The sequence below is a fragment of the Telopea speciosissima genome, chromosome 8 (genome assembly GCF_018873765.1).
Source record: "Telopea speciosissima isolate NSW1024214 ecotype Mountain lineage chromosome 8, Tspe_v1, whole genome shotgun sequence".
NCBI lineage: Eukaryota > Viridiplantae > Streptophyta > Magnoliopsida > Proteales > Proteaceae > Telopea > Telopea speciosissima.
Genome location: NC_057923.1, coordinates 12,252,781 through 12,324,183, shown reverse-complemented (window position 1 = coordinate 12,324,183; position 71,403 = coordinate 12,252,781). Strand labels below are relative to the sequence as shown.

Genomic DNA, 71,403 nt, shown 5'->3' with positions numbered 1-71,403 from the left:
GTATGCGTGAGGTCTCTAGTTGCTGCCCTCTGTTACCATGCTTATCAGCAGGTAAGCATTTCCATGATTTGCTGCTTTTGTTTATATTCCTTGTCTGGTTGTGCCACCGAGTGTGTATGCTTTGACTTGCTACTAATGCTAGGCCTCTGACTGATGGCCGCTGCTTCAATCTGAAATTTTGAATATGAGAAATTATAGGCTGCCTTGCTTAAATCTTGACATTGAATCCCAATACCAACATTGAGTCAGCAACATGGCCTACTCATTATATACTTTTTACCTTTCCGTATTTTCTTTTAATTTTGTTTTATGCCCATAGTTGTGTGCATTAAATGTTCTCTTGTCACTATAATGGGGTCTTAGAATATTGATTGTAGAGAAATTGGAACTTTCTAGTCATTGCTGTTGTGGAATCATCACTGATCCATTCCTTCCTGATTTGGGTTTGTTCTTTATTTTAAATAATCTGATAATCCATAACATTGGAAATAATGTTCACCTTAACTATTCTAACATTATCTGAAATTTTAGCTCTATTCTTCTTATTCTCCCTTCATGGTTGGATAACTTGAATCTACTAGGAGGAGAGATAAAGATGTACCATGGAAAGCTGAAAACCTAGCACAACTGAACAGATCTGTTTAATCCTGAGCCTGCCTGACCGGTTACTGAGTGGTCTGGTCTTGGTCCGGGGTTTTAATATTCCACAAATAATTGGTTGGTCTCGGTCCAACCCAAGTAATCCGATGGATCAGACTGATGAAACCACCTAGTACCCAAACTAAACAACTCAACCATTGTCTCTGTCCCCCCTTCCTCCCGTTCTCTGCTCTTCTCCCTCTTTATTGCTCAGTATTACCTTCCTATTCTTCTCTCAAACTTTGCACATCGATCCCCTGTTCGCTGTCCCTGTCAGTTTCCCTTTAGATACCCTCCATCCCCTGTTCCCTCCTTTTGATTCCATAATCCCCATTTCCCTATTCATCCTCTTCTTCTTTCTGGAAAAAGAACAAAACCTAGAAGATAAATCTGCATTTGGGTCTGTTCGTCCCTGACTGAATCCTTCCTTCTCAACATGCTCCAATCTCGCTCAATAACATACTTGACGATCTTGGTTACTTCTTTTGCTGAACAGCTCCTCACATCCGTTTGTGGCTGCCAATGTTTCGGTCTGATTCATTACCAGCAAGCATAGTTGTCACTGCATCTAGGCGACCCAAGGCGTTGGAGGGGGGCTTAGACACAAGGCGATCAAGGCACCTGGATGCCTAGGCGACGCCTTGGCAATTATGCCAGCAAGAATATCCAAAATGTGTCCCAGACTGTGTCTAGTATCTTGCTACCGCCCTCCTCGATGACGCCTCCAATAACTTCTTTGCTCTTTCCCCCTACATTGCACCCCACATCATTCATTCCGCTTTGTTTACCATTACCTCTTCACTTCCGCTCTCACCGAGTCATTGTCCTTGTCCGGTGACTGATCCTTGTCTCAGTCCATGCATGTTAGGTATCAGAAACTTCATTGAAATAATGTTAAAAGGGCTGTGCTGCAGGAGACAAGTAGAGGTACCTGGTGACACCGATTTTAAACTTAGACCATCTGACCATGTAATAAACGGTTTCAGTCTGGCCTCTCAAAGCCAATTATATAATCGGTTGGTTTCAGACTTTCAGTCTGTGCTATCAGGATGATGTCTTAAGATCAGATTGGCTGGAAGAGACTTATTGACAGCCATGGTCTAATGTAGAAATGTTTCTAGACTTACACTCAAAACGAACTGTAGAGTGTAGAGGAAGATAGCAGAACTTATCTCCTCAAGGATCACATTCCTGCCTTGCTGTCCAACGTATACGTGCTCCTTGGTGATGGTGACATACAACTTCTTCTGGCACCTCAAGACTCTTAGACAGGAGTTTCGATGGCACTACCTGTCACTGTGTTGTGGTGCCAGGGACCTGTAAGAGAGATTTAAATTTCCCTCACTCCCACCATCAGGAAGTTGAGGGAGTTACAATTCCCACTGGTGGCTACAACCACCATCTATGCTGATGTGGAAATGTAGGCCACATCAGCTTACATTCTCCCACTTGGCCTATATTTCCATGTGCCAAATAGATGTTGTAAGTTCTAGATTTGATGTATGGTCATACAAAACTTAATCCTTGAGGAGTACTGAACATTAGAATGAAAACTTCAACACACGAATCATGGTGGTACATGTATGTACAAAGAACACTTCCTTCCATATATCGCGATGAACTGTCCTTCTCGAATGAACTTTTATATGGTGAGTTTAAACAATTTAGAATCAACCCCATGGTTAATTCTAGGTCCAAAATTTATTGCCCTTTAACCTTGTAGGCATATGTCATTTCAAACTATATGTACACAAACAATAAGAAATGACAAAGCTCAAATTGGAAGATAACTTTAATTCGAAAAAAAAAAAACTGTACACTGCAATGTGTTAAACATAACATTAAGCACATAATGATCTACACGATCCCATATGACCCACATAATCTATTAACACCTTAGGCACAAGTCCCTTGGTAAAGGGGATGGCAATCATTCTTTCAGTGTTAAAATGCTCGATCGAAACTCAACGATTCCGAATAACTTCTTTAACAAGAAAGTACTTTATCTCAGTTTATCGATTCATTGAGAATGTGTTGTTTGACAACCGGACTTCCACATCATTGTCACAGAAGATTCGAAACAATTTCTTAGTAGAAAGTACCACTTTGAGATCCGTGACGAGCTGCCTTAACAAAAATGCCTGAGAGGTTGTCTTATAGTATGCCATATGTTTTACTTCCATAGTAGAAGAAATAGTTTTTGGAATCTTTCCAAAACTCTTGCTATGAAGGCAATACCAGATCTTGTATTGATCTAAGTATATATCAGACTGCCTACTACAGATGCATGTGTGATATTTTTCCATCAGGTTATCATTTAAGAATGTCATTTTGACGCCTACTTGATGCAACTTGAGATCAAAATGAGCTACTAGTGCCATAACGATTCACAAGGAATCTTTTCTCAAAACATTATCTGACTTGCGAGGATCTTCTTAAACCTATTTGTTCATTCTCAGGGTTCTCATGTTGAACAATATAGGTTCAACAACTCCACTTTTGTATGTGAGAGTGGCAATTGGAACTATAGTTTATAGAACTCTATATTCCATGAGTGTATACTCCCACTATTGCTGCCGTCCTCTAGAAATTTGACATTCTGTGGTTCCAAAACTGTGACGTACTGAGATACTGTATACTGAAATTAATCTATGCCAATTTCTGTGACAAACTATAGTTCATCACAACCTGCTTTGGAGCTGAAGTTGCAACTCACAATAGTCTGTAATCTTAGTGTTGATATTTAACTCGAGCTAATTTTCCAGTGATAAGCCAATGCTCATTGCAACCTGCCTATGGGCTAAAGTTGTAGTTTGCAAAGGTCTGCAAATTGTGACGTACTGAAAACTTTATGCTGAAACTAACCCACGCTAATTTTTAGCAACAAACCAAAGATCACTACAACCTGCTTGTGGGCCAAGGCTGCAAGTTGTAATTGCCAGTAACTTTATACTGAAAATAGTTAGGTCTTATTTTCAGTATCGATCATACGTTCATTATAACTTACTTATGGGTCAATTTGTAAATAACAATGGTCTGAAACTTTAATGATAAGATTGGAATGCATCACATCAAGACAACTTGCCTGTGGGCTAAAGCTATCTTGGTGTTTATACTCTTATCTCATCACAACTTACATGCACAAAAATAAGCACTTCCCTGTGGAGAATAATATTTATTTTGTACATTAATTGCAATTTTATGATGTCTTTTCACATATTTAGAGAACTGCCTTTGATATAGCTTTATGGGATTTAATGATGGTAATGTGATAACTTTAATCGCCTTGATGCAATCTTGTAAATACAAGACATCCAGATCCTTAGTGTTCTCTTAAATATCACAATTAAAAATGCATTTATTATGGTCTAATTAATTTATATATATATATTTGATTCATCACAGGTTCTTTTAGAGCACCACAACAATGCCTCATGGCATTTCATGATGAACTATAAGGCATTTAATAAATGTTATAGCTTTCCAAGTGATGTTTAATAATCAATTACAAGTGTGGTATATAATACATGAGGATACAGAATAAACATTTCTTATGATTAAAACATTATCCAAACAAAACATTGAAACATCATAATGGTCTTTAAACAGCCAAACCTCTCCAATAGCCAAACAGAGGCTTAAACAGACAAACAACATCTTCAATAGTGAAACAGAGGCTTAAACAGACAAACAACACCTTAAATAGTCTAACAACACTTTATATAGCCAAATAGGTGCTTAAATGGCCAAACATCACCTTAAAATAACCAAATAGGTGCTTAAATGGCCAAACTAGTAGCTTAAATCCAAAGTATCCCTTATAGTGTCACTTTCTGTCCTACCTATTGACTTATTACCTAGATCAGTAGGACAGAATTCTGCCTTCAGAGACTCTGGGTTCACCCCAAAATGGTTCACTTTATCCGGTTCAAACTAGAAACAGTCATGGACGGATTAGTCGGGGCAACCGGGTCAGTTATATGTTAGAAAATCCGGGTTCTCAGATAAGAATGACTTTGTTGAACCGTGTTGGATGGTTACCGAAGGACTTAAAATAGGCTGAACCACTCATTAGTTAAAGGGCCCAAAATAATTTAAATCAAATGGGCCGTAACCCTTAACGGCAGTCCATAGACTCATAAAGGCCCTTAACATTACACATTAAATTAAATGGGCATACAATAACTTAACAACAGCCCATAGAAAATAATGAGGACCCATAAACTCATTAAGTCCACCAAACTGTTTATATATGGTTGCTTATAACCGCCCAACACGAAAAAAACAAAAGAGACCAACCTCATGTCCAGCGGTCTTTTCCGTTTCCGCCGACCCCTACTTCTCTCTTCGGCGGTATCTTTATGCTGAAAGAGAAGGTTTAAAAAAAAACATAAATAAAAATAAAATATAAGCCCATTGCATCATGGCGACCTGCGGACTGCTGGCCTTTGCGGGCTGGTGACCTGCTGGTGCTGGCCGTGCGTGACTGCGTGGGTGCGATTGCATGCAGTTTTGCCTGTGTGCGGGTGCGCTTGTGCATGGTTTCCGTCTCAAACGTGGATAGAGGTAGGGAAGGTTTGTTCTAGAACTAAATGAAAGCGAAATGAACTGTAGAGACTGTTAAGGATAATGGTTATGACTAGATATGTCTAGATTCGTTGAATGTTAAGGATAAAGACTATGACCTACCGTTTCACCTAAAAGCTCGAACTCTTAGGGAAGGGCAGTGTCAATGTATACATCAACACTCACCTGCACGTGCTGGCCAAGATCCCATGGTTGTTGCACGTGGAGCTCACACAGCATTTTTCGTGCTGCACCGAGGGAGAAGAAGTGTCGGCCCTTACCCGATTTTTGCACTTCCCAGGAGTTGAACACTCGACCTCCCTGCTCTGATATTAAGTTGAGAAATGAGAATGAGAGAATGATTTGGCTTGTCTAGAATGACAGAGGCCTTTCTTATTTATAGAGTGGATTTGGGATTACAATCGATTACAATTAAGGAATGGTTGGTAAGGCTGAGTCATAGTCCTTATCCTTAACATTCAACGAATCTAGACATATCTAGTCATAACCCTTATCCTTAACACTTACCTCCTCAAGGTTCGCATTCCTCACTCCCACCATCAGGTAGTTGAGGGAGTTACAACTTACAACTCCACTGGTGGTTGCCGAAACCACCATCTGTGCTAATGTGGCAATGTAGGCCACATCAGCTTACATTACTAAGTTTATTTTATAACTTGACCACCAATAATGGACCAGCTTCTTTGCAGTTGCGGTTTGTTGGTTGTGTCTACAAACATGAGTTTGACAGTTCACAGGTTAGTAGTGGAAGAGAACTCCCAATAGACTGGTAGAATTAGACTTTTTAATACCATAAGGTAAAGCTTAGCTCAACAGAGACTGGAAATACTAGAATAACTGGATCTTCATGAACCTTGAAAATACTCCTCTGTACCAGTTCCATGAGTTTGCAGAAGAACACCTGTGGAAATAAACTTCCACCGAGTAAAAACCCATCATTGAACAAGCATTTATTTCTCCATTATAAACAAGCAAGCAGTAGCCAGTTTCTGATAGGAGTTGAATCCTTCCAACATGACTGCGCACTGACATTCTGGTGGTAATCTTGTCAAGGCAAACTGAATGGAACATTTGCCTTTTTTGGGTGTGGATAATCTTTATTATATTTTCCACAATCTTCATATCCCGTTTCTCTTTCCTCCATTATGGGCACCTTCATGATGGTAGACTAAAATAGGTTCTGTACTAGGGTTTTCTCTGAAGTTGTAGTTCACATAGTCATTGTCCCTATATATGTGTTTCATGGCTGGGGCAAGGCAGAGGAGATCCTCCACCTAAATGCCTGCTTGGGGGGGAGGGGGGAACTATCTGTAGGGGGGATGAAAAAAATATGGCAATGAGAAAGACCTTTATTACCCAGTGCAAGTCCACTTTTGTAGGGTGCTGGGAGGGATGGACTGCAAACGGTCGTAACCTTTGGCAGTATGTACAAAATGCATGCTTTCAAGACCCAAATCTGCATCTTCTCACTCTCTACCAGGTGAGTGGGCAAAGGACAGTTTGTGCCTTAATTCCACTGTTTCAGCGCATCAAGGAACCAAGAAGTTCGATTCTTTCATGGGCATACAAACAAAATACCACATAAATTCAACATCCTAAGTATCTCATTTCCACCCTTGTCCATCCCATCTTTAGGGAAGTGGCCTTCAAGTCAACCATCTTTTATCTTCTTTCACAGCTATTTATTGTTCCCAGGGAAAAATGTTTAGGCTGACAGGACCAATGGAGCAGCTAGAAGATAGCTTTGGCGATTTTCATTCCTCATCTACATCTCTAGCATACATTTATCATTACGGAAAACCTCAACTCAACTAGGCCTTACCCAACTAAATAGGATCACTATGCGAATGCTATTTGGAAATGTGTTTTTCTTAAGCCAAGTATATTCTTGTGTTCTCTCTCTACTACTCTCTATGGCATTTTCAGTCTTTCCCTCGTTCTTCTAGCATCTTTAAGCTGGACCATGTTCCTCAATTACTCAAATTGGTTAATAAACTTGTCTGTGGCCGTGAGCCTCTCTACCATGTGCTTACGTCTCAACTAAACTGCGATGCATATGACCTCTCAAATTATTAGTATTCTATATAAACTCCTTAAGCAAGGAAACCCATATATCTAATCTTATTGTAAGGTACCTATATTTGTTTCTGGTCTGGGGCCTGCCAGTATATTGAACTTTGGTATTTATAGTTAAATCCCTCTCATTTAACTTGTTGGGATATCAAGGACCTTACTTACTAAGATAAGTTTTATCCCACCAGATGTGTGATTTCTAAAGGGTCTCCTTGCCTTTTCCACCCCTCCTGTATCTTGTGTTTTGGGTTAACCAGCAGATGGGTGAATGCAAGCCTTTTAGTTATTATGGGGAAGAATGAAGACGTATCTTGACAACTTTTTGAGGACCGACCAAAAGCTTCTAAACACAACTGAAGCTGTTAGCTATTTCCAAAAAATCAGTTAAAATGTTTGTGATAAGCTAGCTTTCACATTATGTAAATATAATTAAAGTTTGCTCTGTTCTTGACAGCTGATAATAATACTGGTTTGATTTTGGCAGGTTTCTTATATGATACTACAGAGGGTGTCCCCTGTTACCCATTCTGTGGGCAACTGTGTGAAGCGGGTTGTGGTCATTGTGACGTCAGTTCTCTTCTTCAAAACCCCAGTCTCTCCCATCAATTCTCTTGGTAATTTCCCTATCACTCAGCAATTCTTTAGCGCTGGTTGATTTGATTTTCCTATCTAGCGTTTCCACACATCCCTGTTTTCTAAAGAAACAGCTGGCTTTGATTGCAGGAACTGGGCTGGCTCTTGCTGGAGTCTTCTTGTACTCTAGGGTGAAGCGGATAAAGCCAAAGCAGAAGACAGCATAAATTATAGGAGAGAGTGTCTGTTACTTCTACAATCAGGAACAAAATCCTCCATCATAGTGTGTATTAAGTTTAGGTAGGTCAAGTTAAAAAAACTGTTTTTGTTTTCATGATTATATTCTTTTGCTACTTCTCTTAAAATTTTCTCGACAAGCTGGATCTGAAGCTACAAAAAGAGTGTTTGCTTTATTTTGGCATGAGTAATTCTTGACTGATTTCTTTAAGTGAAGCAGGAGATGATCTACCGACATACTGTTGTTCCATTGAGCTATGGGACATATGTAGGTGGGTGAACCCAATTAAGCAATAGTAGAACATGAGCAGATCCCATCATTCTTTCACCCTTTAGGTCTTGGCCCAAGCAGGGACGCCTTTCTCAGTGGCCACCTTATCAGCCTTGCACCATGTAGAGGATGATGGTAATACTCCTTGAAGTAGTATTCACCCTATTGATGGTCCATGCAAGACTCTGCACCCTCGGCTCCGTCGAGCGGTCACCACAGGCCAGTTTGTTAGGCATAACAGTACCTAGTCTATAACTGAAAGGATTATCGATTATCCCCATCATACCTTTGGTTTCTTTCCAGTCTCCCTTTGGCCCTATAATGTAAGGGCCTTCATCTAGTTGCATTAGACTATACAGCCTGAAGTTCATTTCATCAGAATCTGCTAGCTGCTTCAAAGGTTAGTGCATCTTAACTTTATCGAACCTCGCCAGTAACGCGTACTCCCTCTGAGTCAGATTTTTTTTTTCTGGAAGTGTTGTAGAGTGAATATGGAGAGAACTTCTTGGAAGTATTTTGAACCACGACGTTTCTTGGGGAGTCGGCTTACACATATTCTAAAGTTTTGTTTCTTCACTTAGCAAATTTTGTTTGAGCTGAAATTTTAGATGTGAGTAAAGGACTTTGGGTTTTACTTGTTTAGAAAATTTAAGCCCATCTAATATGCCAAGTGGTAGATATTGAAGCCTTGGGGAAAATATTGAAAATACCCTATATTATTACAGGAGAATGTTCTCTGTGCCGGGGGCGTTGGCTGTGCCCAGACACATGGGGTGGATGCAATGACCACCCTGCCCCCCTGAGTGGTAGGTCCATGTGTCTGGGCACAGCCTGTGCTGCGGCACATAGAACATGAGCCCTAAATTAAATGTTACAATTTTTTACTTGAAAACATCTCCAAAACAGATGTGAACTTAATTCCCAAACTTTTGCCCGACAAGCTTACCTATCCTTTTGCTATATTATTTAATTAAATGTCACAATTTTTTACTTGAAAACATCTCCAAAAGCAGATGTGAACTTAATTCCCAAACTTTTGTCCTTCAAGCTTACACATCCTCTTGCTTTTAAGACAATTTTTGTTAAAAAAATAAAAAGCATTGAATTAAACAAAGTTTATCTCAATGGAAAATATATTCCTATAAATAAATTTCTAAATATTTATTTTATTTTTCATCAATTGTTTGCTTTATGCTATACAAGAATGAAGCATTTGCGGCAGCGCAGTTGGCAAGGGACGAGGCCTAAGGAAGCTGAAGGTCTTGAGTTCAACTCTGCCTCTCCCCTTGGGGCCACCCGCCTGAGAGGAAACTTCCTGATGAACATGGGGCCCTAGTATCTCCCGATTCGTGTGTGTTGCAGGGTCGTGCATGAACCCTGGGGGAGCAGGGTCGTGCACGAACCCTGGGGGAATTAGTCGGCCAAAGGCCAGACACCTCCAATTCCCCAAAAAAAAGAAAAGAATGAAGCATTTTGAGGCACGGTTAATTAATAATTTGCAACTCAAAAAATTTCCCAAGTGGAAATAAACAGGAGGGCCTTCAATAATCCAACTCAAGAAAGGTAATTGTTAAATGGGTCTTAGGATCAAATTTTGTGAGTTCATTAGTTGTCACATGACATGCATTCTTAGACATTGGGTGGGTACATTTTTTTATAAATTATTCTCCATTTATCTCAGTTATTGGTGGGAGTTTCAAGACATTAATTAATGGGTGGGGATTTATGACTTTTCCCTTTCTTTGTGAGAGACCCTCTCACATATACGGCTTACACAGCCGTGTATGAAAACTTTCCCCTTTTCATTTTAAAATGAACTTGTGATTGAAATGTTAGAGTTCGGAGAAATTTTGAGATTTTAAATCATTTTGAACCATATTTCGAACCTTATTACATACTTGAATTAGGCTGAAATTTAACAAGTGAAATTGATGTGGAATCTCTGTTTAACATGGAGCGATCCATGTCCACTATTTTCTAGGGGTGTTAAAAAACCTAGCCAACCCGAACCTGCTCTGAGCCTGGATAGGACTGGGCTGGGCTTAGTATTTTCCAGGCCCTGGCTGGGCCAGACCTGGGTTGAGGCCTCGACCTTGGCAAGGCCTGTCCAACCCTGTATTATATAATATATATTTATACAATATATAGAGGGCAGGCCTTGGTGCAATGGTCAAGGTTTCTTCATTGTGACCAAGTGGTCAAGTTCGAGTTTGGAAACAACCTCTCTGTGAAAAACGCCTCTTTTTTTTTGTTTTTTTTTTTATAGCCTCGGCTTTGTTACGTGGGTTGTGATTGAGCTTTGTTAGTTCCACAACTCAATGGGATAAGATATTCAAGGCCAATCAATTAAGGTCAAGCTTGGGAAAACCTTGCTAGGGTCGAGCTGGGTTGAGGGTATGCTTGACCCTAGTAGGATCGGGCTGAGCTTGAGTTTAGGTTAAGGTTCATAGGGTTGGGCTAGGGTTTAGAGCAAACCCGGCCCAGCCCGACCTATTGACACCCTTACTATTTTCGATAATATGGCAACTAGTCAACTTAGTAGTGCTCCTGTTGGTGAATGTTGACTTTACTCTTGATGGATCTAATTTGCATATTGTTATATAAGTGCATATCTTTTCTATCACCCTTTTCACACAAACATATGTGCTATGGCTTTTCAAGTGTTGTATTCTTGAATGTGGATGCATTTGGATAATATTGTATCTTTGGTGATGTATTGTGCCTCTTTAATTGATTTTGGGAAGATGTATTGTGGATGATATTTAATGATATAATAGATTGTGAATTTGGAAGATTTGACTCCTCTCTAATGAACAAATCTCCCAATGAGATCTCAATGAGTCCGGGAGAGGTGAAACTTGTACTTCTCCCATTCAACGGTGGATCAAGATTGTCTCCAGGGAGCCCAACACCCAGGACACGCCCAGGGGGCATCCATCTTGATGCATGCCTAGGGATGTGTGCAGCATAGCCCAACAGCTGGCAGCACCTTGGGCGTGTTGGGCTCCCAAGAGACGAGCTAAATTCTTCAACAGTTAGAAGATCTAAGGGTTAAAAAAACTCAAATAACTATCCAACTCCTAAGATGAATCTAAACCTAAACTTTTTTTCCTCCCAAATGAATGATTTTCTCAATGACGTCTTGGCGCTAGGGAGTAGGGAAATCAGAATAGGGATTGATTTTGGAGGTGGGTTTGGCAACTTGGTTGTGAAGAATATGACAATGGTGTCAACCGCCTTGAAGGTGAACATAGCTGGAAGAGGGCTTTCCACTCTCTTTTCAAGTTTGGATCAGTAATGTCTTTGATCTGGTTCGATGGGGATAATCCAGAGAAAATGGAGTTCCTGATTTTTGATATCGATCCAATTCTACAAAAGAAAAGTAAATTTAAAAAAAAAAATTAGTTGAAAATAATGAAAAACAAATTTGTTTTTTTTTTTTTTGGTAATAAAATTTGTTGAATTTAAACACAAAAAAAAAAAAAAAAAAGAGAAGAAAGTAAAAGCATACACGGTGGAGTGAAATCGGATCCCAATCACCAAAGAGATCGGCTTCTTATCCTCTCATAGGGGATCGAAAATGATGACCTAACCTCCTGCCAGAACACACTGCTCGAGTGAGATTAAGTTGTCATTTCCATCTCCCTGTGAGAGGAACTGCACAACTGTACCAGACAGGAACTGGACCGGATAAAAATTCCTTCTTATGAGGTTCCTACTCTCTCTCTCTCTCTCTAATACGCCATGTCTTGTTCCTCCACCTCTGTCGTCCCCACCACCCCTAAAATCAAGCTCTTCTTAAGTTAAACAAAGCTTGAATCTTTTGATCAGAGTCGTAACCATCAATTTATCAATCAATAACCCTAACAAAGCTCGACCGCAAGAGGTAACTGATCGCTAATCCACCGTCTATGTATGCCATTCCATTAATGTATAAGAGGTTCTCCACGAAGATTACCATACCATCTTCTCCTAACAAGCGAGCAGAGGTTTGAGAGGCGCCAAACGCTTACTGTGTAAACGAGTAAAGGCAACTCTAGCCAGCTTCAAAGAAGATTGGAGAGGAGTCGAGGGTTTTGAAATCGCAGGCGAGCCAGAGGTTTGAGAGGCACAATAGGGTTTTGTTTCGAGAAAGATAAAAGGAGGGAAGGAGGCAAATGGGAAGTGGATAAATCGGGTTTGAGTAGATCAGTCGGGTAAAAGTGGGTTTTAGAACTCATTAGAAGTGAGAAATCTGGATTCTCTCCTGACCGTTGGGCGATCCCCTCATTAGAGAGGAGCCGAATCCGAATTTGGAATGGAATATGGATACTGTCTGCATTTATTTTGGCTGTTATAATTGTTTTAAAATCTAGATGCAAGGAAGCATATAGGTAATTATATCCCACTTAGGTTCGACCTTCACTAGACACTAGCAGCAAGCAAAGAAGAACGGATACCCCATTCGACGAAATCCCTAAACCGTCCACTGTTTCTCAATTATACGCGTATCTAAACGTTTTATGGGAAAAATGCATTTTACAAGGGACCGTATTATACACTTAATACGGATATAAACTTAATTTATTTTTTTTTTTTTTTTTTTAAAAAAAAAAAAAAACAAAAAAAACAAAAAAAATAAAAAAATAAAAAAAAATGAAACTAAGAAAACCAAAATCTCGCGCTTAACCCTTTCCTATTCTTCTTATCTTCTGTGTCTTGGAAGTTGGAACCCTATCCGACGCCCTTGTTTTACCCCTGCCCCATTGCTCAACGCCATCTCCGTCTCCGTTCATGGTGGCGACCAGCGGGGTCATTGCAGATCCAAACCCTCGCCCTTCATGGCTTCACCCTTACCCTAACTGCCTCGGCTACAGCCCCTTCTTCTTCTCTATTGCGGTTTAACGGCGGCCGGCGACTCTCCATTGTACCTGCACTCTGTTCCTTCTTCTTCTCCGTCTCTGACTCTCCATTCGGCCAGGCGGCTGTCGCCCCTTCTTCTTCTCTGCCGAGACTCTCCACTCTGCATTCTTCTTCTCTGTTGCGGTTTAACGGCGGCTGGCGGCTCTCCACTCTACCTGCACTACAAAGTTTGCTGCAAGCCTGCTTACAACATATACAAAGTTCGGCCAGCATCCCTCTATAAGTTATTTTCTCTCCCTTCTCTGCCCCTCTGTAAGTTTTTTTTCTCTTTCCATATGAAATGTCTATTATTACATTCAGTTTGAATGGATTTCCTTGGCTTTTTCTTATAATTGTGAGGTTGATTTCCAGCATTTCAGTTTGATTTATGAACCTGCCACTTCCTTCCTCTCTCTCTCTGTACCTTACTTTATGCTTGTGGGAGCAGTGGCTGGAATAAGTAGGTGGATCCAAATGTTGCCTAGAAGGAAAACATGTCAAGTTTTAGTCCAAATGAAGTTCTCTATGACTTATGTTTAAGATTAACCAAATTTATAACATTGAGAATTCAAAGAAAATAATACAATAAAAGGTGGGTCATATGGTGGACTATGGCCCTCATTTTCACTTTTTTTTTATGAGATACTGTTATTTATATTTTGATATGTTAAATGATAACCTTATGAGATGTAATAGAGGGTATTATATTGTGTTTATTTTAGTTGTGAGGTTTCTTTTTCATAAAATCACTATCTATATGCTGTTATTTAGTTTATTAGGTGGTGAATGTCTATTACATAATGGATATATGCCCGTATTTTTGCTTATAGAGCAGCTGTATTAAACACGTATCGTATTATTGCCATATGCATTTTATTACGCCGGATTTTTGAAAAGTATTATTGCCGTCTAGTCTGTTTAATTGCCATACGTATCTGTACCCGTTCAATTGCCGTTCCCGAACTTACTAAGATTGTACACACACACACACACACACACACATACACACACACACACACACACACACACACGCTCTCTCTCTCTCATGTCTTGTGTTCCTATGGAAACAATTTTTTACTTGCAGGCTTGCCTTTATCTGGTCTATCAGACTCTCGGTGGAGAGAGAGATATTGGGAGGCATGGGTGGAAAGAGAAAGAAGAGCGACGAAGAACCTTTAGCGGAGGAAGAACAACCACAACTGAAGAAGAGACAGGTACTCCCATCATTGATAAAGAACAAAGAGAAGAGATCTGCTCTTCACGTGAAGCTTAAACGTGAGAAGAAGCTTGAGAAGCGTAAAAAGACTAAAGCTCGTGATGCTGCAGAGAAGAGAGCTCTTGAGCTTGGTGAAGAGGTTGTCACTCATTATGAGACCCCAACTCTTATCTGTAGTTAATAATAATTTAATAGCTGCATTGAGTAAAACCTAAGCATCAGTTGTTGTTGTATTGATGTTTAGGTTTTAGAATTTTGGAATTTGAATTGGTTTGCTTCATTTACACTTACTACTGTTTTTTTACTTCTTAAAATCTTCTGCAGCCTCAGCCGAAGAAGGTCCCTCATACAATTGAGAACACGAGGGAATTTGATGAGACAGTCTGTAAGCCAGACGATGAAGAGGTTGCCCTATGTTTCCTGAATATAGATATTTTTTCTTTTGACAAGTTTACCATACGTTTATGTTTTAATTTGGAAACAAGAAGATTGTCTGTGACAAATACAAAAGAATAGTCAGATGTGATTTGTAAACTTGTTGAAATGGATTACATATGCCTATTATTGTGATGGTTTTTCATGTATTATTTGAGTTCCAGAGGGTTCATATTGGTAGGTTGTTAATATAATTTTTATGAGGAAATGTAAAGGACTAATTACTAGCAGTATAGTGTAGTTGACAAATAGAGATGGTACAATTAAAGTATAGAATATGATACAGGAGGATGTCACAACCGATATGGTGTTATATTCCTTAACTCCAAATTTGAGCACACTGAGGGTCTAAGCTGTCATTTTAACAGTTGACAGCCCATTGTAATTGTTTGTAATGAAATTTTAAGCACTTATTAATCTAATGGCTATGAAAGAGAAAATAATGTAAGATTGCCTGCTGAAGGTAACAGTCCCGAAATAAGCTTCAAATTCCAATGAACTCAGGTGAACAAGTCAGAATTAGGTAGAAAGAAAATAATCAAATAAATCTGAGAATAGACTAACCACAGTAGGGGTTCAGAAGTAGCAGCAACAAATAGAAGTCTCAATCAATAGGCTGTGATAGAGAGAATCTTAGTTGTCACAGGGGAATTATAGGAGAAGCAGCAGCAGGTCATAACAGGGGGCCAAACCTGGTTTGAGTTTGTGGTTGCAGAGTCAGAAACAAGAGCAAGTGAAAGGTGCTACAACAGGGATTCAGTGACTCTCCTTATGAATAAAAGAAAACCCCCAAACCCTGCAGATAATAGATCCCATAATAGGAATCAAAAGAGGATTGACTTCTGCAGAAGAAGCCCAGATTCAGCAAGGTTTTTAGTGATCCAAATAGGCTTTGAGAGCTGATCTTCAGCAGCACATACATGGAGTCTTCTTGCACAGCAACAGGGACTAGTAGCAGTCAATCTCGATGGAGCAGGAGTCTTCAAACAGCAGCAGCAAAGAACAAAGAAAACAGAGAAGGAAGAGAGCTCGAGATAGAGGTAGGTGGGGGTTGGGCTTTCTCGGTCCTGGGTCTCTCACCCACTGCTATCTCAGCTGTTGAACAGGGAATTCCCTCCCATAGTCGAGTGCAACTATTGGCCTCAAAATTCTGTCAATATTTTCATTGCCAATCTCTTACAAAGGCTGCCTATTTAATGACTTAGGCTAGCTTACAAAAGTAGAAAGTAAGAAATAGCAACTTCTAAAATATGACAATAGTAACTAACTGAAAATAGAAACTAGCTGAAATTAGAAACTACTAATGGCTTTATAATCCATTCTTCTAAATATGCAAGAATAATCAAATTAGAAACTAGGCAGCTAGGATTTGACTAATGTAAGTGATGCAGAGCTGATGCACTACATCCGCAAGAAGAAGAAGAACAAGAACAAGAAGCTGTTAATGTAGTCCTAGATAGGTAGGAGACCTACTAGGAGCCAGGTAAATCAGGACCTTCCAAACAGCTGGTCAATTGGGGCAGAATTAGGATTTTAGGTCAAATTCTAGGGTTAGGTTGGGGTAATGAGGGTAAGTCTTATATGGTAATGCTAGGCAGGTTTAGGGGAAAGCTAGCAGTGAAGGTTTGAATGATGTTTGAGTAAAAATTTAAAATGCAGAAATTAGGGTTAAGGTTTCGGGTTTTGGGGAAGATAAGAGTGATGGATTTTAGGGTTTAGAGTGAGAGTTTGAGCTAGGGCTTTAGGTTGAGTGCTAAAGGCAGTAAGGGGGAGGTTCGGCTGTAATATGGGCAGGTTTCAATGGCTGGAATGGTCTGGCTAGCTTTTTAGGGTTTTGAGTTTTAATGGAGATGAGGGGGATTAGGGTTTAGATGTTAGGATGAGCCTGCAACTAAGATCGAGTGGGGGAGGAGGTGAGAAGGGGCTGTGGTTGAAATTTAAGTGAATTTGGTTGGTGGAATTGGGTTGGGCAGAATCTAGATAACCTAGGGTTAGGTGGATCGATTGGGGATAGGTAGGCTTAGGTTGGAAGATTAGAAGAAGGATGAATGCTGACAGTAAACTACTTAGTTGAAAACTGATCTTCAATGGCAACAGCAGCTTGAAGAAGATAGGGTCTCCCGATCTACAAGATGCAAGGAGATGAAAAGAGGAGCCTCCCGGTCTACAAGACGCAAGGAGTTGATTGGAGATCCACCAATCCCTTTCACCTTGATATTACTCACAAGGTCACTGTCAAAGGAGCAAGGCAGCAGCAACAATGGCAGCAAGCAAACAAATTTAATTTTCTGAAAACTGAACTGTGGGAGAGCCTCCCACGATTTTACTAATATATAATATGGCCTAAGGCCCAATTCCTATTACAAATATGAATCACTCCCCTTCTAAAATCGTGGAGGGGGTGGGACACTTAAATTAAAAGCTAAAACTTAAAAGATTCCCTATCCACCAATAGGAAATAAAAACCTAACAACCAATAGGATTAATTCACTTAAATTGAACCATGACCTGAACCAGTTCAATTTAAGTTTACAATTAAACTGAAAAAAAAACTAAGTATGGAAATAACTAAGTATGAAAGTAAACTAAGGCTCCAAACACTAGGCCCTAATCTTAGGGCTGCTTCTTCTTGAGGATGCTTGGATCTGCATCAGCTGTCTAAGTAGTACTATTAGTATTAGTTAGTTGCTTAGTATATTTCCCATACTTAGTTTTTATTTTGATGCAAAAGTCATGTGACTACTTAAGTGGTCACATGACACCTCTTTTTATTTAAAAATTTAGTTATTTAGTAGTCATGTGACAACTTAAATAATCGGATAGGTTATTTTAGGAGTCATGTGACAATTTAACAAGTCACATGACCTTTTTCTTTGTCAATGTAATAGGGAATCAGCTAGGGGAATCTTTCCTTCTCCTAGGCTGAATAGGTGTAAGGCCCTTAGGCCATTATTTAAAGCAATAGAACCATGGAGCTATTCATTCTCCACTTTTGAAAATAAAATATCTGCTTGTGCAAGCTGCTGCTTCTCGTCCATAGTGAAGACTGCTTTGTGTGTGATCAAGGCAAGGTGGGATTGGTGTGTGATCCAATCGACACCTTGCGGTGTGAAGCCCGGGTGGTTTGTACAAGTTTTTCTCAAGTTGTCTTTGTCAAGATTCAATTTTTACTCAAAGTTCTGCTGCTGTCGATCATTCTCTGCAATCTCAAGTAAGTTTAAGACACCCCCAACCCCATATCTCTTCTTCTAAACCCTCTACAGCCCAACCCTAATTTCCCGCTTTTGTTTTCTTCAATTTCCCATTACTTAATTCACCCACAGGCCTAACCCTCCATCAGAATCCATTCAAATTTAAACCACAGCCTCCTCACAACATCCCTCATACTAGATCCTGACCTCTGCCCCATTCCCCCATCAAAAACCTTAAATTCCCTTAATCCCCATTAAACCCAAAACCCTAAAATACTGTCCAGCCACATCAAACCCTCATTAGACCTCCATACCTTGGCCGAGTGGCCTTCTCTACCCCTTGGGAGCTCGACCTAAAGCCCCTGCCTTAATTCCATAGCTAAACCCTAAATTCCATCACTTCCATCTTTTCAAAAACCCGAAACCCTAACCTGCTGTCCTTTGAATTCTAGCACTTCCACTCATCAAACCATCACTGGACCAATACTGATAGACTCCTCTACACCTGCCTAGCATAACCATACCCTCAAACCTTAACCTAATCCTAATTTGGACTAAAACCCTTATTCTACCCAATCGGACTGCCTGTTCATAGCAGATCCTGTTGCTTTGGCTCCTAGCTGGTCTCCTTGCCATCTAGGACTACATTAGTAAGACTGTATACTGAAGGTAACCGCCCCAAAATAATGTTCAAACTCCAATAATCTCAGGTGAATAAACTCAGGCTTAAGTAGAAAAATAGGTTATCATAGTAGGGATTCAGAAGTAGCAGCACCAAATAGAAATCTCAAACAATAGGCTGTGATAGAGAGAACCTTAGGGGAATTATAGGGGAAGCAGCAGCAGGTCATAACAGGGGCCCAAACCTGGTTCGAGTGAGGGATTGCAGAAGCAGCAATCAAGAGCAGGAAATAGGGACCACAACAGGGATCGACAACAAAGGCAAAACACCCGTGGTGAGTTTCCACTGCCAAGACATGGGACATTATGCTAAGGACTGCCCCCATCGAAGAAAGCCTATTGTTGTTGCTGAGAAGGAAGAAACAGCGGAAGAAGATGATGGTTTGCATCCTTACCCACTAGATGAAAGAGATTATGAAGATGGATATTTTGACGATATGCTGGGTGAAGAAGATGCCTATGAAATCCACGTTGTTACGCGAGTTTTGGTGGCTGAAACCAAAGGAGAAGACTGGCGACGCACTTGCATCTTGTATACTCGCATGCGTTCAGGAGGTCACTACCCCCAGGTAATTGTTGATAGTGGTAGTTGTGTTAACATGGTGTCTGAATATTTTGTGAAGAAGGCTGGGTTGAAGATTGAAAAACGCCCACAGCCCTATAAGGTATCCCTCTTGAATGGCAATAAGATGGAGGTAAACCAGCGCTGTTCTGTACCTCTACATCTTCATCGTTATTTGGAGGACATATGGTGCAATGTGATTCCCGTGAGGATGACTGATGTACTATTGGGAAGACCGTGGTTATATGATAACGATGTTACCATCGGTGGGCGAAAAAATCAGTGTATTTTCCAGCATAAGGGGCAGCAAATCGTATTCTATCCTTTGAATTTGCCTGCTGAAATGTGCAAAATGCAGTCCTTGCGCACCAATCAAAGGGGGACAGAATATGGGAAAAGGCTCCTTGCTGTTCCGCAAAAGGAATTTGTAAAAACCAGCAAGGATACTGGTCTGGTTTTGGCTCTGGTTACTAGAGAAGTGTCTCCACAGCCAGCAGTGCAACTTTCTCTAGTCATCAAAGAGTTGCTGTTTGACTTTTCAGATGTAATTCTGGAGGAGTTGCCAGATGAATTACCTCCTCTAAGCGATATACAACATGCTATAGATCTGGTTCCTAGTTCGGTATTGCCTAATCTGCCTGCTTATAGGCTTAACCCTACGGAACATGAAGAGCTGAAGAGACAGGTTGAAGACTTATTGAAGAAGGGGTTCATTCAAGAGAGCCTCAGCCCTTGCGCTGTTCCAGCTTTATTGACGCCCAAGAAAGATGGTTCTTGGCGTATGTGTATAGACAGCAGAGCAATAAACAAAATTACCATCAAGTAAAGGTTCCCAATTCCAAGACTTGATGATATGCTTGATATGCTGTCTGGCTCTAAGATCTTTTCAAAGATCGATCTACGGAGTGGGTACCATCAGATTCGGATCCGGCCTGGAGGTGAATGGAAGACGACATTCAAGACCAAGGATGGTTTATTCGAATGGAAGGTTATGCCCTTTGGTTTGACCAACACACCAAGCACTTTTATGAGGGTGATGACATAGGTACTCCGTCCTTTCCTTGGTTGGTGTTGTCTATTTTCATCCAATCCTACCTGAGGTGCGTAAGTGCAAACGATATTGACAACTTCTTTCTCCAACACTAGTTTTATTGATATAATCCTATCACCCACTCTTTTGACCTCCACTACATCATTCTTTAGATCTTTATCCACTATTATCCCTACTCCGTTTCTATTACTTTGGTCTCTCGCATACCAAAGTTTGAAGTCGTCCAACACTTTAGCTTTGTTACCCTTCCATCTTGTCTCTTGGATACAAGCTATATTAATCCCTCGTCTCCTCATAATATCTATCAACTTCAAGCTCTTACTCGTTAAGGATCCAATGTTCCAGGAAGCTAATCTAATCGTACATTTCTGGGCTGGTAAAAATCCTCTCACTTGCCATTGCCTACTTATCACCGCATCCGGGCGTTGACGTGGCACGTCATACGCGGGACACCCTAGAAGAAAGCAGATGTAAAGATATGAGATCAAGAAAAAGATAAAAAAAACATAAATCATGGCCGATGTGAGACTATCCTAATAACATCTTAAATAAAAAAGAGACTCAATTAAACTATGGGACCACAATTTAAATTAGACCAGCTGAACCAACAGGTTCATTGGTTCATTACAAGACTCAACAAATGAAACATAAAACAACCCAGCAGCAGCCTTCTCCAAATCGTGGATGCTGCCTTCTTCTTCTTCCTTGAATACACTCTCTACATCAACTGTACCTTGGGTATTGTTCATGTGAACAACAACTTTGTTTTTTAAATCTGTTTTTGTCCTGTTCTTCATGCTTTGATCTACATCACACCTTGTCCTAAGTTGTTAAGGCCTAGATTTTTGATTTTATAGTCCAGTGAGCTCCATGAGAAAATCTGGGCGATTACCCTTTTTACTTTGATTTTATGGGTTTGAGAATTTTTTTGGGGTAAAAAATTGATGTTTCACATGAAAATTTTGAAACAGTCCAAAATTAACGAAATCAATTGTGTATCCTCCTTTTTTGGACCGAGATGTTTCAGGGATTTTTATGCTTCGTGTATGTGAATTTCGGTGAAAGACTCAAAATAAAATGAAATCTACAACTTAGACCTTGTCAGTGTTTTGACCATAACTTTCTCTAGACTCGGATTTTCATTGGTCTTCCTGCAGGTGTAAACAGACAACTTTGAAATAAGACCAAATCATTTTTGGTGGAAAATTTAATCCTTGAAATAAAAGCGAGAGTAAAGTGACAAAAATAAGACTTAAAAGTCTATTTGGACTGTTTAAAAATAAAACTAGGACGATTCAAATAACATTGGTAAAATTGGCAATCTAAAACTAAACCAAATTAATATCAACATTGATCAGACTCAAATTTGACCTGGAACCAAAATAATTGAAGCCATACTACTGAAATACACTTCATACCAAAGTGGGAAAAAAAAATGAACGAAAAACATATGGTTGTTTGGCCTAGGCTGTCCAGTCTCTTGATTCTATATGGATCCCATGACCTAGAGAAACTCTGACGTGGGTCATGTAAGAAAAATCAACTCCATTTTGCTATGCTTGTTTTGCATGATATATGTAATATTCTGCTCGTACATTATTATAGGTGTCAGGTTGTGAACTCGATATCCATGTGTTTATATGTGTCTGTCTGTGTTATTTAATATTTCCTCCTGATCATTACCATTTCTTGGTGTATAGCAGTTGGTACTTTGATCTCTCTCTCACTCACATACACACACCATAGTTGTCAAGGCGGCAAGGCGACCTAAGGCGGTGGAGGGGTGCCTACGCTCTTAGGCGACAAGGCGCCCACCTAGGCATTGCTTAGGCGACCAACGCGCCCAACTGTTATTTTTATTTCCCCTATTTTCTAACATTATTTAGTATGCTACAATATGTACCTTATATCATAAAAAATAAACATTAAGCCACATCAAGTCATAAAAAATCAATATTAAGCAACATCAAGTCATCAAAAATCAACATTAAGTCGCATCAAGTAATCAAAAATCAATATTAAGCCACATAAAGTCATAAAAAATCAACATAGAACTAGAAGACAGCAGAACTAAAGAAGCAAGCTATTGGAAGTTTGAAACAATCAAAACATACATTTGGTTTATACTGTTCTTAGAAAATATGATCTTATCAATAAGTAATTAAATTGCTCTCGATTTAGAGAAATGTTCTTATTCTCTAAGAAATTTTGATTGGTCAAATGATTTTATTTTTACATGAGACTTTTTGTATTAGGTAGAACACAAAACCAGCTTTCCAACAAATCCAAGATTGCTTAAATCTGATTTATATTGAAGGAGTTATGTTCTGGTCAAACATTGTTTGGTGTGTGAGGATGCTGTCACAATCGCTCAGAATGAAAATATTTTTTAAAATATCAAAACAAATGAATATTTTACTTCACTTTGGGTTTTCAGCAGTGTTTTACCATATTACGATTTATGGAATTTAGATTTGAGAAAAAACCCAGCATTAGAAAATTGAAAATTTCACCTACTGCCAAAAATCCAGTTTTTTGTTCTTGAACTGGGGGGTTGACTTTTTATCCTTTGAAATTTTGGTTTTTTACAATTTTTTTTAGATTCAAATAGGGGGGGTTATAATATCTTAAGTAAATGAAATACAAATATAAAATCATTTACTTAAATGATATTTGGCATAAATAAGTGCTAGAACCTGGTCTGATACCAATCAAACCAGTGCAAGGCGCCCTGCACTTAGGTGGCAGTCGCCTAGGCCCCTAGAGATCCGCCTGGACGACTTGGCGATGCCTTGACAACTCACACACACACACACACATTTTTGCGCACCTGCATGCTCTCTCCAAATCAAAGAAGTTTTTTTGTAAGTACGAAAAACTTGGGTCAAGTTGGTTCTTTGGTCTTTCTACTGGAGCAGATTTATTTATGATGATGTTTTTATTTTACTTCTCTCTCTTTCTCTTGCTTCTTAACTGTGATTCAATTGCACAGCTATTTGCGACAAATGATGACGATGAGTTTAGTGCGATTCTTAAAAGACAACGTACTCCAAAGATATTAATCACTACTTGTCGTTTCAATTCTAGTGTACGTCCTTGATCCTTCTTTATTTGCTTTTATAAAAAGTTAGCACACATTGCATGGAGTGGATGCTATTACATCTTCAGCTTTCTGCAATGTCAACATAGCTGCTTTTATTTGCATGGGAATTTTTCTGAGTGAATTTTTTGATTTGGTAATGTCGTCATTGGCTATGTTTATTGCTTCATTGCAGAGAGGACCCGCATTCATCTCAGAGTTACTCTCAATAATCCCAAATGCACACTATTATAAAAGAGGAACCTATGAGTTGAAAAAGGTTCTGTCTCATTTGATGATATTTGCTATATTGGTACTTAAGAGCTTCTGTACTAGAACCTGAAAGAGATGAATTTTTTTCTGTTGTTGTAGATTGTGGAGTATGCAAAGAAGGACGACTTCACTTCTCTTATAGTTGTCCATACTAATCGTAGGGAGCCAGGTAAATGTTACACTGCTTTGAAGTGTTTCATTGTCTTGTAATTTACGTGATGTTTTGGCTGCCATTTGTTACTGTAGATCCATTCTGATGCTGTTGGTTTATATTATGTGACAGTAAAATGTGCCTGATAGTTTGTTCATGTTTTAAATGTATATATTGATGTTGTAGTCACTTTAGTCTTCATCTATTTCTTTTGTGGGTTTGTTTCATAGATGCTCTTCTAGTCGTTGGCTTGCCTGATGGACCAACCGCACATTTTAAGCTCTCCAAACTAGTTTTACGGAAGGACATTAAGGTCTGTAAACATCAGTTTTGTCATGTAGTTGTATTTTCTCCCTTATCAACCAAGCTACCAGATGTACAAAATGTTTTACCTTTGACACATTTTTTATATGTGTTTTTTCCATCGAGTGTTCATAATATTTCATAGAGTGAGCATGGAGATCGGCCAAGAAGAAAACAAAATTTAATGAAGAAATAAAGGATTTGTAGAGACGGGGAAAAAATAAAAATGGGCTTTTGAAGCAAGTATAAAGTAGGTCCATATCTTTTTGCCTGATACCAAGAAAGAGGGTTTTGATGCTTATATGTATTATAAAAAATGGGTTTTTGAAGCAAGTATAAAGTAGGGTTACATCTTTTTGCCAGATGCTAAGAAAGAGGGTTTTGATACCTAGTGAAATTTAAGTAATTTCATCAAAGTGTTTTTTTTATTGTACAACTTGAAAAGGGTTTTTAATTAGGGCAAGAGATCGCTGCCTGGTCATGTAGCCCCTGCACCAGCGCGGGGGGCTAATTAGAGCGTGCACTGGGGCATCAACATGGATGAGATTTTTTATTTCATGGGGGGCGGGACGATATATTCGCACACTCCTTGCGCAAGAGCCATGTAACCAGGCAGCATTCTTTTTCCCTTTTAATTTATGTGTGAAACAGTTAGCAGTTCTGTTTGGTTAACTAGATTACAAGAACCAGTTTGTTAGGTATATTATCTTGTGGAATTATGGTTACTGGTTAGTTGAAAGAATTGGACACTGGCCTCTTTATTTATTAATATATTTCCTCTACACATCCTGCAGAACCATGGTAATCCAACAGGTCATAAGCCTGAGCTTGTGTTGACAAACTTCACAACACGTTTGGGTCATCATATTGGGAGGTGAGAATCTTAATTCTTCTATATATGATCAGATCAGATATGCTGATGCTATTCAAAACTTTTCCTGCCCCTCCTCTATTACTTTTCCCCCCCCCATTATCTGTAGTTTATATTAGATATGTATGTGTTATCATTTTTTGGGTGAGGGTTCATAGGAGTTGCGCCCCCCCCCCCACCACAAACACCACGGGGGAGAGGTGTTTATACTTTATAGTGGGCATCTCTTCCACTGTTGGATATTGTTTGTTTAGATCCCAATTGTTGAAGGAAAAAGGTTGTGTATGAAATTTTTGACTGGGAATAATATAGTTGTCACCCTTCATCTCCTGAACTTCAGGGCAGTTCTTGCAGTTTGGATGCCAGCAAAAACCTTGGAGGAGGAGTCTCTGTTCCTGGATGTTTTCTCCATATCAGTGGAGGATCATTGGTTCCAAGTGAAAACAGCAACCCCTGTTCTTGTGGTTATGTTGGGGTTTCTTATATATATATATTTATTGGAGCATTTAGACATGGTATGCATGAAAGATTTTGAAGTATTGAAGCATGTTCTGCTGGATCCCTGAGAGTAATGCTGTGACTGAGGTGGGAATGGGGGCTTTGATAAGACGAGGGTTTCATTGGTGGGGGGGGGACAGAGCATGAGAGAGAGAGAGAGATGGGTGGGGTGTACAGAATGTTTTCCATCTTATTTACTGTACAGTAAGTGTTCAATGATTTATGTTTAAGGAGCCATATATGATAAGGCACCTGCTAAGAAAGATAGCCCTCTCTATGGCTGTCCATGCATTCCTTCAACTATGGCGTGCCTAATATTTTTTACATGTTGGATGTATTTCATAAAATTAGGTTCTTACAATCACTCTTTCCTCAAGATCCAAATTTCCATGGGAGGCGAGTTGTGACCTTCCACAATCAGCGTGACTTTATTTTCTTCCGTCACCATAGGTTTGTGCCTGTATAATTTATTAACTTCTGCTGAATGTTGTATTCATCACAAGGGGCTTTGATATTTTATTAGTTTAACTGCGTAATACAGAACTTTCTTTGGTATGCATTAGGTACATTTTTGACACCAAGGAAAGCAAGCCAAGTGATTCAAAAGGTAAAAAAATGGAGGGCGACAAGGATGACAAAATCTCTCAAGAAAGAGTGGTTGCACGCCTTCAGGTTTCACACTGACCTGTCTATTTATTTCAGTTTGCAAATTTTAGTTACAGGAGAAGTGGTGAGGAAAGACATGCATATCTTAGTCCTGATATCTTTTATGACTTTGAATAGAGCTGATTGGAAAGCAAGGATCCATGTAGCCAACCCCATTTAGTTGGGATAAGGCTATGTTGTTATTGGGATTTTAGTTACAATTTTAGTATCAGTAGATAATAGATATTTCTGTGTTAGTTATGTGATGGGTGATGCCATGAAACTTGTTTCAGTCCCTTGTCAAGTTTGTTCGATCTACCAGGATGTGTGCCTGTGGATGATCAATGGTGCCTGAAAAATCTCTCTCAAATCTTGCAGGAATGTGGTCCACGTTTCACATTGAAGTTGATAAGTCTGCAGCATGGAACATTTGATACGAAAAATGGGGAATATGAGTGGGTTCACAAGGTAATTTACTGATCTCTTGCTCAAATTTGTTGGGCATATGGTAGTTTCTGCTAACTGTACAAGAATCTTTCTTCCAATTGTTGTTTTTTCACCTTTTCTTATTCTTTTGTGAATTTTAGCCGGAGATGGACACTAGCCGCAGGAGGTTTTTCTTATGATTTGTTTGGCAATGTTCTTTCGAGTTCATTCATTGCGGAAGGTAAGCTTATTTTTGTAGAGAGATTTGGTTCCTACACCTGAACAAGAACTGATGAGCAAGATACAATGTATCCTCTCTCCACTAAACTAGCCAATTCCCTAGAAGATCATTGCTACTTATTGTTTGCCTATGTTGTATTAGCTTAGAACGGTTTGTTCCATGTGCAACTCCAAAACCAATAGACAATTAGTTGATTGATAATTTTTCTCTAAGAGATTCATGGGATCTGTTTCTTCCACCTGCCATTTGATACATTTGAAGAATGTTGTGCTGATATTTTCCGCTCCCCCATTCAGGTCGAAATGCTGGAATTTCTGGATACAGTAGTAACCCCAACCCATCCAACCTATCCATCATGACATTGACTCTCTTCATTTTTCCCCCTTCTCCTCCCTGCCCTCTACACAGCTATATGTCCATGAGCTGCTGGTATGTGATATAAAATATGCATTTTCTTCGTTAGTTGGGAGGTTTTTTACCTGAGGTCCTGAGTAATAACTGGAAGAAGAAAGCCCAATTGACTTCCTATCTTCTATCTACCAAAATATCGAAATTAGCCTTCGTCCTTTGTGAGATAAATGGCATTTTTTTTTAACCTATAGGAGAAAGGTTTTGGGATTGAGATATGCTTGGATTATGCACCTAACAGGTCCTTAACAATGTCAGGCCGCTGGTGGTGAGGCAATTTCTTGTGAAATTTGGTCGCAATCTGGGACAAGTCTTGCAGGTGCGTTTGATACATTGGGTGTAAAAGAATGAATGAGGTCAGCTTTGTTTCCAAGGAATGTAGTTGCCATACTTTCACTGCAATTAATATCAAGAAAATATTTGAGGTTCACGGTTAGTTAAAAGTGAGTGGAGGGCTTAGGGGTCTATTTTGTCCATAAATTTTTGACCCATTTAATTTGCCATGTAGCAGTTGTTGACATTTAAAGTGGGGAGAAAGTTCTCTGTCCGGGAGTGTGGCCTACGCCAGCACTCCCATGAGGCTGTCTTTCTAGTCCCCATATGAAAAGACACCTCTGCCCCATTGTTTTGAGGAGAGAGATCAGAAACATGAGAGTGCTGGCGTTGTTATATTACTTATTACTTAACTTCTTGTTGCATAGCTAACGTTAACATTACAAGTAGGTTATTTCATTCACCTGTCAAACTGATAGGTCAAATGCCTTCTCTTCTTTCTCTTGGTGTACTTAAAACACAATGAACTCAACCACGTGCTCTTGGTTATGATTAGTGCAGGATCTAATGACTTCCTCTTCAACTTCTATGATTTACCAACAAGAAGGCATCACATTTTTTTTCAGCTAAATGGGATTCACTGATAATGAGAAGAAAGAGATAAAATACATAACTTAAAAAACCTGGGCATTCCCAGGCAAAAGATTAGAAGAGAAGCAGTCCCACCTACGACAACGCCATCAACGGAAACTGCTCCCTTCTAGCTAATTGAATCTAAATCTAGGCCTGGACATTGTGTCAATTCTAAGCTCTTTGGCAATGTGTCTTGGAAAATGAACCATATACTTAGAAGACCCCGATTTTGCAGCTTCTTTTGTCAACCAGTCTGTGATGTTGTTCGTCTCTCTATAGTAGTGGGTGATCTTCCAAGGGATCATGTTCAAGAAGGAAGGTCCAATCTTGAAAAGAGAACCAAGGAATTGATCTGGACTGAGTTGATAGGACAACAAAAGCAAAGTCGATTCAATCCACAAGGCAGACACGTTTAGCTCCTTCACTTTAAGAAGTCCCTCCATGAGCCCAGCAAACTCGACTTAAAAAATTAGTGTCTTGATTCCCAAAAAAAAAATCTTGAAAGAAAAAACTACATTGCCGTTATAATCTCGAATTACGCCACCCGCACCAGATCTTCTAGGATTACCAAAGCAGCTCTCGTCCATATTGAGTTTCATCCAAGGGAGGTGGAGAAACCATCTCAATGATTTGTTTAGGTTGAGAGTGAATAATCGGGAGACACAATTTCCTACAACACATCAAGTCCTCCACAGATTTAATGCCACCTTTCAGGTTGAAGTTAGCCTCCTGGAGATCCATTTTGGTTGTCTCAAAGAGTTGAGAAGCAGATCTCTGGCTCTCTCATCACGCGCCTTCTATTTCTTTCCCACTAGACATTAAAGGCTAACAAAATCAAACCCGCTGCTCAAGGGGATTTAAGGTTTATATATGCCACGCGACTTTCTCATCCATCATAAAATCAAATCATGGAGGGAATCAAATTGCTACCATGTATCAGAAGTAAGAAACTAGCAGAAAAGAGAAGAACAGAGTCGAAGGAGAAGAGAAGAGAGAACTGCAAGCAAGGCTCACAGTCGATAGCTTTCTCCCTCTCTCTCAAATCTTATTTATAATAAAGTTGGCAGATTACAAGAGATTTCCTTATCAGAATACGAAAGAAATATATCCAAATAAAATAGAAACTAACTAGACTCCTAAAGTCAATATGACACTTAGGAAATAGACTAGAAAAATAATCCACAATAAAGGGATTCCCTCTATCGTGGTATATATATATGGGACCATGATACTTTAACATTCCCCCTCAAGCTGGAGCATACAAGTCACTAATGCCCAGCTTAGAACAACTCTGCCAGAACATTAGACTGAACAAGGGCTTAGTAAACATGTCACCAAGCTGATGAAGAGACTAAAGGTGTGGAGATTAATTTCTTCATAACAACAACTCTCACAAAATGATAGTCAACTTCAATATGTTTGGTTCGCTTGTGAAACACCGGATTGCTTCCAATGAAGATGGCAGCTTGGTTATCACAAAACATCTTCATGGGAGTTGAAAATGGAAATCATAATTCTTGTAATAAAGATTTCAGCCATATTAGTTCAGCTGGAGTATGAGCCATAGCTCGATACTCTATGGCTCGATACTCAGCCTCAACACTAGATCTAGCTACAGTAGACTGTTTCTTGCTGTGCCAAGTGACTAGATTTCCTCCAACAAAAGTACAGGACCCAGTGGTAGGCCTCCTATCACCAATAGAACCATCCCAGTTAGCATCAGAAAAACCAATTAGATCTACTCTCTGATGTGATTTATAAATCAGTTCCTTTCCTTGAGCGCCTTTTAGGTACCGTAGAATGCGACAAGCTACCTCCCAGTGAGGTTTCTTGGGAGATTGCATAAAATGACTAATGACACCCACTGCAAATGATATGTTTGGTCGAGTAACAGTCATATAAATATGTTTACCAACCAATCTCCGATATTGGTGTTTATCTTCGAGATCTTCACCATCATCAATCTCTAGCTTGTAATGAGGATCCATGGAGGTATCAACAGGCTTAGAAGCAAGCATACCTATCTCAGATAAGAGATTCAACACATACTTTCACCGAGTGGGACAGAGAGTTGGAGAGGGCATGGATGGGTGCGGAGGTGGGGTTGCAGGAGAGGGGACATTGTAGTGAGACTACGAAGGGGGAAGGTATGTAGTTTAGAAATTTTAAAAATATAAGGGTGGAGAAGGAGGTGGAAGTTTGCTTTTCTATGGGAATCAAAAAGAACTTGTAAGCAGGGGAACAATAATCATGAACCCTAGGTAGTAGGCTACAAACACCTCGTCTAGTCTCCCCGAAGGATGCACAACGTTGATGAACAAGTCCTTGAGGATAATGGGAAAAAGTCTAATTATGGTCTAAAAAGGCCCCAGGTAATTTCAGCTACGTTTGGAACCACATTTATGAGTTAAATAATTTTATCCTTTTAAATTAGAAGGTTTTTATTACTAAAATCCTTATGCTAAAACATAGGTTGAAAAGAGTTTAATTTCAACATTATTTTGAAAATATTTTTGTTTTGGCATGTGGGAACATGTTTTAAAATATATTTTCTTAACCAAACTGATTTTTGAATTTCAGTTTAAAGAAAAGTATTTGGAATAAGTTTCAAAATGCCTTTTGAATCACCAAAATTGGGGTCGTGTATAAAAGTAATTTCCAAAAGTTTTAAGGTATTAAATATTTTTTTGGGGAAAAGGCTGGTCACGCCACCAGGATACTCATTATGTATCATCCTCTCTCTTCCCCTTTGAAAAAGACCCCTTGCCCTCATGTATCCAACCTTGTGATTGATGCATGCCGCTAGCTTATCGAAAGCCAGCTGACATGCCTAATCCTTTTTCTTTATTTTTTAATAAAAATATCAAATAACTAAGAAGACCGGTTTGACTGGATGGACCTAACACCTTCCTTGGTCTGCAGCCTGATAAGTTCACATTTTTGGTTTACCTCTATTGGAGTCAAATTTGAAATCATATATATTTATAAGTCATAAACTCTAATTTAGATGATGACTCTCTCCCTATTCTTTCTCTCTCAGGAGGAGGATAAGATTCCCTTTGAGAAGATGGGTAGAAGAAAATTTGTTGCTCTCAACTTCATAAACTTCTAGTGAAATAACTCTTGGAATATTGTTAAGACCACATTAAATTCAATTTTCTATTATCAAAGGTTTATGAAAGCTCTATACTACAATGGGTCATGATGCAAAACCCTTTCACAAATCATGAATTTAATATGAAAATATAATTAGTTACAATCAAAAGCATAACAGCTAGAGAGAAACATAACTCCAAAATTTTTACAGAGAATTAAGGGACATAGTTAACAGATTCTATTCCATTCTTTTCTTTTAAAAAAAAAGTTTCTATTCTTTTTTCATTTTTTTCTTCTTTACAATACCCACTCCTTCCTAAACTATGATTATTACTTCTGAGATAAGACCAAACTAGGGTTATCTTATTCTTCTCTTCTGACTAAAATTACCAATTTTTTTTGGCATTTTTGAAAAGGAACCCTCTTATAAAACCACTTCAAAAACCCTAGCAGATTTAAGAGACTACTCTGCATGGAAATTAATGATGCATTCTTTAGATATTGGATTCAGAGATCATCTCCACCAAGTCCATTTCCCTTTTCACATCATATTGCAATAGAGAATCCATATCCAATGGCATTTCCATCTCCAAACTTTCCTCATCAACAACGGATGCACCCGGAATCTCATCAAATATAGACCCAAGACTATATTTCTCAGCAAACATCTTTGTATTGAAAGAAAAATCTGCAGTCTCACCAAAATCATAATTTGGCACTAACCGATCTCCTGCACAATATTCAAAACTCTCTCGTTGAGTTGGAGACCTGACCATGGGATTAACAATTTGCAGTTTGGCCTCCATGCATGTTTTTCTTTGATTTTCTGCAATGTTTGAAGTTGTAGGCAAGCTCTTGATATAATTTTGTAGGAGAGAACTTGATTTTTGATGTTTTGAGCTTCGACATCTTCGCCTTGAGAATTGCCTTCTTTTGGTTGCATTCCAATGATTTTTTATGGAATTTTCAGTCCTCCCAGGTAGCCTCTTTGCAATTTCTGCCCATTTATTTCCAATTTCTGTATGAGCTTCAATTAGAATCTTGTCCTCATCCTCAGTCCATGTATCTTTCTGCAAGTAAAATGCACTTTTGAAGTATAAATATGTATGTTTAGCATGTATATACATGTTTGGCATGATAGTACATGGTATAAAACCACTATTTTGGGACGTATACACTTAAATGTGTGTACTCATCAACAAAGATTTGACACGTATCGAAGAACAATGGAACCGTTCAAAAATCCCGAAATAAATATGTATGTCTAGCATATATATACATGCATTGGTGAGATGATAATACATGGTACAAAAACACTAATTTTGGACTATAACTCATCTATGAAGAATTAACACGTATCAACTAATCAAAAAAACGTTCGATAACTTCGAAGTATTTCAACAATGCGGAGCTCAAAAAGAGGAAACTAGTTTGGATGTAGATGTGCTCATTTGTATCGATCATGCTTGTGTACATCTTAAAAAAATAGGTGTGTTGAATGAATAAATTCCATATACAAAATGTACAAATCAAAAAAGAAGAAGAACCTTGATGTTAGGCCGTAGATGGTTGTGCCATCTTTCCCTGCATTGTTTTCCTATTCTTCCATGCAACATTTGAGCAATATGAGACCATTTTCTTACTCCATGCTGCTCTACCAAGCGCACTAAAAGGCTGCACACAAACATCTTTATGATCAATGCTTCTTGGAAAAAAAAACAAGAAAAACCAAGATTTTCCTTTCCCCCCACCTCCTTAAAAAATATATTTTATAAAGTATTATCCATGACAACAAAAAATAAAATAAAAATTGTACCTATCTTCTTCAGTCGTCCATTGCCCTTTGATCAAATTAGCCTTCTTTTGGACTTTGCTTGTCCTTCTACTTGGAAAATTCTTTCTATTCATGCCCATTTTCCTACAAAGTCTATTTCGATCTACAGTAATACATGAGATATCCTCAGGCAAAAATGGCAAGTTAGGAGATTCTAGATCTTGAAAATTCATGGAGGGGTAAGTCATTCTATCTAGTTCGATCACATCGGGCATGATTCTAGGGGAACAATTCATGAAAACCCTATTCTGAAATTTCTCCATTATCCCATTACCACAAGCATCTATAAAAGACTTTGATTCGGAGATATCGAAATTAGAGGAAGAACCATCAGCTAAAGTTTCAAATTGATCGAAATAGAGTGGAAGAACCCCGGATTCCGAATTTGTTGATAAATTATCAACATGAAATTGATCAAATTGAGGAAAATCTTGGAGACTTCCTTTCGATGAGCAAGCTTCTAAAGAAAATCCATCTCCAAACCCGGCTTTCATGTAGTTCTCCGACGAAATCATCGGTTGGAAAGAGAGAGAATCTCTATATTTGGTATCAAACTCCATTGGTAAAAAAACAAGGGGTGAGAGTGATGAGCAACAAAAAACTACAAAACTGAATAATTTTGGAGGTGTGGATTGTGTCTCTCTTATTAGTAGTATGTAGTAGGAAGGAAAGGGGGTGTGGCATTCATTTCATTTTATTCATAGCCTTTGATTTACAGATTTATCAAACGGTTTGAATTACAATATAGTTGTGATTGTTAAGCTTCCCTGATCCACCATTAGAAGACTTATTATATTTGGAAACTCTTCAAACTCTTCAGTCAAAGGGGGACACATGGCAGCTGTTCAGAGATTTCTAGGACATTTTAAGGCCTTAGTGGAAATGTAGAGAGATTTATGACTGTATATTTAATTGAAAATATTTTTTGTCCAAATGACTAATTTGTGTTAACCAGGAAACTAATAAATGAGCATTGATTTGTCAGTGAATCAAATTTGTTTAAATAAATTGAACAATAAAATGTAAACTAATAAATGAGAATTGATTTGTTAGTGAATCAATTTTTTTTTAAAAATAAATTGAACAATAGAATGGCCTTTTTGGTAACTGAAAATCTTTAACTCTAACTATAAATTGCATTGAAATTGAATTCAATATTCCTGATTAATGTACAAGTTAATGGAGATGTTTTATGCTTAAGAAACAAATTAAGTAAACAAATAAAGATGGGTTAGACAGTTACATTACAAGGTTTAAGTACTACTTTAATTCATAAATCTTTTCAAAGAAGACCTGCATAGAAGTCTCCATGAGTAAGAAGAGTGGCTTACTTAATTGGTCTTCTCCTTCAGCCATTTGTGTAGGTCATTAAATGACAAATATTAATTTTCATTTCAGGTTCCCTAACAAGGAACCTTCCAATGGAAGAATGCATTATTTTGTGTGAACGAGCAGAACAACAAAATAAAATGTGGAAAATCCAAAAACATGGTATTGAAACTTGAGCAACAATGACTCACCTTTCAATAAATTATATGTTTAGGCTCAGCAAAACTAACAATTAAATAGGACTACAAAAAGAATTATAACTTCACTAGATAAGTTTATCGTAGTGGTCCATTTGATTTTTATATGGCAAAATAATAAGATGCTCGATCACCGGGAGAGAGTGCTCGTAGATCAGCTCGATCGCTTTAGGGTTGTAAATCAGAGGTGGTCTTAGACCAGCTTACTCATAATTGGGTTCATCCCTTGCTTGCTTGTTCTGGCGCGCTAGTGCTTTCTAGAGTTGCTTGGTTGAGTAAGGCGCGTGCCAGAACTCAAAATGCGGGGGCGCTAACGGCCATTTATATAGGGTGGTCTACAATTAGCTTTTCTTGCTGTTGATATCTTAGTTTCTGATGAATGAAACTGGAATTTGCAAACAGAAAGTCTCACTCCAAGAATTCTCAACTTTGAACCTTTGATCCGGGAGCCCCCGTTCTATCTACTAACCATGTAAAAAAATGTTGGGTGGAATGGTGCGGCACTGTAGGAACCGGTCGGATTCGAACTGACGAATAGAAGTTTCATAGACTCATGCCTTAGCCACTTGGCTACAGTTCCCTATCAATTCCATGTCTTTCCCCCTTGTCCGACTTTGCTTCACAGGATATGGACAATGTAGGTAAACCACTTGTTAAATGTCAGATTCAAATTCAACATACATCTCCAATGTATTGGCATGAATCTACATAAATGCATGCAAGTTATGATACTCCAACAGCTATTGTGCACTCTTCCATAGTCTTGGAATCCTGGATTATCAAAGCTCTATTTTGCCACTTGGTAAACTTCATTTGGGCGAAGCTTAACATGCGAGTAAGGGACTTAGGGGTTTACATTTTCACAAAATTCAGGCTCCATTCAACATGCCACGTGGTAGATTTTTGGCCAACTATGTAAAAACTTACCTAGTTGGGTTGATCAAATGTATTTTACCAAATTTCAATCCTACATGGCAGGGCTTCTCTTAACGATATAAATATATGATAGGCATGTAATCCACATCAATGTGTTTTAGTTTATAGAGGTTGATGTGCTCGCTGGAGATCGACACATCCGACGATGACACTGGAGCAGGCAGTGACACCTGCATCGAAATTACCATCTCATCTCCCGCGAAATAAAAATCACATTCATTTTTATGCCCCTGCTTTGATGTAGAGGTAACACGACCAGGCAGCGATCTCTTGCCCATAAAATATACTACTATCATAAGAAAAAGATAAAAAGTTGTTTTCGATGTGATTCAAACCAAAGACGTATATAGAAAGATAATGTTATGAGCACGGGTGTGAGATCAAGTGATCCTTGTAAATGATTCCAAGCTTCCTTGTACTGAGTCTTGAGCCAAGAGGGATAACTCACGATAACGGCCCTTGTTCTTATTTCTACCTATGGTGATAGATAAGATGAGAACAAGAAGATAGAATGCAGTTTCTTCGAGGGAAACTAACCTCCACAATAACTTGTTAATCGGATAAAATCATACCCTTACATTATTGGCTGAGCCATTTATAGACTCCAACAACGTTCAACTACAACTACCTTTCTAAAAGGTAGCAGCAACTTCTCCTAAAGAATATAGGTTCTAGCAAAAGAATAGGACTTACAAAAGACTTGGACTCCACTCATAGCCGTTAACCACAACGGACTTATTTTAAAGCAAGAAAATAGGAAAGCTAAATAGTCACGTAACAGATAATATACTAAAACTAAGCTATACCTTTTTTTTTTTCCGATGAAAAAACTAAGCTATACTTGTTTTACGTGAGGAATTCTTTTCGAAGATGTATGGCATGTTGGGAGAGGTTTCTAGAACAAGTGGCATAAAGGACCAACGAGCTGAGACAGAATGGTTTCATAAGTAGAACAGCAGAAAGGTCATTTCCTATGAGAGACCTTTCCTATATGTATATGAGAATGAGAGAGAAAGAGAGAGACAGCGAACCAACTCCATTTTCTATTGTAGTTATATAATGGGACTACTACCCAGACTAAGTTTTTAGTTGATTTGGAATAGAGAAGATTATTTGTTTTTAATTTTTTTAAAAAAAAAAAAATTTTTTGACTGAAGGGAGGGTGGTTGGGAAGGCGAGGGCAATAGAGTCAAAGACGAGCTAGTTCAGAATCAGAGATTGAGGAATATTGTGACTAATCATTAATGAAAGAGGTATACTTTATTTATGATAAGAGAGAACCTTTTCCCTAACTGGTTGTAAGGTCTTAAGGATCAAATGCCACCTTTGGCTTTGAAGGGAGTTCAGAACGGGGGAGGGATTTAAAGAAGAAGAATAAAATATAACACATTCTATAGGGGAAACAACGCCACCCCGTCATGCCACACACCAGCCCTAAGCCCTGACACGAGCAAGCAAAATGACTAACGCATCCATGATCATTTCCAAGGTTCCAAAGGGGTGTGGCAGTCATTTTGCATGCTGCCCCCGAGCCTTCACATGGGTGGCACAAAATGACCACCACATTCCTAGTCACTTCCAGAGTTTCAAGGGTTTATGACAGTCATTTCACACACCCGTGTTATGGGAGAGGAACAAGGTGCGCTGCTCGTCCAGGTGGTGTTCTCTTTTCCATATCCTATATTGGGTCCGATTGTTGTGTGCAATCACCATATGCGGGTTTTACCCTAATTGTTATCAATTTCAATTTCTAAACTGTCAAACAATTCCAATCCAATTCTGATTCCATTCGAATTGGATTAGACACAGACAGATCCCACCTCGCAGACCTTTGAGAACACAACGTAAGAATAATAAGATGACGCTCAAGGACTTCTAACTTGTAGTGTATACAGAAGAACATATGTAAGTCAATCAGTTTATGACAGCCCACGCCTATTTTCTTTGGTACACTGGTTCCTAATTTCAGCTATTACAATGCATTACCCGAATCATCTCCAAAAATTAATCAGAAAAGAATTCCCACAAAGAAAAAAAAAATGATACAAAACCAGAGACCCCTTAATAGATCGGATACAAATGCCAGTCGCAAGCATATGCAACTCCTATTGCCCCCCCCCCCCCCCCAAAACCCCTAGATATTATAGTTGAAGTGTTGAACATAAAAAAAAAAAAGCTAATCATGCTTGCATGGAAGAATTACCTCCCGCCACCAATCATACCTTCCTCGTCATCTGGAGGAATCATACCGTCTTCATCAGCAGGGATTATACCTTCCTCCTCCTCTTCAACCTTGTATGGTGAGCGTTGTCCACCAGCAACATTGTCATTACCTCTGGCAACATTGTCATTACCTCTCCCATCAGATGGGGATTGTGGTTTGTCACTCCACCGACTTCGACGGTGCACAGGAGGTAAATGATCTGGTTCCAAGGTTCCTTGACCATTTGGTGAAGCATCCCTCCTGCCCCCCGGAGAATGTCTCCACACAGGTGGAACCCTGCTATACCCGTCAGCACTACGGCTACGGCTTCTGCTTCTGCTGCGGTTGTTGCTGCCCCAGCCAGATACCCTGTTAGGGCTCCTGCTACGGCGACGATCGCTACTACTTGCAGGATAACTCTTGTCATATCTCCCACGTGCATCCACATCATTTCCATCACTGTAACCTCGGTCATACCTGTTCCAGTATTGATAAATCCATCATTGATGCCATCCTATAAACAAGCTACCTATCCAAGATTACAGAAAGAAAAAGCATTACCAGGTCAGACTGGTGCACACATACCCGTCACGAAGATCACGGTCATGTCCACGACCTCCATGGCCTTTGTCTGATCTGCCTGAAGATGGAGGGGCCCCCCTGCCAACCCTTCCACCATAACTGGAATCATTGCGTCCACCGCGGCCTCCATCACGCCCGCCTGAGCCTCCAGACCCCCACGGGCGTCGAGACCTGCCCATCCCACCACCCCGTGCAGCCATTTCACGGATCACTGCTGGAACTCTCTGGTTTGCCCCTTCTAGAACCTTAACAAGATCTGATGCATGCTTCGTATCCTGTTCACTAATAAATGTGTAAGCCATTCCGGTGGCACCAGCTCTTCCAGTCCTTCCAATCCTGTGAACATAATCTTCAATTCCAGTGGGGAAGTCGTAGTTGACAACCACCCTGCAAGTTCATGTTGCCATGAATTAGCTCTCATCACCATCATCATCAACATCAACAATTGATAGAAAACCAAGGATTCGAATTAATGAAATTGGCACAATAATTATGAATCCATCCACAAAATGGGCATTCCTGTACCTAATATCTTTAATATCCAAGCCTCGAGCCGCAACATCAGTTGCTACAAGAATAGGGGACCTCCCACTCTTGAACTGGTTTAACACATAATCCCTCTCACCCTGAGATTTGTCACCATGAATGGCAGCGGCACCAAACTGGCGGCTTATTGTACGAGTAAGCTGGTCACACATCTTCTTGGTAGAGCAGAATATAATGCATTTAGACCCAGGTTCTTGAGAACGCAAAATCTGCTCTAACCGCCTTTGCTTCTCCATTGGTGCAACCACTTCAACATACTGTAAGATTGTAGAACACCGACATCATAAATTACTACAAAATGCAATTCACCAGAAAAAATAGACAAAGCGGAATCCAACCCCCCTTTCTCAGTGTGTGTGTGTGTGTGTGAACATCCCAGTCCAGAGGTTATGGAATTTATGTATTTTAAACGCCAAAATACTAACAGAAAAATGTTTGTTCAAACCCACCTGAGTGATGGATTTGTTGGCAACAAGCTCATCTAGGTTGCCAATGTTGACCTGGACTGGATTGACCAGTAAATCTGCTGCAATTTTACGCACCTCCTTCGGCCATGTTGCTGTGTACATGAGAGTTTGTCGCTGAGCAGGTACCTCCTTGACAATCTTCCGTATTTGAGGTTCAAAACCCATGTCTAACATGCGGTCTGCCTCATCAAGCACCAGGTATGATACTTGAGACAGGCTCACTCTCCTCATTTCCAGAATATCATTCAGACGGCCAGGAGTAGCTACCACAATATCTGCTCCTCGGTCCAGCTCCCTCAGCTGGGGAGGTTTTGGGGCACCTCCATATAAACACTAAATCCACAAAAAAAATGATACAAAATTACAGCAACCAACAATGAAAGGAAATTACGAACTACCTACAAGTATGTAGCTTCTTGCACCAAAAAGTTTATGATAAGTTGAGAAAGATATGGATAGAAAAAGATAAGCCATTCACAACAGTTGAAAAAGAAAAAAAAAGAACAGCATACTGACTATATTGATCAGGACAAAAAAAAACAAGGAACCAGGAAAGGACCACAGGAAAATTACAGCAACCAACAATGAAAGGAAATTACTAACTACCTAAAATGATCTGTCTATGTAGCTTCTTACACCAAAAAGTTTATGATAAGTTGAGAGAGGTATGGATAGAAAAGATAAGCCATTCACAACAGTTGAAAAAGAAAAAAAAACTGCATACTGACTATATTGATTAGGACAAAAAAAACAAGGAACCAGGAAAGGACCACAGGCATAATCATACAGTAAGTTAAGTGGTGGATTGCATCATCAATTATAGTATATGATACTACACCATGTCAAACTGTAATATGACAAAACATGGTCCAACATCGACAAAGTAAGTACAATAACCTTCTAACAATTGTATGAACATACAATCTCAAAACAGTGTGAACCTTGATTCCCTAAAATCAATTCTTTAGACAAACACCACCTTCTACAGCCCAAGAAACACGGTCAATATATTTGTTGGTTCTTCAGAATCAGGGTTTCCTCCAAACTAATTTGTCTTGAGCACCTAATTTCATACTCCTAAATTTTAGGAAACTAAAACTAAGACAAAAAGGAAAGGGTTGCAAAGAGAAGTATAGAAAATATTATCCCAGCAAACTGACTAATAAAAAAAATGATAGTTCTTCAAAAATAAATAAATATAAATAACAAAACAAAAAGTATAAAGGACAACCAGATCCATAAATATAAATAAAGAAACAAAAAGTATAAAGGACAACCAGATGCTCAAAAACATGTGAAGTAACAAACCGTGCATGAGATTCTTGATGATCTGCTAAACTTTACTGCTTCATCCTGTATCTGTGTAGCCAATTCCCTAGTTGGTGAGAGTATCAAAACAGTTGGACCGAGCTGAGAATTATTACGGCGGCGTTTGAGATGAATGAACCCTGGAATTAGGTAGCCCAAGGTTTTCCCCGAGCCTGTCTTGGCAATTGCTACAATATCACGACTTTGAAGAGCGATAGGCCATGACTGGGCCTGAATTGGTGTTGGTGCAGAGAACCCAGCATGGTGTACCTGGAAAAGCAAAAAACCAGCAACCCCATGAGGAGAGGCACCGGTTTAAAGTTTAGTCTTCTGGTTGTTTTTCTTTTTTGGGATTATTCAGAGGACAGGGTAACGCTAGACGAAGCGCTATCCTCCATACGCAGACGGCCGCCGCTTGCTGATGCAAGCTGGAGCAGGAGAAAGAGGCCTTCTTCTGTTCGGACCGAGTGGCAGACTGAACCATCACCAAGGCAGCCCGGCCACGAACTGAGTGATACGGAAAGCCCTTCTCAATTGGTCCACCATATGAGGGCGCTCCAACTATTGCAAGCCCCCGACAACAAGGGCGGCACAGCGTACGACATTAGCTCCTCCCTGGAGCAAATATCGCACCTGCGACAAAGAAAGAAAGTACAGACGGAAAAATGGACATGAGTCTGAAGTTCAACAATGGACCTCCAGCAATTAAAAAATTTGTATAAGCAATAAAATGTTAGGGTGCAGAGCTGAGAGAACTTACAAGAGATTTGTACATATCTGGATAAAGAGGAAAGAAACTAGAACAGTGAAACATAAGTAATACCTCTCTAAGAATCTCTGCCGGAAAACCAGTAGATTCAAACGATGTAAAAGGTGCAGGCACATTGTCTCCCTGATAGAGTTAACATAGAAGTATTTAGCAGAAAAGAACCATTACATTCATCACTATACTGGCAATGGCACATTTAATAACAGCATTAGAGAGGTAGAAATCTAGGGACCACCATACTGTGTTGTCAAGTTCTGCTAATTAAACCATAGCTTTACATCTTATTAAAAAAAAAAATTACAGAATTCTCCTGTTACAATGACCACCATTTTTTATTTTTTCTTTCTGGGGGGGGGGGGGGAGGGACAGCTAATAACATTTTAGTGTCATTTTCTAGACAAGGATGACTACATTTGTCTTTTGGTTATAAGTTGGTAGCTACTAAAATAAATGAATAAAACAACAATTGTAATAATTACAACAGTAGGTGATGGTTATATTTCACTGTTTTAAATTTGATTGAAGTACAAAATGAGATTCAAACAGCTACAACTAGAAGCATTGACAACAAAAACCATAGTTGTCACGGCATCTAGGTGACCCTAGGCGTTGGAGGTGGGCAAAAAGTCTAGGTGACACCAACAAGGCTCCTAGGTGTCGCCTAAACACCCCATCACTAGGGCATAGACTATCAAATCTCAAACTTAATTAGTTAATTCAGCTCTTAACTTCATATAACCTGCCAAGCTCAAATATTCCCCTCCCACCCCCCACCACCCCAAAAAAAAAAAAAAAGCAAGAAGAAAAAGCTCAGAGGCTTAGTTGTAGGTTATCTTCCAGGCTTGAAGCTTTATGAACATAAATTGCAGAAACTTTCCCTTAAATTAACGAAAAGCCCTGATTTTAACCCTGAGATGACAAATACATATAGACAATTGGCTACATTATACCATGGACATGCAAAAGGTAGCTACATATAACATTCATAAAAGGCTATATGATACATACAGAAACAGTTATTTCATGATGACGGCGATAGGACTCTGCAGATAAACCGCTCCCTGTATCGGAAGATCCATGTCCTCTGGTAGCTGCCCGTGGAGCCTGTGCACTAGATCCATTCAGATATGCACTACCACCCTTTGAACTCTGGTAGAGAAAAATAAATGCAATATTTACATTATCCAAAAAAGAAAGACAAAATATAATCAAATAAGAATGAAATACTCTCATTTTAGTTAGTGTTTGATTTGGAGTTTGATGCAACAAAACATACCACCAATGAGTTCACTTTATGCCAATACAATGAAAAAACAATACACAATGCATTAACATTGAACAAGTACCTGAAGGTTCCTCGATCCAGGAGATGCTGCAAGTTTTGGCCCACCATTTGCGTTGCCATGGAATCGCAGATCTTCTATGCTGCTACTACTACGATGTTGTCCTTGAGAAGATTGATGAATTTGGACCGAGGAACTTATCGAGGCAGAAGAAGACTTCGGTGGCGCAGGCTGGCCTGCATGGGAGGCAGCAACGGGCCTCTCATACTGGGTTACATTAGTCTCTGGATTCCAATAGTACAGATACCCAGTGCTCCCATCAACAAGACCTCTCCATGGCTTTGGAAGTGTAGGGTCTTCGGGCGCATAACGTGGACCACTGGATTGAGCAGTTGCAGTCGCAGTGGCCGCCATAGCCAATTGATCACTGATATGATTTGAATAAAAAGGGAAATTCAAAAATAACTGAGCTCTCTCTGAAAAAATGATCAAAAACCCAGTCAATGATCAACTTTACGGATTTTTATAAGCACATAGTCGCACAACAAGATTTAGAACTAGGTAGTAAAGCAATCATTTTTGCATGATTGAAATTTCAAGTATGTAAGATCAGAAACCCAGTCAATGATAAACTTTACGGATTTTTATAAGCATATAGTCGCACAACAAAATTTAGAACTAGGTAGTAAAGCAATCATTTTTGCATGATTGAAATTTCAACTATGTAAGATCAGAAAAATCTCCCACCGAAAACGTTCTTGGTAAAAAAATTTACAATTGCTAAGACCGCTGCATCGGGGACAGAATACCTACAACTAACCAAACAAGCATTCCCAAGGTAGAACAAAATACCGCACCAACCACTGTCCGAATAGCTCAGAAATCAATAAATGATATCATATAACAGAACCCACCAATTAACACACTCAACAATTGCTTAGCAGAACTAACATGTATCAGTTACCAAATCCAAGGATCAGAAATTCCAGAAACAAGGTGACAACACGGAAAAAAATATTCAACATAGAAACCCTAAATTATCCCTCTAACAATTCATAGTCCATGGCTTCCCAGGCCATAAAAAACCACTACCAACGCGTAAAAGATGCGAACATCAAAATCCCATACAGGACCGACAAAACCAACAAAACAGAAATAAGAACAGAAATAAGGAAGATGATGATGATAATCTAGTAAACTCACAAAGCTAGAATTTTCTAAAACAAAACATTTTTGTTCGTTCCTAGGGTTACTTAAAACAACCGTAACTTGTCTCAAGATCTACATAGAAGCGCAATTCAGAGAGACGTGGCGTACCTTCCGCTCTTGCCTTTGCAGAAGCGTCAGCTTAAGGATTGACGGAGAGACGAGGCGGGAGATTCTTCAACTTTCCTCTCTCTCTCTCCGACTCTTTCCTCACAGGCAGAGCAGCAACGCTTCCGAAAATCGCGAAGCGTCAAATGGACGAGAGTATATTGCGTAGGGCATATATGGTGGTTGGGGTGCCTTGACGGATCCAACTAGCGTAGGGGAAAGAAAGATGGTTAAAATTTAACCTTAGTTAGTATATGTGAGTTCTCTCACTGGTCACAATTAACTGTGGTTTGGAGTTTAGACAAACCGATGGAGCTGCCGAGCCAAAAAATATCATCTTTTTTTTTTGGTCGGACCAAACCAACCCATCCATCCAGCGCAGAGCACAGCTGGATTTAGGATACGGCAGTGTTTGGTTGTCTAGAAAACTTGGGATCATTTGTTCCATCAATTTTGATTCCAATTTTGATGTAATGGGAAAAAATGGCTGGAAACTGCCTGAACCATGGCTTCAAATATCATATCGATGTATCTACCAATACAATACTGATACGGATCTGTTGTATTGACAAAAAAAAGTGGTTTATTTTTTAATTTTTGCCTGATATAGCTTGATCCATATCATATCAATATCAGTATCGGCTGAGACCGATACAGACACCTATACCTTTGGCCTTAACCCTAAAAATAGACTAATTATTTGAATTGGCAGTTTGACCACAATTAGTTCCAATCCTTGGAACCATACTTGGGAGAGTATATCAGAAAATGAAGTGCAGGAGAATTGCAAGTAAATGTGAGGACACAAAATTTTTAGATGAATGAGCAAATTAAAGCTAATTTAGGAATAGTTCAAATACATAATAAGTTGCAAGAAATCTTTTTGAAACAATATGATAGTGTGGAGGGGAGATTTAACATAAATTGAAGTAGTTAAAAGAGACAGACAACACTAGAGCCAAAATAACTCTAAAAGAAGTAGTAGGAAAAGACATGCATAGCTCGGAACTTGTAACAAATATAGTTTTGATTACAACTTATTAGAGGAAAAGAATCCACGCAATATTGTGATATGGTTGAGTTGAATTGTATACTGTGATACCTGCATGAAAGAAAACAATATTTTTCTCAAAATCCTTATTGGCGAGGGAAGAAATTATGATCCAATAGTAAACATTTTAGGAAATTCTTAAAACTCTTCTTCCAGTTTATATAGCAAACGAGCATCTAATCTGGTACTATTTGGAGGGTTTGACTGAATCTTACATTCTTACTCCAATATGTATATATTTATTGCATTCTTTCCATAATTGAACGCAACCTTACTCCAATATTTATATATTTATTGCATTCTTTCCATAATTGAACACAACCTCAGTTTAACATTTAATTAGACCCTATTTTTCAATTTGAACTTAACACAAGAAGGAACCAGAGTATTTGGAGTAAACAATAAAAGGACAGAAGCACGGGGGCAATGAGTGTGTGCACAAGGCAGGCTCACTGCTCACGCAACCTAACGGGGATCTTTTTTTCAAAAAAAAATATCGGGTGAGAGTTTCCTACAAGGGCAGTGTAAGAAGGAATCTGCACACTACAACCAATGAAGAGTTGGAAAATAGTATAATCCATATAGGTGAGAGTAATGTTAGTGTGGGTCCTACTGTTTATTATGTTTGGAGGGTATAAAAGAATTAGTACAAGGGCAGTGTAGCAATCTTTTTCCCTAGAATGTCAAATAGACTAACTTTCACAAACAAAAATTATTCAGAATGAAATAAATCCCATGCCAAGAAAACATGGTTGGCCTTGGGCAATTGGAGAAGTAGACTCTTTAACTATTCCAAACAATATCTGATGAATTTGCTATTTGCTCATCTTTGGTGATATTGTTAAGAACTACTAGAATTAGAGAGGATCTTGCAAAATATTGCAAACCTATGATCTGATGAATTTGCTATTTGTTCATCCCATTGCAAGAAATTGAGGAATTTGGCTCGTCTCCAGGGAGCCCAGCATGCCCAGGGTTCTGCCGGCTATTGGGCTATGTCGCACATATCCCTAGGCGTGCACCGAGATGTGTGCAACACGGCTCAACCGTTGAATACCCCCTGGCAGCACCCTGGCGTTAGACACCCTGGAGACGATCCTGATCCGAAATTGAGTGTCTTCCCACAGCCCCTGACAAAGGTTCTCTCTTCACCCACTACTTTAAGTGGATTCAAAACTCAAGACTCAAGGGAAGTGAGTTTCAAGCAATAAAAGACTCACATAACACTTGATGGAAGTCAAATTAGAGTCACTGAAATAGTGATCAACACTGCAGAGATGGTTCAAGAACATGGGCAGCTAGATACTAGGGCCTCCATACATTCCAAAAGGGCCTTAATTCACGAAATAAACAGGCTACAAAATAATGGATTAGAAAAACTTCTCTCTAAAATCAATAACTTTTCATCTAATTGAAGTCTGTAGTGTCCTCTCAATGCATTAGGGCATTGCAAAACTTACAATGGTCAACATCCCAGAGTCCGACCACGTATTTATCAAATTATATCAAATTCTTTACCAAAAAAAAAATTTATATCGAATTAGAGTACATCACATCATAAAATGGAAGGGCAAATTATTTGTACACCCTCTAGACTATTGCCTGTTTTCTTAGTGGGACACTGTTCTCTGTGCCGTAGCGCAGGCTGCGCCCAGGCACATGGGAATGGACGCAATGACCACCTTGCCCCCCTGAGTGGCAGGCCCATGTGTTTGGGCGCAGCATGCGCTGTGGAATAGAGAATATTCTTCCTTTCTTAATATACTTAACTTTTCAAACAATTACTTGACACCCCCTGAAACTTGACGATGTTAGTCTGCTGTTAGTGTTTAAAGGAAAATATCCATTTTACCCTTATGAAATTCAATGACCAATTTACCCTTTTTCTTCTTCCTGCTGCAACCCACAAATATGTATTATTAACCCCAAAACTCAAAACAGATGAGTGATAACCCTAAACCCTAAACCTACACCCAAAACCCTAAACCCTAAATCCTAAGCCCTAAACCCTATACCCAAAACCCTAAATCATAAACCCTAAACCCTAAATCCTACACTCCACACCCTAAACGCTAAACCCTAAACCCTAAATCCTACACTCCACACCCTAAACGCTAAACCCTATACCCTAGACCGTAAACCCTAAACCCTAAACCCCGTATAACCTAAACCCTATACCATTAGCCGTGGGTACACGGGGTTGGTACACCGGGGTGGGTAACGGGTTGGGTACATATTTTGGGTACACGATTTGGATACACGGATGGGTAAGTGGGTTGGGTACACGAGATGCCTATGAGGGACAAGTATACATGATTGAGTACACGTGGTGGGCACACGACATGGGTACACAGGATGGGTACATGAATTCGGTACACGGGGTGGGCACAAGATACACGAACATGGCATAGGATGGGTATACGGGTTGTGTATATATGTTTGATAGAAGGTTTGGGTACACAGGGTTGGTACATGTGATAAGTACCCATCCTGTGTATGCAACCAGTGTACCCACTTCGTGAACCCAAACCATGTACCTACCCCGATACCCAAACTGTGAACCCACATGTATGTACCGAACTGTGTACCCATCTCGTCCTCCCTCAGTCTATTGGTGTTGTTGGGAACCCCCATAAGCCAATGGGTGTCCTTAAATTGTGATGGACCCTTTCGGGAAGGCCTTGTTGGTCTTGGATGTGTAGCAAGGGATAGTGGAGGCCTAGTTATTTTTGCTATTACGGTTGTTGTCCCTCCGATCTTAATCATCCACCATGAGTTGGAAGCTATTATGATTGGTCTGGAAGAGTAGATACTCAGGCGAACTCTTCCATTGGCCCAGACGTTTCTGTAGAGACCATGCGACCAAGTAGAGATCTCTTGCCTTATTTTTAATATAATCTATAGTTTTTCTCTTCCAAAAAAAAATCGATTAACCAAGACTTGTGTTCTCTAATACCAGGAGATCCTTTATGGATTATCAATATGGAAGTTTAGGGCTCTTTCTTACTCAAGAAGAATCAAGGAAGGCAGGGCTGGTTAGATCCTTGGGCTGGGCCATTCATTATGACTGCTCGGCCCAATACTGTCCATTAGCCCAACTGTAGTTTCTTCATCCAAGTTTGGTCCACAATTGGACAATCTTTGGGGATTGGTTCTTGTTAATTAAGCTAGTTCTCGAGACTATACTATTAATTTGGCCAATTTAACCTCTTTTTGTTCTCAGCTTCCGTCCTTGTTTTTTCTTTTGCTCTTTGAATTCATTGATTTCCATAGGTAACCATAGTGAAAAGAAACGGGTTTTGTAAACATATAAAGGAAACAACAACAACAACTCAGCCTTATCCCAACTAAATGGAGTTGGTTGCATGGATCTTTGCCCTTTAATTAGCTCTATTTGAGGTCATACTCGATACATATAAAGGTAAAAAGTGAAAAACAAATACTAAAAATTATAATCTCCACATGTCAACATCATCAGGTTTGGGTTTGGGCATCTTGGCATTTAAGGTAATTCCTTGACAACTATGATGCAAAATTCTATAAATTTTTTGAAAATGAGACATATCTGGTGAGTGAATCCTACTCCATTGGTCGAGGAAAACTTTTTTTTTGTCTTTCAAAATTAAGATCACATACTATTCATTACTCACAAATAATAAACAAATGAGCAAGAGATCGTTGTCTAGTCACGTAGTGCTTGCACCAATGTGGGAGACAATGAGAGCACACATAAGGGCATAAACATAGATGCGATTTTTTTTTTCATGAGGGACATGTCTGAGCACAGGAGCCACGCAATCAGGAAGCGTTCTTTTCCCTAAACAAATTTACTAACTACTTTTTAAATTCGTATTTTTTTTTGTTACAATTGAGGGCCCTAACTACAACTATACAGCGTCAAATAGCACCAAAGTTAGAACTTCTCAGTCTGGATGTGTTGCGGTTAAATTTGGTTCAACTTAATTTTGTTTGGGGGTATATGGACTTTGGTTATACAAGATGTCTCTAAGAAGCATTGCTCTAGGGTTTGCAAGGAGTGCTACAGATGGGACTATCGACATGAACTCTATTCAGGAGTGTGGCTTACGTCAGCACTCTCATGAGTCTGTATCTCATCCGCATATGAAAAGACACCTCTGCCTCCTTGTTTTGAGTAGGAAAGAGATAGACACATGGGAGTGCTCCCGAACAGAAAACTACTTCCCATATTGGTACTAACAGACTGCATATAGGTTGCAACATAGGCGTGTTATCTGATTTCCTTTCCTTTTAATATTGTCTTTTCTCTTATTTTAAAAAAAAAAAAAGAAGACAGTTGGGTACACCGTCAGCTATTGATAAGCTAACCGCATACACCAATGGGGAGAGAGGATCACACATGTTGGGCACCCTGGCGGTGTACCCAGCCTTTTCCCAAAAGCAAAAAAAAAAAAAAAGTTAGAACTTCTTTTATTGCTTTGACAATGATTATTAGAGGCACAAATGTTATGGACAAAAATGTTCCAATCCAACATACAGTCACTGAAACCAATATTGCTAAGTCGACTTTAACAGGTGAACATGGCGACCAGAATAGGTGGATCAACCCCACAATGAAGTTACTTGTCCTTCTAAAAGATTTCATTGATATTCCCAGAGCTTTTGGTAAGATGGGTAAAGTAACCATAAGAAGGGAAACAAAGACAATATTTTCAAGTAAAAAGTAGAGTTAGAATGCTAGCATTTCACTTCATTTCACTTATCAACCAAATTATTTAGATTTGAATAGTAATATATGACGAGATCACTGCCTTTACATGTAACTAGACAGAGAACTAGTTACATGTTTTTAACAGTAAGGACCTGTAAAGAAATTGACCCAAACATAACAATAAATCATTCTAACCAATATCATATCTGAGAATTGCTAAGAAAGGCTCTACAATTACATGAGAGACACAAGATCAATAGCAAGACAGAGATGGGATCAAGTGTCAATCTGACTCAAGATTTCAAGCCACTCATCAGACATGGTAATTGATCATCAACTACACAGACCAAAGAAGGGAAGGGAGAAAGCTGTTGTCAAGGTATTGTGACAGGGTAGTCATCATATGCTAGTAACAAAAGCATGAAAGAGACAGAGAAGATCAGAGTAGAGAGATCCCCCTGGCTATGGCCACACCGAAATGAGCCGGCCCCCACCAAAGACCTCTGCCCACCATTATTGTTTAGACTCAACCTAGATGTAACTTCATCAAGGGTCCACACTTAGATTTCCAGGAAAAGTTAAACCTCAATAAGAGAGTGCCAGTGGGGAAAGCAAAAGAACATACAAAGATAGAGGGACAGGGTATCTTCCCTTTTAATCTGAAAAGGTATTATTTATGGAGGATTGAAGAACCCATGTTCATTAGGCACCAAGACATATCATAGGCCCACAGTTAACCCCATCAGAGGTTCTAACACTACGCATAGTGTAGTACTCTTCAAGAAAATCAAGAAAAGAACTAAAGGTGATAGAAACACTACCGATCAGCTGATGTTCAATGGTGGATCAATGACTCAGAAACCTTGTCTTCGCATGCAAAGCAAAAGCAAATGCAAGGAGAGTGGTATTTCCCTGTCAAGTGTCAACTAAGCTTGATACAATCACATCCAGACAATTCCATCATGATGTGTTTGATTCTACATGACATGCGTAGGTTAAATACAATATGTCCAAGAACATACCCAAACATGTTCCAATCAATTGCAAATGCAGATCTGGGTATCCCTCCAAATCCATGTATATCGTTAAATACATATACATAATTCCGATTCATGGTAATTACATGTGAGTTAGTAGCTCCTAGGAAAGGAACCTTGCATATGCACGCTAGCATACAGTTCTTACCATATCAACACAAGACCTTACAAGATGACACACAAGTAGTGTTTTGTAGTAGTATTTTGCACGTAATGTAAGCTTTGAAGACGAATTCAAGTAATGAAACTCAGCTTACAAGGATTCATGTAATGGATGTCAGTTTTTGCCATGGTGCCAATTAGTGTATTCAATGTCAGACCTGTCATGTCTGTCATATCAATCAGGATATGTTCAGAGTGCTTTACAAAGACACACAACATTATGTTAATCTTTATTTTCCGTCTTTCAATTTTCAGAATTTAAACACAAATATAATTGGTTCAGAAGAATTCAGATTTTCTTTCAGTTTTCAAAACTTTATTCCAACCAAAAGATGTTCTGATGAATTTTATCCGGTACATATGGTACCAGTTACCATGTTAGTACCATAGAGTTTAACACAAGTCCAAATCCTTTGAGAAGGTGAATTTCATCACACTTCCTTTTCTTCTTCTTCTTCTCTTTTTTTTTTTTTGGTCGAGATTTATGAAAACAAATCCAGCAATCTATCCTTGGACATTCACCCTTCCACTTCTAAAAGTTAGTTGTTTAGGTTCCAAGTCAGTATTTGAGGATTAAAATTTCCAAAGGGTATGGGGGAGAGAGTCTAGTACTAAGGGAGAAATATAAATTTTTGTACAAGACATATATGAAATGATGTTATTCCATTTATAATCATCATGTTCTGCTGCCAGCCCATTGGAAGATACAAGACATAGTGACACTACCAAAGATGATTCATACTAAGCCACAGGTTAGAAACAGCGTACCCTCGAAACTACCTAAGTTACATAAACTTAACACAGACCTTCTCAAGTACCCTTGACAACTTTCTTACCTGAATAAACAGCCGAGCTTTTAACTCGGTGCTGACCCACGAGAGTGTTCTCCAAGCATAGATAGCCGAGGACTGGGAGTTTGCCTAGCTTCAGGTATCTTCCCACTGAATTTTGGACTTTGTTCCACCCTTAGCTCACCAAATTGGGGGCTGTATACCTTCTGTGACACCCGTGGACTGTACAGAGGCTTAAAATCATCTTGTGAGGTTTGGGTTGAACTTGTTACTTTCGGACTGTATGTGTGGCGGATCTCACCACGGCTTCTCGTGATTATATCATCAAGAATTTCCCCACTATCTGTACGAGCATTTCTTGCTTGAGGATCTTGTCCCTGCTAAGTGAAGACAGATTAATGGATCAGTTTAGAAGCTTTAGAACATGATCTTGGTGGAATGATATTGCTAGCTACTTACATCAAATGAAAGGTTGTATATTATAGCTGGGGCTTCTTCATATTCTGCAGCATCCAAGTCCTGAAGATGAGCCCCTTTGAAAAATTTTGGAAGCACATACTGCCGCACAGGGACTAGAAGCATGATCAATAGTGGGAAAAGAACCCCAGCAATTGGAATCCATGTTATGCCAAAACACAAAAGCAAGTAAACCGTCTGGAATATGGTAAATGTTGCAATAGCCTTAAAGGGAACCGTCTCAACAAATGTTGCATGATACTCCTCCAACACCCTGAAAAGTTTGATAAGAGGAATTAGTGGATCTCGAGTTGATTTATTTTCAGTTCTCTTTGTAACAATGATGATAATGGTGATAAGTTTCGCTAAGCTGGCAGTCCTATGGCAACATTCCGCGTGGGATGACCCACACAGGTAGCTGACAAAAAGGGGTGGGATAAATCAAATATGTAATTTTCTGACAAGTAAAGGGCTGGACCTCCAGGTTGATAAACAACAACAACAACAACAACAATAAAATAATGAAAAATAACGATGAAAACAATGATGCTATATAAGATGCAATATGATTTAGTTATCTTGGTTTGAATTTGAAAAAAAAAAAAAAACTTTTTATACAAGGGAATGATATATAGGATTATGATATATGTAGCCTTGAGAAACTATAGTTATAAAAACTTTTTATTAAGAAGGGTATGAGTCAAAACATCTTTTTAATTCAAAATGAGTCAGACAAATTTGAAAAAGAAAGCAATGAAAAGAGGGGGGGGGGGGCGGAAGAAGAAAAAAAAATAGTGAAGTTCCATAAAGAAAACCATGGTAAGTTTGGAACCAACCTGTTTGTTATTTACAACAATCAATGCAACATACTTTGAATATCAGGAGTTTGTGCATGTGCTTTAAATTGGAAAGCTGGGGGAAGGCACAAGGGATATGCTTTATAATATAAGTTTGCAATAAAAAAGAAAGCTGGCAAGTTTGAGATAAAATAGAAGAAACGACCTGGGAAATGAGAGGGTAAACTCATGGAAACTAAAGCTAGTACTGAATATCCATGGGAAACACCATTGTGTAAGTAATGTATGAATGAAAACTCACTTGTATCTTCGACTAGGAGCAGTGAAAAGCCACAATATTCTCTCCCAAAATTGATTTCCAGGCAAGCTTTCAATGGCCATAAAAGCAAAGTAGCCCCAAAGAACTGAAGTTGGGATCTTCTTGATGATAGGCATTGCAGCAACACAGCCTCCAACCATCAAGGCCTGAAGCAGATTGCTAAGACGCTGTTCTTTGACTTCAACAGGTAAAAGATCATCAATATCTTTCTCTACATCAAACACAGACTCGTCAACTGGGGCATCAATGTTGCCACTACTTGAAGCCAATTGGATTGTGGATTCTTTTAACTCTCTCAGTCCCTGTTCACAGCAAAAACATCAAGAAAGGAATACAAGGAAAAAGAGGGGAGAGGGAAGGCAGAAAACAAAATGACAACTGTTAAACATCAGGCATGTTCATTACCAGTCCAGGTGGAGTCCGAAAGACTAATGGAGTCTGCATTTGATTGTATGTTTCTTGCATGCTCCCATACAACTGACCCAAACTTGAATTCTTACGGATACTTTTCCGAGCAGTTGATACAAGCTTATTGCGCAAAAGCTGTATAAAATTCCACATTAATCAAAGAAAGAACAAATTGACAAAAAAAGGGGCAAAATATTTATATCAATAAAAGCTTGAGACACTCTAAAGGAATTTTGATACTAAAACAGAACAGGATGGTCCTATTGGATAATGGATAGTATATGGTGCAGTTGCGGTGCAGTCGAGGTAACCATTAGGTGTGCCCCATCCAGGACGTCTCACATACCTAAAGTTGATTTGGCCAAATGATCCGACCTATCAGATCTATTACATTATGATGGAGAGGGCAACATTTATCAACAAAATTGAAGGTTAAAATCATTCACAGAGGATAAATCTCCATCCTAGGAGCATGAGGGAAGAGGATCTTCTTTCCAAGCCCCTCCAGAGAAACAGATGAAAGTTTTGGGCCCTCCCGCATGAGTAACATGTGTACACCACAAGGAAAACACATCATATCCTTGCAATACCCCCATCCCCTTCAAAGAATAGAGATCCTTAGGCTGAGTTTGGTATGCATTCTTGGAATGCATTCTAGGCCGCTTTCGCATTCTCGGACGATAAAAACAACTATTTTATCATCCAAGAATGTGAAATCAACTTAGAATGCATGTCAAGAGTGCAAACTAAACGCTGCCTTAGTATGCAAAGTTTCACAGTTTGGATAACCCTTCAACTACAAATAAGAGGATTCCACCTCTTATATGCCAATGTTAGATTTGGCTATTAAATAACAAGATATTCCCAAATTTCCAGAACATAAAGAAACCATATCCATAAAGCACATAAACTCACAAAGTAAACGCTTTCTTAGAAACTTCTATGGTCTGCTATGTATGACTCAATGTTTACCTGATGCTTCAGGGTAGCCAAACTTTTGGTGTGCATTGGAGATTGTGGAATAACTCCATTAGAAGGAGGGATGCCGATAAGACCACATGCTAGAACCTACAAAAAAGAATGAGAAAAATCAAAAGAAAAGTTCCACTAAATGCATGCAAACAAGGAGTCACAAGCACAAACTCCAGACTGACAGAAATTGAGATTCCAATGCCAATTGCTTACCAAGAAACCCAAAAGAAGGAGGTCATAATGGTACGAAGGTGGCTTCTTCAGATTGAACTCCTTTTGCTGGGCAAGCTGAGATGCAACACTGTGATCAAAGTAATAGAGCACAGCAATCATGGTGGCAGGTATAAATGCTCCAACAATATATAATGGCGGCACAGTCAACATTTCCTGCTCATCAAACAAATACGAGTATAATCAAGATTCAAAAGGCAGTGAAAGAAGAGGGAGGAATTCAAGGTGGTGGTTGGTTCCTAGCCAATATCTTAGCCTAGACCCAAAAGAAGTGAAACATGAAAAAAAAATTGGATTCTAATAAGCATGTTCCTTTTGACAAGCCACAAGGATACGCAGAAATCACTTCTTCTGAATCTAAGTGGTATTTGGTGTTGGGAGAATAGTCCCACATTGGTTACCCCTAAAGCCTTCCATTGCCTCCCCTTTGCCTCGTATGCCTGTGAGTCCCTCCACCCAATAGTTTGAGCCTTTGGGTAAATATTTACATGGGTTGGGAGGATAGTCCCAAATCGGTTACCCCTAAAGCCTTCCATTGCCTCATATACCTGTGAGTCCCTCCACCCAATAGTTCAAGCTTTTGGGTTAAACATTTACATCTGGTAACTGGTAACTGTGACTCCATGGGTTCGAAAGTGAAAGGAAGTTGAAACTATTATGATTGGATGTAATAGCAAATACCTTGATAACTGTCCAATTTGAGTAAGCACCGGGAGACCATGGGTTTGGGCTAACAAGACGCCTTGGAATCCCATTTGGAACATCTTTAGCTGGTATATAAGATACAGCAGTCCATACAAGCACCATAAGTGGGACTCCATAATCAGCAATTAATCCCCTCAGCCAACCTACATTTACAACCATACTTACAAGTTAAACATCCTGAAAAGAGAGCAGAAGAAATATTCTAAAACCAAGTACGTACTATATTCTAATGAGAGTCAGATTGAAGGGAAATAAAGAAAACCAATATTTATTATCCTAAAGGAAAGCACATAATTCTTAAGAAGCCAGTTCAGATTCTTCTATTTAGTAGGCACAGAGGAATTTGAGAACCAAATCACTGTCACAACAAAACTGGCAGTGAATTGAACCTCAGACTTGACCTTATAATACTTATATACATATACTGCCTTTTTAACACATCTGAATCAAATATTTATACCACTCCCATAACGCCAAGATCTAGCTTTGCGGCTCCTTAATCCAGTTAGAAGAAGGCCGAAGGAGAGAACCAATGCAAACATTCCATTGCCAAAACGCCATGATGGTAGCAGTGCAGTCTGATTAGGGTTTTCCCTCTGGGGTATGCCAAACTCTTCCACAGCACCCTATTGGATAAAATGCATGAACTTGTGATTACTGAACAGTGTATATGATGGTAAGCATTCAATTTCAGTAATCAAATTAACAAGTTCCTTAGGCTGTGCCCACCAAGTGGGTCATTTGTGAAACTAAAACCATCCAAAATGGATAAATAAGACCCTTTGACTGAAAACTTCTAATTTTTAATGGCTTAAATTTCACAAATACACTGGCTTTTGAGCAAAACTAAGTTATACACCCAAAAAAAATCTGAAATCGAGCAGATTAATAGAAACAGGAATATACAAATAAAAAGGATATAAATGGTTATAAAGAATAATATCTTTTTCTGTGGTTGAATTGGATGAGTAAGATGCTAATTGAATCCAATTTGGCAATAGTTCTGAGTCCTGACTGCATCTTGCTCAAAATTTAGCTAACGTCTAACACAATCACTAAGAAAGCTAATAAAGCATTCTTACCCGAATAGCCTGCTGCATAAAGAGCATTGCTATTAGCAGACCAAAAAGTTCACCTGCAACACGTGTAAATCTATTTATAAAAGAACATGCACCCAGAATAGCCAGAAAGAACAGCAAGACTGCAGTCCACACACAAACCCTGAAGACAGATCAGGATAGGAAAATTAGTATCCACTAGAAGAGTCATATAAATATGTAGCATTGAAAATGCATGTGGGGATCTAAAGCAATCAATTTGTACCATCCTGTCCAGGCTAAAAAGAGCTTCTGCCCCAAATCTTGTCTATCTTTTGCAAAGCTGAACATAAATGTGTACATTAGAACTGTTGGCTCAGCAACCCCAAGAATAAGCAGTGGCTGTCCCCCAACAATCGAGTGAATGATGCCACATAATGCTGTCGATGCAAGAGTCTGGATTGCAGTTATAGTTCCATCTGCAAAAATAATCAGGCACAATGTCTAACCAACTTTTCCATCCAGTTAATAAAGAAAGCAAATATACTGGTTACATTAGAGTGTCATACTTGTATTCCTCTCCAGTTGCACCCCAAAAGATATCACGGGAATTGCTGACGCAAAGAATATGTATGTAGTGGGAGCGAGGATCCTGGGTAATCAAAGGGATGTTAGACTTCTGAAACTTGCTACGCAGAAATAAGAATCAAACTAGTAATATTTTCACGCTGTCTTTTTTTAATTGAAATTTGTTCATATCATCTCAGCCTGTAAGGGACTAACCGAAAATTTGTTTTCCTTAAAACCAAGATGTAGGAAGACAGCAAAGATAATGATAACATAAAAGTTCCATCCAGGAGCCAATTTTCAAGATCATAAATTCAAATCTGTCCCATAATGTTAATTTCATATTGAAGATGGAAGAAATACAAACCTGTAACCTGACCGAAAGCCACCAGTCCAATCTTGTGTATAGCAAAATAATCGATCTTTAAGATCATTCTTGATTCCACGAAAGGGCACAAATGTTTCTTCCATGATAGTTTACCCGTGCTGTGGCACAACAGGATTATAATCCTCTCTCTCTCAACTATTAGAGGATGGTAATAAAAACACTATAATGTTGAACACACAACTTCAAGGGACTTGAGCGGCCATTATGACACCTAAACTTGCATCATCTAAGATAGCTTTGAGAAACTATGGGCAGGCAGAATGAAAACTCTTGATAATCATTGAATTTTGGATGGGAAAAAAAAAGTTTGGTTCTTTTTTACTGTATGTGTGACCTGTTTTTTTGTCCATGACTACTTATGATCCTTCTCTGTATGATGGAAGTTTACATCTGAAAAAAGTAAGTAGATTGATAAAAGAATGAATTGTGTATATCTCTATGAAGAGAAAATGAATCAATTAGGAAGGCATATACACACGAATGTAACCTCAAAGCATGGATTCATTCACAATTGAACAGGGATCGAAAAAATCGGACTTGCTTACATTCCATTGAGTGTCCAAGAGATAATAGTCACTTAACGCACAGAGCTTACTAGGAGTAGCAACAGTGATGACTAACGAAATGAACAAACAATCTCCATTTGTATGGAACTCAAACTACCGGGTGACCAATACAGCCCTCATATCTACTCTTACCCCTTTTTCCAATAGGCAGCAAGGACTCTGCCCCATCAACGGATAAATACCAATCCAGCAAGATTGTACAGCATCCAATAGATCAATTTATTTGGACTGGTTTTTACATTATAGAATCGACAGAAATCCTTCTGAGACTTGATTTCTAGCAGTCTACGGAGTAAGATCGGAGAAATTAGCGAAGACACGAATACATCATAGGCCAAGAACTGAGAACAGCAAGACTAGCGCAGACCCATGACCGCCAATTGATTTTAGCTCTGTTTAGAACAAATTAAGACGAAGGGGCATTACCCGACAAGAAACAGAAACCTTCAACACTAGAGAGAATGGGTTCATAAATCACTGCAAACTTGCAAAGCTTCAAACCCAGAAAACTACGGATCACACACGGAGAAACTAGCGAGAACCCATGAGTGTTATTGGATCAGACAGAAAAACTAGCGAGAACCCATGAGTGTTAAGTGACTTGAGATGACTTATAAGAGCTTAAAGCAGCAAATGAGCACCAACCAAAAGAAAAACACAAGCAAATTTACATAATGAAAAACAAGAGGCCTTCAAGAACAAGAAATTCGAGTACTATAAAACAAGAAAAAAAGAAATGCCTGAAAGAAAATTGAAAGAGCAGAGTAAGACTTCAAGCACAGAAACACAGAAGCTCAGAAGATTTTACGTGTACGAAGAAGGCAGCAGGGTGGTTGAGGTTTTATAGAAAAACGGAAGCAATACAGAGAAAGTGGAATATTCAGAATCCTTAGGAACATAAACTCTGAAGAAGGTTTTGGAAGCGAAAGCTAAATGTGAAATGACTCGGTGAGCAAAGCATAAATAACCCTTCAAATGAAAGACACCAAACATTAACCAGTACCCCCAAAATACAAAAAAAATTGAAGCAACAAAGGAAAATTAATAAGAAAACAGTTAAGAGTGAAGATTTGCATTTCCAGTAATCCCTTTACATGAATTATAATTATTAAAAAGAAAAAAAGAGAAAAATAACAGACGAGATAGCGACAAAATCCCAGAAACAGAGAGAGCGGATGGGAGATGGGATCCGAAAAGGCTTCAGCAGAAACTGAATCAGCCAAGTGGGGTGGATTTGAATATGTGAATTGTCCAGATTACCCCCTTTTTTTTTTTTTTTTTTTTAATACCGTATCATGTTCCCGCAACTCCTCTATCTCTTCTGCTCAAATGAAATAACCTCTCTATCCCTAATTTAGAAAATCGTTCTATCGTTTTCATTGGTGCCCTTTCCTATGCACCTGATGTGAGAATTTCCTAATTCATGTTTATACATGAAGGGAGTGGCATTCTCAGTCTTGGATAGGGTTCTCTAGATAGTCCATAGTTTTAGGTATCGATATCGGGTTGACTGTATCAGCCAATATCGATACTTGTTTGATATCATATCGGTGGTATTAGAGCAAATGAGGGTAAGATGGTAAAAAATTAAGTATCAATCTTTTGAGGGGCAAAACGCTCCTTGCCCCGATCCAATCTGAATTGACTTTGTATCACTATCAATATCGGCTGAGATCAATACAGATACTTGAGATTGGATCCAGCTCCTCTCCTACGACGTGCCCCACCTCCATCCCTCCTACTAAATACAAATAAAGGCAAAATGACCTACCAATGCCCAGTCCAAACACCCTACCTGGGTGGGATCCACCCTTGTGTGTATCTGATGGGAGGGAGGGAGGGAGGTGCGCAGGTCGTAGGAGAGGAACCGGACGCCCTGAGATTGGCTTGGTTCTCTTACCAAAAAAAGATTGGTTTGGCTCTGCCATGTGGGGTAAATTTTTTTTGTTGGGTCCCTTCCTCCCACGTTAAGTTTCATATTAAATGGAACTGCCTAAATGGCAAAACAAAGAAATAAAAAGTGGGAGATGGTTTCCCACGTTTCCAGTGTGTGGAGGAATTTGAATGCCACATTAATGGATATCTTGAAAAAAGTATCTTTCATTTGGTGTTTATATTTTCGATGTATGTGAAATAAAATAATAAAAAAATCCATGTGATATGGAAATTGCACACATGCAATGTAGCAATCTATTTCCTATAAAAGAAAATATGGGAAAAAATTTGGTAAAACGCTAACTCAAAACTGAAATTGCACATCTTTCATATATTATTGTTCATTTTAGAGGATGATATGTCATAAATGTCTTTCCCCTTTTTGTTTATCATATAAATGTCTCTCACATTAACAATGATATGTTGGGGGGGGGGTTTGCAATTTCAGTTTTGACCTGGCATTTTACCTAATTCTCTCCCAAAAAATATACATTATAAAAAAAAAAACCGCCAAAACAAGGATGATTAAATAGAGTTTCTCAAGTAACAACATAGAGGTTTGAAAATTGAACATTAAGTAGTTGTTGAAGTACTATAGCTGCTCATGGACATATATAAGGATGCATGCAAATACACAAGTGGGTATTGGCTTGAAATAGGCTATGAGATTTGTGGCCATAAACCATCTATCCCGCACTTAGAATTATCACTTCATCATTCCATACGTTACAATGAAGATGGATCACTTTGATAAGCTTTCGGAATAGACCAACCATATGACCAAATTTTGCCTTGCCAATTTAAGTAGGCTATATGATCAGAAATCTGATCAATCTTAGGTGGGCATGGATCTCTCTCCCCCCCGCTCCCCCCTCCCCCTCCCCCTCCCCCCTCCCTATTGTTACAAAAATTAGAATCAGATCAGGTGTGAATCATGTGATTAGTCTTAATTCTAGACACTTCAATTCATCCATTTCTAAGGTTTTTCCTCTTGATTGTTAGGTTTTCAGATCTAAGGTGTCGATTATAGGATTTCTAAGAAGGATTTAAATTGATTACGACAAATTTCAAAGGTTTTTCTTCCTGGATTGTTAGGTTTTCAAATCTGAGGCATCGATACTAGGGTTTCTAAGAAGGATTTAAGTTGATTACCACAAATTCCAATATATAATTGGAATCAAAATCGGAATTGACCTATTCGATTCGGATTACGATTTTTATAACCCTACCCTTCACCCCACCCCACCCCGACCAAAAAAAAGCTAAAAAACCTTCTACCACATAAAAAGAGAGAGAAATAAGGATAGCATGGAAGGATTCGGTTTCTAATGTGGTAAGCCAAACTAGAGAGTCGGGGTTATCTAAACTTTGTGTTTTTTGATAGTAGGGGTTATCTAAACACATGTACCAAAAGCGTGATTACATCTTACGTTGCCAACCTGCAATCAAAACCTAAGGATTGTTAATGGACCACCGTTACCAACCCTAAAGATGCTCAACTTCTTCCTTTTTTCGAGCATGGATTGAACAATCGGTATAAAATCGTGATACGTCATAAAACCAGCAAGGGTTCTGACACGTATAACCCCATGTGGGTGAGGACAGTACATATCCGTGATCAGGTCATCCCACCGAGGACGAGGCGAGGAAGAACCGACCTGGAGTAGATAGCAAGCCTATTCTGAGGGGGGGCTGGCCACTGGGGACGAGGCGATGAAGAACCGATCTGGAGTAGATAGCGACCCGATCTTGAGAGGGGGCCGACCACCCCCCGACGCCAAATCTGGATAAGCCGGTGGAATCACGCCCCAAAAATAGCGTAGAATGACCCTAACGGCCCGAAATCAAAGCACTAATCTAGCCTGACGTGGCGTGATGGGCTGGAAAGCTTATCCCTAACCCTAAAAAGGCTCATAATCGCCTAAACTCACGCCGGGAGGATTCCCTTTCCTATTAAGTCACGTTACCGCCTGCAAGACTCTCTCAACCACTTATAAATAACTGGATAACCTCCTTCTATGATCATCTGATTTCAATTACTATCTTCTGTTTCTAGAGAGTTCTAACTTAAGCATCGGAGCAACCAAACCAGCTAGGCCCGGTCCTCTATTGCTGTCTTTTTCTTTGCAGGAACGGCACACTCCCCTAGTTCTTGACACAACAAATCGTCTGAATCGGGTGATTCGTATTGAAATCGGTAGATGGCGATGCTGATTCTAAGGCAATTCTGGATCCATGGGATCTGTACAGACTATAAAAAACAAAGGTAAATCCATCCGATCCAACCTGATTCAGGGCGATCCACATCGGTATCAGCCGAGACCGATCCCATACCCTATACCGATTACTATAACTGAGTTTGCGAGGAGTCATTGTCGCAAGCACATGCAGGACGTAATTTGTCACCCACTTGCATATAGAGTAGGTCCCATTTTACAGGAAAGGGTAGGTAACGGTGAAGCATTCCTGCGCTTGCACTCTCTAAGCATGGTCGGTAAAGGAAAGGTTTGGGATCATTTGGGTTACGCTATTGTTGAATGTGGATACCCTTTTGAGTCACTCTCCAATATGTATCATGCATATTGCATTTAAAGAAGTGTTTGGTATGCATTCTTGAAATAGATTCTATGTCTAGAATGCATTCTAAAATTTGATTATTTGTTATTTTTTGCTTCAAAATGCATTCTAAATTTGGAATCTATTCCAAGAATGCATTCCAAACACAACCTTAGACCTTGCAATATTTTTGCATAATATGTGGATACCCTTTTGAGTCACTCTCCAATCTGTCTTATGCATATTGCATGCAAAGAAGTGTTTGATATGCATTCTTGGCATAGATTCTATGTTTAGAATGCATTTTGAAAATGGTGTTTAGAAGAACAACGAAGATCCAGTTAATTTCATTGTTTCCCCTTTTTAGTTTTCATTGTATGGATCTGACAATCGTTTCAACATGGAATGATACAGAATAGCTTCTATCTCCTAATCTTCTCTTGTTGTCTTCTAGAATTCCAGCGTTCTCTACAAAACCTGCAACTCATCTTCCCCAAATCGTTTGGGGGAAGATGAGTTGTAGGTTTTTTATTTTTATTTTTTTATAAGGGCATTTTTGATAATTCATCCCATGCTTTTAACGTTGTTAGTCTTAGACTAACAGAATAGGGTTATGGGTTACCTATTAAGAACCTCAGGGGGACATGCAAAATTTTCCAAAACTGAAGGATATTTTTATAATTAAGGCAAACTTCAGGAGTGGTATGTGAAAAAAACCTTTATTTTTTTTTATTTTTTTGCCTCAAAATGCATTCTAAATCTGGAATCGATTCCAAGAAAGCATACCAAACACAGCCTTAGACCTTTCAATCTTTTCATACAAACACATCGTGCAATAATCTTTCAGCATCAAAGATCCCTAAGGGAAGGCCCCTGAAATGGGGGATTGATTGAGAAATAGAAACCGATTTCCAATTAGTTGAAGGTCAGCATTTTGTTTTTTTGTTTTTTTTTCCACCTTCTCTTTGGCATTGTTTTCAATCCTCAATTCTCTCTATTCAGACTGAGCGTATAATCCTCAAATTCAAATGCTCTTAAACAAAAATATCTTCATTAATTAAGATTATATTGATATGATTTCTTAGAATACATTATCAAACTAGAATGTATGTCATATGCAACATTAGTTTTCTTGTGGTTCGTGTCAACTATGGAATCAACATTCTCTATTTCCGCCTACCCCTACTTCCGTGTGCGTCCTACACACAATGGGGTGTGCAAAGACCGCCTTACCCCTGCCCGAATAGGATCCGGACTCGTTAACTATGTATACCATCACATGAAACAAAAAGGCTTAAAAAAGGCTTGAAATTTTATTTTAAAAAGGGGAGAGAGTTGGGTACGCTGCCTACTTGATGTAAGCTAGCAACATGCATCAATGGGAGCATAATATCAGCATGAAACATGCACACAAGGGCAGGAGGGTCATTTCTATAAGAAGAGAGAGACAGGCACAGGTCTAGGCACCTTGATGACGTACCCAGATTTTTTCTTCTTTTTTTTTTTCTTTTTTTTAAATTATCTCTTTCCAAAATAAATGCCTTTTTCTTTGAATCAAATCAATCATTGGATAAAAAAACATCTATAACACTAATACTAACCACTGTAAATCTCAGGGCTATAGCTCATCTCCATCATATGTCTCACCATGTTCATTAAGGCTATTTTTTTTGATTGACCGGAATTGCCCAAAATATTCATGAGACTGATCTAAATTTTAGTTAAAATGATTGATAAGAAATATATTTTCATAGATTTTCTAGCACCAACAAAATTGCCATGTGGCAAATAGTGAGCATGGTTTTAGTGCACAGTCTCAAAACGGATATCAATCAACCCAAAGACCGATACAATGTTGGATTGGTATCGACATGGATCAGCAATATTGGACAAATTTATCATTGATTCTCCTTTAAAAATGATTTTTTGACCAGTCCTTGTCTATATTGTATCACTGATACGATATCGGCACAGTATCAAAATCAATCACTTGCAAAACTGGCATGGAGTAATACAATACCGATACCTCAAACCATGATAGTGGGACCTTCCAAAGAAGCTTCTCCAATACAAGTTGTCCAAGAAAGTTGAAATTGCAAACATTGTTAGATCGATTATTAAAGGCATGTAGCATTAATTGTAGCAATCTAATCTCATCATAAAAGGATTTATTATTATTTTTTTTGGGTAAAGATAAATGGATTTATTATTGACTGAACCTTTGATTGGTTCAAATTAAATAGTAAAATGCTCAAATCAACTTTCATTAGATCAAATACGAATTTGATCAAAATCATAGTCAGGTTCATTTGACAATTGCTGACACCTTTTGCTACAGAAATGCGCTTAGATGTCACGAAGATACCTTAACCGGTGTGCCCCAGGCATCTTTAAGGTACGTACATGAACAATACTTTCAAGAGATGACTTGGCACTGTGATATAAAATGTCTTATTATAAGTCAAATCCAAAAAGATTGTCCATAAAATAGGAGAGGGTTTCCCACGCTGCCAATGTGGGGAGGAATTTGCATGTTACATCAATGGGTGTTCTTAACAGAAATATGAGATGGTGTTCTCAGTGGGAGAGTGTACCCTTTGCGTGTGGGAGGCAGCCAATGGGAACGTGCCGGAGGCATCAAGAGGGTGGTCATTACCTCCTTTCATGGGGGTAGAGCAGTTATTTCGCTCCCATGTATAGTTATGGTGCTACACTCGCCCACACATGAAACTTTCTTCTAACAAGTATTATCCACATGGAACCGACATATTTAGGGTAAGGAAAACAAAATAATAAAATAATCAGTGTAAGGAGGGAATTTACACTCTGGCATTGTGGGGAAGTTTTTTACATATAAAATTGGGGAAAAGATTCATGTACAGTCGCATGAATCCCATCAATGACCTGTACGATAGGGAGTGTTTTATTATTTTCAACAAGACAAGAATCGATGGTTGAATACTCATCTTATTTGACGAAGTGTCCAAAAAGCCCTCTACAATCCACCAATCAGTAAATACATGACTATTTCGTTAATAAGAAGAAAAAAAAAACAAAAAAAAGAGTGTCAGTAGAAGAGAGAGTGTCAAGTGACGTAGCCTCCAGGGCTGGCTCAAAGAACCTTTTCTGTAGTTTTATATGTAGAATAAGATTAGATAAGTCAAATTAGTTTGTGATATCATAATCATGTTTAGTCAAACTGTTGTTCCCTATGAAATTTTCAATATTACGTAGGAGCAACGCAAGCACACATCCATCGATCCGGTTTAAACTAAACCAATAATTTGTAGTGTTTTTGTGGTGCAACCAATAATTAGTATTATTAACGATTAAATAAACCCAAAATAGTAGCAAATGATGAGTGTCTTACTTGGAAGTCTGACGTAATCTCACCCTAACTTCGACAAACACATCCTTTTCTAATCTTATCTAAAAAAACATCCTTTTCTAACTTTTAACTAACCTAATAAATCCAATAAATTAAGAGGGATTAAAAAAAATTAAAATAAACCCACTGGTTTAGGACTTGGAGAACCTCATTGGTCTTGAGTCTCTGGGCCTCTAGGGAACGGGGCCCACACACGAAATTAAGAATGCTTTGCCGCGCCCAAATCTTGACACGTCTCTCATCTGTAGATAATTATATGGGACCCATCTAATAGCAGTCAAATCTTGAGTACCCTAGTACAGATAACTAACCATTTTTTTGGGGGGAGGGGGGTTTGGGGTGGGGTTTTGCTTTTTATAACCAGGATTGGTTCCACTTGGACCCTAGTCAAAAGGGATTGCCCATGCAGGGGTGCAAGTGGGACCTGGTTGGGTCAGGTTGGCTCTGATGGACACTGAATTTAGATCGTTTCCAGGGAGTTCAATACGCTCAGGGTGCATCCAGCTGTTGGACTATACCACACACATTTGCAGACATGTGCTGAGATGTGTGTGACACAGCTCAATCGCTGGATGTCACCTGAGCGCTCCCTAGGCACTGGGCTTCCTGGAGACGATCCTAATCCGATGGACCCTAACAGATCCTATTTTTATCATTTTGTATTGACCAGGTCGAGTTCAACGTGAGACCTTAGCCCAAGCCCAATCCAATCCAACCCTAGCCTACCCAGGCCTAGAAATCTCAACCCTAGTTGCTTCGCCTGTTGGTTGAAAAGTCCAACCCTAACCCCATTGGGCTAAGGGCGAGATTGGCCAACCATGCGCTAGCTGAGCCAAACTTTAACCATCATGCCCACGTTTGTTCCCGTTTTCACCCCAAAAATAAAAAAATAAAAAAATCATAATTGTACGCAAAAGACAAAAGCCATTTACTTATAAGACAATATTATTATAAGGTTGATATTTTATAAGATTGACATCCGGTGGTGCACGTGGTGCACAGTGCACTACAGTGCAGTCCTAAGAGCTCGACACATGGAAGAAGCTTCATCCAACGGTGCAAGTTCGATGGAAGATAGGTTTTTTTTTCTTGTCTTTATTCTCGAACTCAACACCATTGGAAGTCACATCTTTCACGTGTCGAGCTGTTAGGCCCACAATGCACCACCAGATTAGGACACTGTAGAGGATTTTTTTCTCCAATTTACTATCCAAATTATGAAAGTTTTGCCTCGACCAAGTTCAATGTAACCAACCCTGGTTACCTAGTAAAACTCAAAAAGAAGAAGAAGAAGTAGAAAGAACGCCACCCGGTCGTGCACCATACATCGTCCTTACACCTTGACATAGGGGCACACAAAATGACTGGTGCACCCCTGGTCATTTTCAGGATTCCAGGAGTACGGTGGTCATTTTGCATGCCCCTGTATTAGGGTGCAGGGGCGGCATACACTGCAACCGAGTGGCATTCTCTTTTAAAAAAAAAATGTCTCTTCTATTCTTATTAAGGGGCATTGTCCTCTGTGCCGTAGCGCAGCCTGCGCCCAGGCACATGGGGGTGGGCACAATGACCACCCTGGCCCCTGCATAGGCTGCCCATGTACCTGGGCGCAGGCTGCGCTGCGGCACATTCTTCCTCTTATTAAATACCATAACTAAGAAGAGTTCAATGGCGCTAAGTACATCAATACTCTATGACTTAATTCAATTCAATCATATAACTAAATCTCAGAGTAACCAGGAATATTCCTCTCTATTTTTTAATACTAATGCTGTGGACTTTTGGAGATGCTGATTTTGGCTAGAGCAATACCTTAAGGTGGAACCCATCTTGCCAGCCGGGTCCACATCAGTCAAATTTTGGCAAATCCGTATCTTATCAGGACAATTTTAGAGATTAAAGTCTCAAAATTACCAAAACCAGGAATATCGATTAAGAAACCTTTAATTGGCAACTTTTAGTTGTGGGCTCAAAGGACTTCATGTACAGGTCTTGGCCCACAAGGGTGTAAGTGAATGGATTTAGGCCCAATAAAATTGGCTCATTCCCCTACACAAGCCACTTTAGGGGCCACAAAGCTTATGTTCAATTTAAGGTTATTGCACCAAATTAAGATTAACCACTAAAAAGCTTATACCCAAAAAAAAGAGAGAAAGCCTTATGACCTTCTCCTTTGCCCTTGTTGTTATCAAAGAGGACAATTGGCTTTATATCTCTTCAATCCTTTCCCCAACCCCTTAAAATAAAGTCCCTTTTTAAAAGAGTCCTTGCATTATCTTTATGGAGAGGGTTTCCATGCTGACAGTGTGGAAAGGATCTGGATGTCACACCAATGACTGCTTTGAAATATGTATCATTCGTATGAGGCCCAAATATTTAGAGTATGAGAAAGAAAATAAAAGACCCACATGAGAGAAAAATTGCATTCCTTATCTTTATTTTAATTCTAAGGGAAAAGTTTTTTTACGATGCAAATGTGAAACTCTTTCACAGTCTCTCTCTTTCCTGACAACTCCCAACACATTCTCTCTCCTCTTCCCCTTTACTAACGAAATCGATTAAAATACTGATTAGGTAGACGAGGATCTTAGTATTCTAGTATCATCATCTCAATTATTGTCACATCATGATCCAAACCTAATACTATGTTCTTTAAAAAAGACCATATCAGCATCAAAGTGATAAAAAGAAGGTTTTGGAGTGAAAAGAACCAAGATAGCTCCACCTAATAGATCAACATCTACAAATTTTGTTGATAAAAACACTTTTTTCTTTGTAGGTTCAAAGAGTTAGTGGAATCCTTTTCCTATGGCCACCTTTGCAATTGTTTTTTGGTGAGAAGAAGGTCCATGCATGAAGCAACAATATTTGGAGACCCCATCAACCAAAAGAAGTATGGAAGTGAAATAAAATTAAAAAACTACAGCAAGAAAGGTCACTTTAAAAAGTGTCTCATAGTGTTTGAAGTTGTGTCAATGGCTTATGTTAAGCATTTGTGGATCCTCTATGCTCTGTTGTTATAAGCATATACCATTATTTACTTAAATATTGAATGGAAAAACAAAAAATTCAGATTGGTAATGAATAAGCTAGCAAATGAGATGGATAAAATAATATGATGGAGGTAATTAAACAACTGGCTAGAATTGCGACCCCATCCCCCGAGATACATAAAATAATGGGAGAGGGTTTCTTTCACAGACAGTATGGAAAGCAATCTGCACATGTCAAGCGATGAGGAGTTAGAAAATGATATCATTCATATGGGGTCCACATGATCTGAATAGTAAAGAGAAATGTCAGTGTGGATCCCACTATTTTTATGTGAGGAGGGTATAAAGAAATTTGGCAGTGTATCAATCTTTTTCTATAAAATAATATAGGAAAAAGGTTCTTTGAGCCGCTGGGGTAGCGTACGTTAGCAACTATGTATGTATGATAGTATGAGTGTATCTTTGTCGTTACATGAAATGACATTGCACACCTCAATAGTGTGCTCCTCTGTGCCGCTTGCTTAGAGCATCCTCTCCTAATGATATAATAGGGGGAAAGTCAATTGGTTAGAATTGCAACCCCTTTACTTGACGAGATCCATTAAGTCAAAGGAAAAATCTTACTCTAACCAAAGTTGTGGACTAAGAAGTTATAATTTTACTTTTTGCCGTTTTAAGATAACAACTTTCTTACAAAAAAAAAGTAACAATTTTATTTTTTGAAAAAGTATTTCGAACGTTCATAAATAAGGGGTGAAATTAGAATTAACGATGAAATTGACGAGTCTAAATATAACGTCAAATCATTTCAATAAAGAAATTCTCTCTTCACCCAAAGTAATGGACAACTTTCTCCTTATGGGTATCACCGAAATGGGCCAAGACAAGGTAGAAGAAGCCATGAAGCATTCTAGGACAAAAATGGAGTGTCAATAATGTTGCACTTTCTTGAATCCTTTTCCAAGCACTTTAATCATTTAAAATGGACAATTAAGCTTGTATATATATGAACAGTAATTTTTTTTTGGGGTGGGGGGGGTGCGCGAAAAAAAAATTGAGCCCTTTTGAATTGGAAGTCAACTTGAGGAAAAGAGAAATAGTAAAAAAGGCAAATAATTTCTTGGGACCACCCGCGTGAGGCTCACTAGGGTCCAAAAACTCTCGATTTGAGCATGATGCGGGAGTTTTTAGTCGGCCTAAAGTCGGATACCCCTCCTGTCTCCCAAAAAATACAAAAAAAGCAAATAATACAAAAGCAACCGATCTTCTAATGGATGGCTGAGTGTCTGTGGACTGACCACTTTTTTAAGGGTCAATGTGGGAGTGAGTCATTGTCCAGCCCAAATGGACGGACGGCAGAGTCTCCCTTGTCAAGAAAAAGCTTATCGGACTTCGAACTCAGAAACGCATGATTGAGACATGAGGCTTCGTCTATTTCTCCGGTCATTGACGATTCTCTGGTTTAACCTACTTATGTGAGGACTTAAATATTACTGCTACTCGGTTCACAACCAAAGAAATAGAATCTAAGAGATTATTTTGTAAATTCAAAAACTTAAGAGGTATTTGTAAATCTAAAAGAAAAGTGAATTATTTCATTTTTCCATATGGTTGGTTTGGTTCAGTTTTGATTGTTATCACCTTTATATGTAACAAGTCAAATTAAAACCAAATCAATAAGGTGTTTAGTCTATAAAAGTCAAACTAATACCCAGTAGCTATTGGTTTGATTTTCCACCTTGCTTGTGTATGGGTCGCACATGGTAGTATCAGACAGGCGGAAGTAAAGGATTTCAATTCTGTTCATAGTACTCTAGCAAGAGTGACATGGTTTTATGTTTGTTAAAAAAATTTGAAAAACATAATCATTTTTTGAATGATACTCTCATATCAACCATACGTATATTAACTTCACCCCATGATTTCGTCTTTTGTTACAAGCTCGTAACCAACGGAAAATTATCTCCTCCAGTTCAGTTCTTCAGTCCCTCTAATAAGGGGGGGGGGTGTAAACCCCACCTGGACAAAGTATTCGGGTAGAGGTAGGGTGGTCATTGCGCCCCCTTGTTAGGGGATTGGGGAACTAGAGGGGATAAAGTTCCAGTAGCCAACCGTGATTTCATGGAGAAGGAAAATTATCCTCTCAGATTCCCTGTCTGGTAGAATTCCCTAGTGCCTCTAATAAGAGGGGGGTAGACCCCACCCAGGCAATGTGTTCGGGCAGAGAATAAGGTGGCCATTTCTGCCCCCTATGCGAGGATCCGTATAAATTGTACCAAATAGGAAACTTAA

At 39.0% G+C, this 71,403-nt stretch overlaps 6 protein-coding genes across 7 annotated transcripts in view; 2 read left to right on the top strand and 4 right to left on the bottom strand.

Moving 5' to 3' along the window:
• LOC122638376 (phosphoenolpyruvate/phosphate translocator 1, chloroplastic-like) overlaps window positions 1-8,345 on the top strand; it is a 10,829-nt gene extending 2,484 nt beyond the window's left edge. The window contains exons 7-9 of the mRNA XM_043831305.1: window positions 1-51; window positions 7,784-7,913; window positions 8,023-8,345. The exon at window positions 1-51 is cut by the window's left edge and continues 18 nt beyond it. Of these exons, the coding sequence (XP_043687240.1) occupies window positions 1-51; window positions 7,784-7,913; window positions 8,023-8,099 (258 nt within the window). The 3' untranslated portion in view covers window positions 8,100-8,345. The remainder of the gene's footprint in view (window positions 52-7,783; window positions 7,914-8,022) is intronic.
• A 5,977-nt stretch (window positions 8,346-14,322) lies between these two features.
• LOC122670487 (ribosome production factor 1-like) lies at window positions 14,323-27,083 on the top strand. Its single transcript, XM_043867382.1, has 11 exons — window positions 14,323-14,616; window positions 14,802-14,882; window positions 23,390-23,485; window positions 23,673-23,756; window positions 23,849-23,918; window positions 24,131-24,213; window positions 24,998-25,077; window positions 25,924-26,022; window positions 26,136-26,244; window positions 26,596-26,685; window positions 26,805-27,083. The coding sequence occupies exons 1-11, from the start codon at window positions 14,401-14,403 to the stop codon at window positions 26,841-26,843; spliced, it is 1,047 nt and encodes a 348-aa protein (XP_043723317.1). The 5' UTR covers window positions 14,323-14,400; the 3' UTR covers window positions 26,844-27,083.
• Window positions 27,084-29,706: 2,623 nt separating this feature from the next.
• On the bottom strand, window positions 29,707-30,216 carry LOC122672032 (secreted RxLR effector protein 161-like). Its single transcript, XM_043869541.1, has one exon. It carries the CDS (start codon window positions 30,214-30,216, stop codon window positions 29,707-29,709), a length of 510 nt encoding a protein of 169 aa, XP_043725476.1.
• Window positions 30,217-31,788: 1,572 nt separating this feature from the next.
• LOC122672031 (transcription factor MYB98-like) lies at window positions 31,789-33,753 on the bottom strand. Its single transcript, XM_043869540.1, has 3 exons — window positions 33,111-33,753; window positions 32,842-32,968; window positions 31,789-32,364 (listed from the first exon to the last, which is right to left on the bottom strand). The coding sequence occupies exons 1-3, from the start codon at window positions 33,686-33,688 to the stop codon at window positions 31,789-31,791; spliced, it is 1,281 nt and encodes a 426-aa protein (XP_043725475.1). The 5' UTR covers window positions 33,689-33,753.
• Window positions 33,754-37,758: 4,005 nt separating this feature from the next.
• Window positions 37,759-44,218, bottom strand: LOC122671106 (ATP-dependent RNA helicase-like protein DB10). Its single transcript, XM_043868205.1, has 8 exons — window positions 44,066-44,218; window positions 42,812-43,224; window positions 42,474-42,614; window positions 41,520-41,588; window positions 40,697-40,966; window positions 39,371-39,721; window positions 38,901-39,178; window positions 37,759-37,925 (listed from the first exon to the last, which is right to left on the bottom strand). Exons 2-8 carry the CDS (start codon window positions 43,160-43,162, stop codon window positions 37,790-37,792), a joined length of 1,596 nt encoding a protein of 531 aa, XP_043724140.1. The 5' UTR covers window positions 43,163-43,224; window positions 44,066-44,218; the 3' UTR covers window positions 37,759-37,789.
• Window positions 44,219-51,648: 7,430 nt separating this feature from the next.
• On the bottom strand, window positions 51,649-58,797 carry LOC122670985 (probable boron transporter 2). Of its 2 annotated transcripts, none has more exons than XM_043868050.1 (12): window positions 57,653-58,797; window positions 57,288-57,370; window positions 57,005-57,197; window positions 56,764-56,902; window positions 56,142-56,307; window positions 55,658-55,824; window positions 54,959-55,132; window positions 54,746-54,841; window positions 53,771-53,908; window positions 53,348-53,667; window positions 52,253-52,523; window positions 51,649-52,173 (listed from the first exon to the last, which is right to left on the bottom strand). In XM_043868050.1, exons 1-12 carry the CDS (start codon window positions 57,754-57,756, stop codon window positions 51,859-51,861), a joined length of 2,166 nt encoding a protein of 721 aa, XP_043723985.1. In that variant the 5' UTR covers window positions 57,757-58,797; the 3' UTR covers window positions 51,649-51,858. The 2 variants fall into 2 exon arrangements, with proteins under 2 accessions (XP_043723985.1, XP_043723986.1); XM_043868051.1 differs by having other exon boundaries at window positions 51,649-52,170; window positions 57,653-58,796.
• Between the last annotated feature and the right edge of the window lie 12,606 nt (window positions 58,798-71,403).

Coding starts and splice junctions, on each gene's coding strand:
- LOC122672032 (XM_043869541.1), bottom strand. CDS start 30,216: ATGCTTGCTTCTAAGCCTGTTGATACCTCCATGGATCCTCATTACAAG.
- LOC122671106 (XM_043868205.1), bottom strand. CDS start 43,162: ATGGCGGCCACTGCGACTGCAACTGCTCAATCCAGTGGTCCACGTTAT. Junction 39,722..40,696: donor CATCAAGAATCTCATGCACG/GTTTGTTACTTC, acceptor TTGTGGATTTAG/TGTTTATATGGAGGTGCCCC. Junction 39,179..39,370: donor CCAACAAATCCATCACTCAG/GTGGGTTTGAAC, acceptor ACAATCTTACAG/TATGTTGAAGTGGTTGCACC.
- LOC122670985 (XM_043868050.1), bottom strand. CDS start 57,756: ATGGAAGAAACATTTGTGCCCTTTCGTGGAATCAAGAATGATCTTAAA. Junction 55,825..56,141: donor ATCTTGGCGTTATGGGAGTG/GTATAAATATTT, acceptor TTGTAAATGTAG/GTTGGCTGAGGGGATTAATT. Junction 52,524..53,347: donor GCTCCTAGTCGAAGATACAA/GTGAGTTTTCAT, acceptor CAAACTTTTCAG/GGTGTTGGAGGAGTATCATG.
- LOC122670487 (XM_043867382.1), top strand. CDS start 14,401: ATGGGTGGAAAGAGAAAGAAGAGCGACGAAGAACCTTTAGCGGAGGAA. Junction 23,486..23,672: donor CTTGTCGTTTCAATTCTAGT/GTACGTCCTTGA, acceptor GCTTCATTGCAG/AGAGGACCCGCATTCATCTC. Junction 26,023..26,135: donor ATTTTCTTCCGTCACCATAG/GTTTGTGCCTGT, acceptor GGTATGCATTAG/GTACATTTTTGACACCAAGG.
- LOC122672031 (XM_043869540.1), bottom strand. CDS start 33,688: ATGGAGTTTGATACCAAATATAGAGATTCTCTCTCTTTCCAACCGATG. Junction 32,969..33,110: donor TGGACGACTGAAGAAGATAG/GTACAATTTTTA, acceptor GTTTGTGTGCAG/CCTTTTAGTGCGCTTGGTAG. Junction 32,365..32,841: donor ATCTACGGCCTAACATCAAG/GTTCTTCTTCTT, acceptor TTTTACTTGCAG/AAAGATACATGGACTGAGGA.